This window comes from Phragmites australis, chromosome 8, assembly GCF_958298935.1.
Source record: "Phragmites australis chromosome 8, lpPhrAust1.1, whole genome shotgun sequence".
Lineage (NCBI taxonomy): Eukaryota > Viridiplantae > Streptophyta > Magnoliopsida > Poales > Poaceae > Phragmites > Phragmites australis.
The window spans coordinates 21,228,381-21,299,939 of NC_084928.1; the positions used below are offsets into that span (position 1 = coordinate 21,228,381).

Below are 71,559 nucleotides of genomic sequence, written 5' to 3' on the forward strand. Positions count from 1 at the left end.
ACCTGAAGCTCAACCCCGAGAAGTGCGTATTCGGGGTACCCGCAGGCAAACTCCTCGGCTTCGTGGTTTCCAGTCGCGGAACCGAGGCCAATCCCGAGAAGATCTGGGCCATCGAGCAGATGCGTCCCCCAGCTCGGCTCAAAGAGGTACAGCATGCTCGCTGGGTGCATTGCGGCCTTGGGGCACTTCATCTCCAAGCTCGGGGAGCGGGGGCTCCCACTCTTCAAATTGCTGAAGAAGATCGATCGTTTCGACTTGACACTGGAGGCCCAGCAGGCATTCCAAGACTTGAAGAAGTATCTCACCTCACCGCCCGTACTGGTGGCCCCCGCCAAGGGTGAACCTTTATTTCTCTACGTCTCGGCCACTCCTCAGGTCGTGAGCATGGTGCTGGTGGTGGAGCGTGATGAGTGCTCGGGGCAAGGTGCTAGGTCTGAGCTCCTAGCCACCCCCGAGCAGCCTCCAGGACCATTGCGTCAAGCTCGGGGGCTAAGACAAGTCCTCGGGCGAGGTCGCAGTCAGGGCCCGCCGGATACAGCAACCGGTGTACTTCGTCAGTAAAGTCCTCCAAGATGACAAGACAAGATACCCCCAAGCACAGAAGATGCTCTATGCAATGCTTATCGCTTTCAGGAAGCTGCGCCACTACTTCGAGGCGCACAAGGTCTCGGTGGTGACCACATACCCACTAGGACCGATCCTGCGGAACCGATAGGGTACCGGGCGTATTGTCAAGTGGGCAGTCAAGCTCGTAGAATTCGATCTGCACTTCGTCAGGCGCCACGTGATCAAAAGCCAGGCTCTGTCCAACTTCGCGGCGGAGTGGGCGCCGGTCCCCGAGATCGACAATGAAGAATTGTCCACTTACCCCGGGCAAGACGGACCCGGGTACTGGGTCAGGCACTTTGACGGCTCCCTCACGCTGAAAGGCGCTTGGGCTGGAGTGGTGCTCACCTCTCCGACAGGTGAAGTACTCCAGTATGTCGTGCAGCTGCATTTTCGAGCGACAAACAATATGACGGAATACAAAGGCCTCATCGCTGAACTCCGAGTAGCGGTGGATCTCAAGATTCGGCGGCTGCTTGTCAAAGGTGACTCCCAACTGGTGGTCAACCAAGTATCCAAGGAATACCAGTGCGCAGACCCGCAGATGGCGGCGTACGTGGCAGAAGTTAGGAGGCTGGAGCGGCACTTCGACGGCCTGGAGCTGCGGCATATACCTTGCCACGACAACACCCTGGCTGATGACCTCTCCCTCTTGGCTTTCGCCCGGGCGCTCGTCCCAGCTGGAACCTTTGAAAAAAAGGCTCACACGGTTATCCGTTTTGCCTGCCGACCAGGATGAAGGGGAACCCTCGAGCTCAGTCAGGGGGACCCAGGCCGCACCTTCAGTGGGAGGTCCCGTCAAGGTACTGCCGCCCGGCGAGCGCGTTGCCCTTGCCAGTAGTCCTTAAGAATCCTCGTGGATCGATGAGATAGGAGGGTACTTGAAAGAAAATATCCTTCCTGAGGACGATGACTCTGCAGAGAGGATTGCACGGCAGTCCAAACGCTATGCCATTGTAGATGGGGATCTCTACAGGCGTGGCACAAACGGTGTCCTCCTGAAATGCATCACCTGGGCAGAAGGCAGTGAGCTCCTCATTGAGATCCACGAGGGCGAGTGCGGTGGCCATGCATCGTTCCGCACGCTGGTCAGGAAGTCCTTTCGGCAAGGTTTCTACTGGCCAACAGCTCTCCAGGACGCTTTCGAGCTGGTTCGGCGCTGTAGGGTGTGCCAGTTCCATGCAAAGCAGATTCACCATCCAGCTCAGGCTCTTCATACCATCCCCCTGTCTTGGCCCTTCGCGGTCTGGGGGCTGGACATTTTGAGTCCATTCCCCCGAACAGTCGGGGGCTATGAGTACCTGTACGTCACCATCAACAAATTCACCAAGTGGCCGGAGGCAATCCTAGTCATCAAGGTCAACAAGAACACGACAGTCCAATTCATCCGCAGCATCACAAGTTGCTTCGGCGTCCCGAACAGGATCATCACCGACAATGGCAATCACCGACAATGGCACCTAGTTCACAAGTGTCCTGTTCGGATAATACTGTGAGGACCTCAGGATCAAGCTTTGCTTTGCCTCTGTTGCTCATCCCTGTATCAACGGGCAAGTCGAGCGCGCAAATGCCTAGATACTGAAGGGGCTCAAAATCCGGACCTACGACGTGCTCGCAAAGCATGGGAAATGGTGGATCGATGAGCTACCCGCTGTGTTAAGGCCAACCGGACCACGCCAAGCCGGGCCACCGGGGAGACGCCTTTCTTCCTCATCTACGGCGCCGAGGCTGTCCTCCCCTCCGAGCTCACGCTCGTCTCACCTCGGGTGAATGCATACTCAGAGGGCGAACAAGAACAGCGAAGACGCGACGACATCGACTACTTGGAGGAGCGTCAGTGACGAGCCGCCGTCCAAGCCACCAGATATCAGTAGAGCCTGAGGCGCTACTATCAGCACCGTGTTCGGGCCCAGTCTCTCGAGGTAGGGGATTTGGTTCTCCGACGCGCCCAGACGTGCGAAGGAAAGAATAAACTCTCCCCCATGTGGGAAGGCCCCTTCATCGTGACCGATGCCCCACAGCAAGGCTCGTTTCGATTGGCCATAAAGGACGGATAGCCTCTTTCGAATGCATGGAACATCGAGCATCTTCGCAAATTTTATCCATAGGTGAGCATGTTTGTGCTCAGGCCAACCAGGCCAGGGGCCTTCCCCCTGCCCAAATTGGGCGGGGGCTGATACCAACCATGTAAGTTAGCACTTGCTATTTATTTTTGTCACTTCTGTGCGAATCATTAATATACGACCATGTCGCTCTTATTCTGAGTTTTTTCCTCTGGAGTACATATGTTAATCTGTTTGGTGAGATGCTTGAGTCATGCGAGAAAAACACGCTCTCTCTCATTTTCCCGCTGATAAAAACGGATGCCGGTCGGTATGCGGCATAGGTAGCAATCGCTGACCTAAGTCTGTTGTGGTAGGCTGTGGTGCCCGGTTGCATGGCAGTATCCTGAGCACTACCGAGACTCTAGGGTTCTCGGGTAGTCCTACCGCTCGAACATGAGTGGTCGGGACCGCCTAGTCCCCGGAGTCGGGCTGTCGATGCTCGGCCTGGTTAGTCCTACCCCGGGCACCACCGAACCATGGGATCTCTTGGTCGTGTCTCTGTCTGTACACTTCACCGGTCCGGGCACTCGAGAGGTCGCGGGTCAAAAACAAGAGCAGGCCATAATGAGTACCGCACTGACAGAGCGCACCAAACAAAGAATCTTTGCCTATTTTAAGCTTACAGAAAAATGCTCGAGGGCCAAGCAGCCCGAGCACAAGGGCCTCAGTGCCCAGGGCGCTGCCGAGCCTCTGGGATCCTCGGGTAATCCTACCGCTCAGACATGAGTGGTCGGGACTGCCTAGCCCCGGGTTCCATTGTCGGGTTTGCAGTGCTCGGGTGCTAAAAGAATGACCTGGGGGCTAAAGCGCTCTGCACAGGGGAATCCATGTTCCCGGGCACCCCGAGCTCAGGGCATCTACCCTTTCCTGGCCTGGTCGACCGAGAAGCTAACACCGACTCGGTGAGTCACTAAAGTCATCTGAATTTCCATTCATACATACGTAATAAGCTATTGTTCCCGAGTTATTCTCGGGACCCTCTTGTACTAATCTGTTCGGCGAGGCAATCTCGTCACGCGCAAAACCCCGCTCTCGTGTTCGCTTTTCCAGAACGACAAAGACAAACAGTAGTCGGTGTACCGCACAGGTGGTGATGGCTGACCTAGGTCCTTTATGGTGGGATGTAGTGCCCGGCCGACATGGCAGTACCCCGAGCACTACCGAGCCTCTAGGGTTCTCGAGTGGTTCTACTGCTCGAGCATGAGTGGTCGGACGCCTAGACCCCGGGTCGGGCTGTCGGTGCTCAGCCTGGTCAGTCCTACCCCGGACATCACCGAATCATGGGGACTCTTGGTTGCATTTCCGCCTGTGCGCATCTCCGGTCTATTTGTTCGAGAGGTCGCGGGGTGGAAAGCGTTCACTGGTCGTGGCGTGTACCGTGCCAGGTGGACTCGTTTCCCGAGCAAAGAAATTTGTGTCTATCTGTGTTTATTTGACTTAGCAGCCGCGTACTCGCAAGCACCCGGGGGCTGCGTGCCCCGAGCATGGGATCCTACGCGCGGGCTCGGGGGCTGGATTATCGGGTGGCCCTACTGCTCGAGCGCGAGTGGCCGGAGCAACCTATGTTCTCGAGGGTAAACTGCCGGTGCTCGGCTTGGCCAGTGCCTCTCGGGACATCAATACAAATAACATCAAGGAAGAACAAGCACAAAACGGAGTTCGATTCCAAGGATGGATTCTATTATACTGAAAGGAACCATTCAGAAGGGAATCACTCCCATATTTACAACTTTCAAAAAAACAAAAACTCCTAACTTATTACAGGCTAAGGAGGAGGGCACGCATCCTTGCTGCTATCACTGCCCGGGCCCAGCTCCCGCACAAAAAATTCCACCACCTCGGTGGCGACGTCGCGGGCGGCTGCCCGGGAGGCGGCTTCCTCTGCCTCCACCACACCCTGCCGGGCTGGCTCCAGTGGGAAGGCGGGGTCTCAGCTGTAGTAGCAGGCGAGAACGTTCTCGGCCACACCTTGGCCTAGCGCACGCCCCTCCCAGGTTGCCAACTCCTGGACAACGGTAGGGAGAGCCTCGAGGCGCCGGGCGATCTTCGAGAACCCAAGGGCAAGATGGCCTAGCGTTTCTAGCCCCTGGGCACCCACAAATACGAACCCGAGCCAGGCCGCCTCCACGGAGTCTTGCGCCCGCCAAAGGGCATCCTGCATCATTGCCTTGACATTCGTTCGCTCTTCGTGGACGGCATTAAGGTCCTCCACGGCTTTCTTTAGCCGAGCTTCAAGACTTTTGCCATCAGCGGTGCTGGCAGGGACGTCCTTCGCGGCCCATACCTCCTGGAGTTGGGCAGCCACCTCGATCCGGGCCTGCTCCACTCGCTCGACCCTGGCCTTGATGGCCTGCTCTCGGGCGATTAAGCCTACCTCTTGGTTGGCGACGTTCTCCTCCCCGGCGGCAAGCGCTGACGATGCCAAATCAGCATCCGTCTCACGCAGTGTGACCTGCTCCTCCCGGCGGAGAACGTCGGTGCGACCGCGCTCGAGATCATCGGCTTGGCGATAGAGGTCCGCCTGTGCAGACCGCACGGCTTCCTCCCTCTTGCCGACCGCCTCCTCCCGTGAGACAACCTGCCGTTCGCACCGGGCAAGTTGCTCCTCGCGAGCGGCCAGCTCACCGGCACACTTTCTCGACGCTTAGTCGCGCTCCGCCGCAAGCCACCCCAAGCGGTCGACCTCCTCCTGGGCGACGACGGCCTCTTCGCGGGCCTCCTCCAGTGCCTCCCACTCCACGGCCAGCTCCTGCATGGACCTTTCATAGGCCGTGCGAGCCGTGGCCCTGTGGGTCTCCAGTAATTTGCGAGCCTCCTCCAGCCGCCCCTTTTCATCGCCTAGGGCGACGCGCTCCCCTTCGAGCTCGGCCCGCTCCGCAGCAACGGCCTCCTCGAGCCTCCCGATGACCTCCCGGGCGCTTCCCAGCACCTTGGGGAGGGCTTTCGGGGCCTGGCTAGGGGATGGCCGAGGACTGGGTCCCCTGCGAGCCCAAAATGAGCAAAGGCGCTTGGGGACCCCAACGGCGGCCGCGCCAGCGCCACCCTTGACGCGATGACCTCCCTTGCAGCCGGTTGCTCCTCCCTAGTCGAAGGACTCAGGGCAGAGCTAGCTGAGGCTCTCGCCTCAGGGGCAGGGGAAGTCCTCGGGGACGTCTGGCCTCCTGCAGAGTCCTTGGGCGGCCTGGAACGAAAACAGGTTAACCCCCAGCCAAGATACGGGCAAAACGAGCTCGAGGAAGGAAAGGGGGCTTACGTGCTCTTTGGCCTGCGGTACCGCCATCGGCAATGCGGTATCTAGAATTCCAGGGTCTGCGGCCTGGGCTCCGGCCTTCTCCCCTTCGGGGGCGGGCTCTGGCCCCCGGGCCGCTGTGAGCTGGTCCCAGCATCCGCCCCGAAACCTTGTCCTGAAGATTGGCCAGTTCGGCGGGCCGTCACACCGCCAACCGTTGGCTGGGGTTCTCGGCGTGGGGATGACAGAAGTGACGGCAACGAAGAGGACGAGGACGGTTAGGGGATAAACACCCAGGGACGCTTCCCCTTGTCGCTCCAGCTCTGGGCCTGCCGTCGTCAGCGGTGGCACCCCACCCTCCTTTGCCGTCCGCCCCAGGAATGTGCAAGGTCCCGGGGTCTCGACGCCCCGGGCGGTCAATCGGCCCCTGGGCGTCAAAGGCTGGCATCAACTCTTGCAGAGCCGCTCGGCCCGGGTCTGAGCAAAGCGCCAGGTCCTCGCGTGGCAGGACCGCCCAAGCAAGGTCTTCAACACCGGTCACCACCTTAAGCAGCGTCGCTAGGGCCCCCTCATCGAGGTCCCCGTCCTCGCCTACGCATGTCCTCGTCACGTCACGAGGCCCGGTGTACATCCATGCGAAGCGGGCGCGTTCCCTTAGGGGGGCCAGCCGGCGGCGCAGGAAGTCGACGACCACCATGAGCGAGGTAAGCCCCGCTCGATGCAGGTCTTCGATGCGGTTTAGCACCGGGCGCAGGCGGGCATCCTCCGCGGTGGCGGACTCCCAGACCAATTTGTTGGGCTTCGCCGGCGATCAGGGTAGTGAAAGGCGGTCGTGGGGGCTGACATCGACGTAGACCCAGTCCCGGCGCCAGTCGTCCCACTTGCCACGCAACACCTACGGGATGTAGGCGTCACCGAATCCCTTTCGCAGGCGAAAATTGCAGCAGCCCACGACCTCCACGTCGCCCGACCCCTTCTTCTTCCCGGTCGCTCAGAGGATAAAGAAATGCCGGAAGAGCGCCACCGACGGCGGCACCCCCACGACATCTTGTAGAGGTGGGCGAAGACCGCCAGGATTACCACCGAGTTCGGGCTCAGGTGGGCCAGCTGGACACCGTAAGTGTCCAGCACTTGCAAGAAGAACACCGAGAACGGCGGCACCAGACCAGCGACAACGAAGGAGGCGAAGATTACAATCTGCCCTGGCCTACGCGGGGTGGGCAGATGGGTGGCCGGCATCACCAGTGATGCTCCCCGTTGGCCAACAGGGACCATCAGCTTCCTCACCTTCTCCGCACCCTCCGCGTTCAGGAGGCGGGACTTCGGCAGAATGCCGCTGACACTCGACGCTCCCCGACGGCCGCCTCCTGCCCTTGGCATTTTCGAGGGTGGAAAGTGCTCTAGAGGAGACTAAAGTCGAAGTGCACTGAGGGCTGAAGAGAACACCTTATTCCTCGGCGCAATAAGCGAGACGCATCTTCCTCGATCCGCATGGTTGCCAGGGGCGACTCCCGCCTCATCATCACTTTCCTCGAAAGTCGGAAGGGCACGCGCCCTTTCGGCTCCTCCTTGGGCTATACTAATAGCCTGGGCCTAGAAACTGCAAGGCCCGCAAAGGTTTCGGCACCAGGCAACAGAAAGCCACGTGGCACCAATGCTGTGATCGGCCTCGAAGAAATAGGGTCCCATCCGCAGTCTCTGGGCCATCACCTGCCGATGGGCCTGGGGGCCGCTGTCAGTGATGAGATGTCGACCGGTGGGAGGCCCGATACTGCATTTAAGGGGGAGCATAGCCGGTAACATCCAACCACTCCCCCCACGCTTATTGTACTGAGTACGTCAGTCCCCACCGCCTCCTGGCAGGAAGGCGTGGGAACAATTAATGCGACGGGTCCCATCGCATGTCCCCTCGCGGGGCCCATAAAGGAAGACGGCTTAGAGATATCTTCGATGGGCTCGAGGCGTATCGCCTATCACCCCGTTGCCTCAAACCGTGTTAGGCCTACTTTGACCGGACGGGCATGAGAGGATACTTGTAACTTTCAGAGAAAGGCATTCCAAGAGCATTAATAACACACCAGATATACAGGAGTAGGGTATTACGCCTCCATGCGGTTCAAACCTGTCTAAATCCCTTGTGCATTTACTCCTACTAGCCGACGATCATTCGTCCCGCCTAAGTCCCATACGCACGCATTAACCCCATGTACGAGGTAGATCCAGAATCAGTCCCTCGACCGAATCTCAAATGGGGTCCCTCAGGATCCTCGCTTGCGGTATTCATCCATCGACACCTGCCTCCCGCAATCGTTACCCCCTAGAGGGCTCCTTTGCCTTCCTCTGATCCGACACCACCACATCACTGAGAGACTGTAATGGTGAGATACGCCGCGAAGGAAGAGGTCCCTGCCACCGATTCGGCTACCAACTCTAACATCGCTTCTCTACCTCTCCTCCTTCGCGCTTCCGGCCGCTCCTCCCTTTTCACTGCATCCTCCTCTGCTCCCATGCGACTCTTGATTGCTGATATTTGCAAAAGTTATGTCGCCCTTTGCTTTGAGGACCAGGTCTATTTATATGAAACTTGCAAATTGAGACCTACTTTTGTAATATTATATTAATAAAATATAAAAATATTAAAAAAAAATCGGAGATTCAGTTCTACCGGAAGTCTCGAACGAGCCCATTCGCTAATGACACCCATTACCCAATAAAGCAATGACACTGGGCCGTCCCCGGCGGCCCAGGGTAAGGCACCCTCCCTCCGCGTGCATCCTTTGGCAGCTCCCGTTTCCCACGTGCAACTTCCCAGTCGCCGACGAGAACGAAGAAATAGCCGAGCAGCGGCCAACTAACCAACGACTTCCGCAGCCTCCTCCCCGGCCGCCTCCACACGGAACAAGGACTCCTCTCCTCGCTCCGAGAATTCACTCTCCCACAAACCGTATACGCGAGCGAGCCCTGCGGCGGCATGGTGATGTCTCCGGCGCAGATCCGCGGATCCGTGGCGTCGGCGACGGCGAGGCGGTGGCCAGCCCCGCCCAGCGCCCGTTCCATCCGCTTCTCGCTGCTGGCCCCGTCTACTGTACCGGCGTCGCTTCTCCGGGGAGCGTTCAGTGGCCTTGCCGCTGGTGCGGTATCCAAGGTGAGTTTTCTGCTGCTTCTTCTTTTCAATCAGCTCCCCCAGTTTAGCTAAGCGTTACCTGGATCCAGATTTTAGAACTGTTCGTGCTTCCATGGTCGTGTTGGATTGCTAGAGTCAGGAGGGATAGGTTAAACAGCGGGTTTTGCGTAGCGCATCGAGTGAGTTAGTAGAATGAAATAGTTTAGGAAAGATTTCGAGTACTCGAGAAATGGTCCAGAGAGTATGAAGATCTGGTGCCAGATAATGCACGGGGCGGCATGTTGAGAATTGACATTGAAAGGGGCACGAGGGGCGCGGGATTTATGTTAGGGAACGGGTACGTTACCTTAGGACAAATCAAAATTTCATTACCACATTCAATCAGGAAATTATATTAGTGGGAGATCATGATCGTTACTGCTAAACATGCAATGCAGCAGAAGAAGAGCTGTGTGTGTATGAAGAGGAAGTAGTCAATCTTGTCGACGACGAAGAGGAAGCAGCGACCACAAAGAGTAAGTAGTCGATCTCGTTCTAGCGTTTTCGTCGCCGATCAGCACCACAACAACGGTAGTAGCGCCTCCACGGTATCAATACGTATGGAGATGGAACATTATACGCCGGTGTGCTAGCATCACGCCTGGCTAGGGTTTTGTAGGGAGGTTGGGAAGAGGTAGTGGCCAGGGTGGCAAAATTAGTGTGCCCACAGCCCCTGCCTCCCCTTATATAAAGCACGCTAATGGACCTTCCACGCTGGTGGATCAGAATTCAATCAAGCCCACGTACGGATCTAATCCGAATTGATGATTCCTCTAGAGTATATCACCAACAATCTCTCACTTGCACTTGAGTCAATCATGTAAGTAACTTAATGTTCAATCCGTTAAGTGTGTGACTCATTAGGTTCATGTGTGAACGGCCGTGATTCGGAAACCCTTTTTGAACCACAAGTCAATAACGACACTTAGCAGGACATATTGACTCCTGAACATATATATAGATTGTATTGACAAAACCTTAATATACACATACATCAATCCATTTGCCTCACGACATCAGTCAAGTTCAAGACATGTGCCATCCTTGTGATAGCTCGATCATTCACTCGTTTTTGTAGTGGACTACTATCTTATGATCAACTCTTTAATCACATTAGCATGACCATGCACTTTCTTAATCCATCCTCATCGAGGGCCAAAAGATATTTCTCCCGTTATCTAGGAGGGACAAATTCCATCTTGATCGCTCACATCTCACGACATGTTTCATAGCATACCTGAAAGCTACCTTTGTAACAACCTAGTTACGCAGTAGCATTTGGCAACTCTTAAGTATGCTACTACACATTCTAGTAATTAATGACGATCTCAGGTCTACGGATCTGGAAGATACACCATTTAAACTACAACTGATGACACAATAAATGACATCCCAGTAGTGTCCCAAGGTGGATCAATCCAATATCATGTTCTCTAATATGTGTTCACATTATTGATTTGATATCTATACCTATGATTCGTTAAATATGATCATTTATTAGTTGATGTACTAATTCATTAATCATTATTGTCCCACATAATGATATGGGATTAGGAATCATTTAGAATAACATCATAATAAAACAAAGAGTTTCACAAATAAATCACATATTTGCTGATCAATGTAAATAATAATTATTCAAGGAACCAAATAAATGATTATTCAAAAGCACATAAGCATAGATATGATATAATCTCTCACATGCACCTAGACTCAACATGCAAATATCTAATACCTATACAACTCATGTGTGCCTCATTCTTGGGCGGCGAGAGAGGCTTCGTGAAGGGATCAACAATATTCAAATCCGTGTGCACATTGCATATTTTTATATCACCTCTATCTATAATCTCTCGGATAAGGTGATAACGCTATAGTATGTGATTGGATTTCTAGTGCGACCTAGGCTCCTTGGCTTCTGCAATGGCTAGCTTCCTGTCCTTATAGCTTGTAGCGAAAATGGCCATATTAGGCTATGATTGTAATTTTGGTGATTAATGATAACATAGTTATTGGGACTAATATGTTTGTCAAGAATATATATTAGTCAGTCTCGTGGATGCAATACATAAAGAAGCCACCGATGCCGGGATAAAGTTTGGTTGAATTGCAAAATGTCCCAGGAGAAATGGCTTTACCAGATTGTCCAGTGATGGGAGGAATTTTGCACGGAGCATTTAACAGAAGAGTTATTTTTCAGAGAAATTTGAAGTTACATGAACTGGATTGTCCGGTGATCTGAAGAACGTATACACCGGACTTTGTAACAGAAGGACTGTTTTTCTGAAAAAAAATCTGAGTTGAACTGACCGGATTGTCCGGTGACTTAAAGGAGTTATCACTGGACTATTTAATAGAAGCTTGGTATTTTCGAAGGAAATGGATTATAAGGCACCGGATGATCTATTGATGAGATGGATATCATACCGGAGCATTTTGTGACTTGTGTCATGGTGCAGAAGACTATAACTCACCGGATTGTCCGGTGATACTATGTGGAGGAACACTGGAGCATTTTACAATGGCTACTAACAACTGACAGACCAACGTGTAGAGAAGTTCAACACATCGGAAGGTCCGGCGATGAAGACAATGAACGGCAGAGCAATTTACACAGAGAGACTGTCGAAGATGAGAAGGCTCAAGTGTACTCATCGAATAGTCCGGTGATGGATTGAAGATTACACCGGACAATCCGGTGTTCAGAAGAATTCTGAGTGGAGTTCCAACGGCTAGTTTCTGAGAACGTACACACCGGATAGTTCGCTGCTTGTACCTCTGTTAATGCCGGATCATCCAGTGTTCACATAATATGTGAGCCGTTGAGATAACGACTAGTCCGCGGGGTTGAGGTTATAAATACCCCTCCACTCATTCATTTGAAGTTGCTGGAGTCCAGAGAAACCCTTGTACACCTAAAAAGACATTCAAGCCATCCAAGAGCAATAAAGTGTTCATCCAAGGCGATTAAGCACACCATTAATGAGTGATTAGTGCTTATAGGCTTAGAGAGAAGAGTTGCTAGGTGCTGCAACCTAGAGTGTGGATCAAGGGGTGATCCATAAGTGTACCCAAAGGTACGTTGGCGCTTTGGAGTCTTTGTGACTCGCCAATAACTTGTTGACCCTCCAACTTGGTGTGGAGCGGCGACAAGAGGATTGTGTGGGGACGTGGAGGCACTTATCTTTTTGACTAAAGCTCCGAAGTGAAGACAGCGTTCAAGTGACCGAAAGAGAGGTTAGTGGTGAGACCCTCGCTTTGGTGGCTAATCGTGCTTGAAGCCTTGTCTTGGTGACTCGGTATCTCAAGAGCCGTGACCGGAAGAGACTATGGCGACCGGGAGCATATCCTTTGTGGAGCTCCAACGTGGACTAGGGTGGCTTGTGTGCCACCAATACCAAGGGATAAAAATCCCTCGTGCCGAGTTTGTCTCTCTATCTCATTTACGTTTTCGCATTTACTTACTTGCAATTTACCTTGTAATTCTCTTAAGCGGTAGAGTAGACATATTAGATAAACGTAGAGCACATTTAGATAGAAATTGAGATAGATTTATCTTGTGAAAGTTTTAGAGCCAATAGTTTTAAGTGTCCTAATTCCCTCCCCCCTCTTAGGACGTCCTCGATTCCCTTCATAGCCGTCATGCTTGAAGCTTCTTATCCTTATAGCTATCATGCTTGAAGGTTACATGATCATATACTAAGCTACTACATCTAATAGCTAGCAATGAATTACATGATAATATCAAGCATCACATGTCGACACGCAGACTGTTATACAATAACATGACAATCTTAAACTGCAATTAACCATGACTCGCAAACCATAAAAATTACATACATCCATCGTATACATAATAAGACCATATCAGTCACAACATTATTTGGAAAAACAAGTTAAACGTAGAATCGAATTCTAATGTCGCGATGTGAACATGTTATTATAACAATCTATGTTTGTACACTACACAACGGCGGTCCCATTGCCTCAAGTTGCAATCGCGGCCAGGTGGGAGAGTGAGCTAATCTTTTTGTCATATAGTTCCATCAATTCACACCTCATCTGACCCCAATTACATCAAACTGTGCACTAACTAATCTATCACATGAACCGATCACAAGAAGAATAATAGATCCAATCTATTACTACAACATACCATCTATATATGACTGATCCAGATAAAAAACTACGAATGTAGGATCTAATACCACTGTTAGGGAACGAGTAGGCTACGCTAGGACAAATCAAAATTTCTCTACCGCGTTTAACTAGGAGATCATGCTAGTAGGAGATCATAAATCGCTACCGCTAAAAATCGCTACCGCTAAACGTACAACATAGTGAAAAAAGAGTCGTGCACATCCACGAATAAGAAGTGGTCGATCTCATCAACCACGAAGAGGAACCAGTGACCACGAAAAGGAAGTAGTCGATCTCGTCCTAGCGTTTTCGTCACGATCAGCATTGTAACAGCTGCAGCAACGCCTTTATGGTATCCACACGTATGGGGATAGAACACCGTACACCGGTGTGCTAGCATTGCGTCCGGCTAGGGTTTCGTAGGGAGGTCAGGAAGAGGTGGCGGCAAGGGTTTTAGAGTGGCGAAATCAGTGCGCCCACGGCCCCTGCCTCCTCTATATAGATCATACTAATGGATCTTCCACGCTGGTGGTCCATTATGACTCTAATCCCTCATGGATCAGAAACCAATCAAGGCCACGTACGGATCTAATCCGAATTGATGATTCCTCTAGAACATATCACCAACAATTTACACTAGGACATATGTTGTTACAGGAGTTTCAGAAAAATCATAAACTTGAACTTCCTAGCAAAATTTTCACTTAGCTCTCCCTAGGAAACATACAATGTTGAACTGTACCCAATTTTCGTTACTGGGGCGAACGAGCCACACTCCTTCGTGGACATTAGGAGTCCATTGATGAAAAGGGGCAGTTATTTTTGATGGGTTAGTGTGGGGCCAACATGGCCACGCTTCATTTGCACAGTTCTGCACTGTCACTACCGTTGTTGTCAAGGCTGCTGTGGAAGCCATCAGGCCGTCATGGAGCATTGCAAATCCAAGTTTGCCACTGTGAAAGTTCCCAGCGGATGCCTTCTTTGTCTTGTGCGGGAGCACTCGCCCAGCCTTGATTTATCCTGATTTTCCAAGTCAAGTGGTTTGGTTTTAGCATTGAATATTTATGTGGTCCCGCTTATAAGAAAATGAACTGTTCAGCTTGATGTGAATATCAGTGAAAGAATTTTTTATCGGAAAATCAATGAAGAATTTTCAACTGAACTGCTATAAGGACTATTATTGTATGCAGTGGTCAGTCTGACGGTTTTCAACGATCACTCTAGAATCAGTCAGTAATATTCATGGGTTCAGTTACTGAATCTTTTCTGTGTTGTTAGTTCAAAGCTACTTATATTCATGTCCTAGTTCTTTCCAGTGTGTGCTGTAGTACTCTGTTAGATACCATTTCTTTAAATCTGCCACTAAAGTATTGTTTTCACACTACTATGTTACTGTTGTGTAACTAGGCAGTTAGCATCAACTATTGCATGATTTCTTTTTGCTCAATTTGCATTTCTTTTTTTCTTTTTGGAAAAGGATTGCTCAATTTGCATTAGTAGCTCTTAATTAAATAGGTGCTTGTGCTTTGTCTGAATTCTATAGAGGATAATCAATCTTGTGTACAAGTGTGCTCTTTATCTATTCATTTTATCTGTTAAGCAGTAGGATATTCAGAGCTGTCACTTGTCATATGTTATAAGCTATTGTTCAATTATAAATCTGGAACTAGATTCCAAAGTCTAAAAGAACTGGATATTTGTTTTTGCTGGATTAAATTGAAGGACTGAATTTATATATCATTATGACCTTTACTATGTTTTTGCTCTGGTTCTTAAATGCACATATATGCCCACAGTGCTGTAGAACTCAAGTGTAGTCCCTGGTGTATTACATTACTGAAGTTATGCTGTACGTCCGAGATTTCAACTGTTGTTCTCATGAGTGGCTTTATGACCTATCAAAGCCTGCCTGAAATAGTTGCAAATATACTGTGTGATTATACCATTGGTTGCTGCTTCGACCCAAATATTCTTGTAACACAGAATTATTTGTGAAACGCTGTTTTGCCCTAATTAACATAATTACTTCCAATACTATGTAGATTTTTGGGGTTCAAAATGAGCGGTTATGGTGTTTTTGGTTTGAGGAGTCGATTGATCTTTAGATGAAATGATCCATCATGAGATCATCCCATGAATTTTGGTGGGATGACTCCATTCCTCATGTTTGCACTAGACATGTGCTTATGAGTTATGAGGGATGAGGCGGTGAATGATCAGCCCATCCCATTCCTCAAACCAAATAAGAAAATGAGGAGTGAGATGATCCATCACCACCCCACTCAAACTAAACACACCATTAGTGCTTAAGCTAATGTTGCTTTTTATGAGGTCAAAGCTAAATCAAATATTAGATCTCATACCCTCCATGCCGAGGATGTTTATCAAATTTTTGATGTGGTAGTGTTGTTTTTTCATCATATTTCTGACTAAAACAATCTTGTATTGAACCCCATGAATACATGTATACTTCCATGCAAATAACTTAGTGTTCTTCCTTTTGGGAGGAGTCACCATTTTTTTCTAGCAACAAGTTACACATATTTACCTACTATTCTTTATGTTTGTCGTCTTGTGCTCCTAATCTCTGTGGAAACTTTTTCCTCCTTTGATGGCATACCTTATGGTCCTGCAGCCATTGATAACAATGTGCATGAAGGCAGACTATACCAGGCCTATTGATCCTATCACCAGTGCAGAGCAAACGGGTGATGAAATTCAAGAACCAGCCATTGTGGCACCTGCTAATAAAGAGATAAATATAGAGCAGGAGGTTGCTCCTCAGCAAAAGTGTGCAAAAATACACGACTTCTGCCTAGGGATCCCATTTGGTATGATTTCAACTTTGTTTCTAGCAAATTTTAGTGTAAATTATACCTTTAAGCAAAAGCTATTCATTACTTAAGTCTTATTGATATAATAACATGATTTGTTTCTTTTACTTGTGTATTGTGTCTTCAGTTACATCTATCTTTCCATATTCCTGAATATACCTTTAAATAAGGAAACTTTGGACATGTAATTTATATAATGACATGATTTGTTTCTTTTAAATCTAGTTAGGAAAGATTTATATATCTCACCATTTTCGTGAGCTTGTTACTTTCTCCAATATTATGCTATCCTTTGTTCCATATTGTTACTTTAAAAGATTTCCTAGGAGTATTAATAACATGCAATTTACCTCATTCAGGTGGATTTTTATTTTCCATGGGCCTTATTGGATTTCTATTTTGGAGGAGCCCTGTGAGTCTTACTTTCGGTGTTGCACCTGGCCTTGCTATATTGGCCTTTGGCGTGCTTAGCCTAAAGGTTTGGAGGAGTGGAAAATCCAGCTTGCCGTTCATACTGGCACAAGCAGGTACTTTATTTTCCCACATAACACCGTAGCAGATTTCATTAAATCAGAGAGAAGAGTTTGCAGTGCAACTTGACTATCTGATAGTTTTATCTGGTATATCCCCATAGATGCATTTCTGATCAGGCAATATTACATCTGTAAATACTTGGTCCTGCCAATCTGCTATCATAAGCCGAAGTAAAGTTCTGTGTGTGGAAAGTTATGAGAATTAATATGTGATGTTCATCATTTGCAGCTGTTGCTGCTGCGGTAGCATGGAAGCACTGTCAGGCGTACACCACGGTAAGTGAGACTGTAATTTGGTTATTAAGGACCACTACTTGATTCACTTTCTGATTAATTTACTCTTTTATGATAGACGAAGAAGCTGCTGCCCTGGGGCTTCTATGCTGCACTCAGGTACTAAATCATTCTTTGTCAAGAGCTCATTTTATCCGCCACTGCCCTTCTGAAAACCTCTTATTTCACCAGTGTTGCGATGATCTGCTTCTACTCTTACGTTCTGATTGCTGGAGGGAATCCGCCTCCAAAGAAGGCAGCTGCTGCTTGATTTGATGTTGTCGACCGTTCACTGAAGCTTCTCACAATTGTACCGATGTTGATGATACGGTTTTTCTTTATTTCTGTTGGTGAACGCTGAACACAGTTGTATTCTAGTCTCTGTTACTAAGTTAAAGACCCAAAGTAGATAAGATTTGCCCCGATTTACACAACTCCTTTTTTATACATCAATAGATTCACTCTCTCCTCGTGCCGATTCTACAAAACTAGTGATATTCTTGGCAAAAATTCGATTTTGTACAACATACGTGACCGTATTTGCTTAAATGGACAACTATTTTTCGTATTTACAATTTTAGCACATGTATTCGGTACACGGTGTGCCGAATACGATTTTTCGGAACACGGTGTACCGAAAAAGGCATTTTCGGCACACCGTGTGCCGAAATACGCTTTTGTCACGTTAAGTCACGTCATGCTTTACTTTTCTTTTTTCTTTTCCTTTTTACTTTGTCCTTTTGTCCCCCACGTTTTTTGGCCGGCTGTATAGCGCATGGTGCTCTCCCACGTGCTGTTGTCTGCTCGGTGAGGCTATAAATGGCAGCGCAGCGAGCAATGAAGAGGCATCAGCGAGCAGAGGAGAGCAAGGAGGAGAGCAGAGCAGAGCAACAGATTAGTGTGAGCAGTCGAGCCCGAAGAGCTACGGTGCAGCAGGACAGCCTTCCTTAGTAGTAAGTACTTATATTTATTTGAATCATAGATTATGTATGTACTTATATTTAGATTAGAAAATATAGTTATAGCATGTAGATATTAAGTTGCTAAAATAGAGTAGGTGTAAGATTTGCATATTCTATGATCTCGTAATAGATGGTACTATAGTGTAATAGTAATCGTAATATTTAGATTAGAAAATGTAATTAGAGCAAGTGGATCGTTCAAATAAATTGGATAAACGATATTAAGTTGGTAAAATAGAGTAGGTATACTATTTGTATATTCTATTATCTCGCAACAGAAGCAACTATAGTGTAACATTAACTGTAATACTTAGAATAAAAAATGTAAGTAGAGCAAATATAGTATTTATTCTGTTCGAATACATTGGATAAGTAATATTAAGTTGGAAAAACAGAGTAGGTACAATATTTGCATATTTTATGATCGCGCAACAAAAGCAACTATAGTGTAATATTAATCGTAATATTTAGATTACAAAATGTAATTAGAGCAAGTAGATCGTTCGAATCATTTAGATAAATGATATTAAGTTGGTAAAATAGAGTAGGTATACTATTTGTATATTCTATTATCTCGCAACAGAAGCAACTATAGTGTAACATTAACTGTAATACTTAGAATAAAAAAAGGAATTAGAGCAAGTATAGTATTTATTCCATGCTAATGCATTAGCTAAAATAAAGTACGTATGTAACATACATCTAATTAGTTATTTGGTCATTTATGTTTGTTTAGCAGAGACGCTATGACTATCCATATTTATTATGGAGAATGTCCCGCTATTTTGCATGGGAGACTCGTGTCCATTCAGAACTGCCAGCACGTAGAGAGTACGGTTGAGCTACTAATTGATCTAAAAGGCTTACAAACACATGTTATGAGCCTTTTGCGTCTAAATCAGTAGTCCTACAATGTTATCCTAGAGGGTGTTAGGCCACGGCCTATACCAAACAGCTCGTTCATTGTCCATACGTTGTTCGATTTGAGAACGAACAACGCTTGGGTCTTGTACTCACGTAAGGCATTAGAGGAGAACTTTGAAATGGAAGTGTACGTAAACATAGTATCACGACCGGTGCATGGTGAAGAGGTGGCTACTGTGGAAGGATCAGACCATAATGTGATGCATGATGAGGCGGGAGGGAATGTCGGGGAGGGCACTTCGGGTACGGATGGACCCGAAGTGGACCATGGTGAGGTAGATGCACAATGCATGGATGATGAAGCCGGTGGTAGTGGCGACGAAGAAGGTGCTGACAATGATGACCCGGTGCCGGCGATCCAGTACTTTCATGGTGCTGGGCTGTTAAATTGTACCATCAGTGAGTATAACACCCTATCTAATTGGGGATATCAGAATAGCGACATCCAGGTGGGGCAACGGTTTCGGAACAGGGAAGAGGTCATCCACTTTATCAGCAACTATGCTGTAATCACAAGAAGGGACCACAAGTATGCCCGATCTAACCATACAGAGTATGAGGTTAGGTGTACGAAGCATCCGACTTGTCCTTACTTCGTACGAGCCCATAAGCCAAAGCACGAGAACTATTTTGTGCTGAGTAGACACACCCCACATACATGCAACGAAAAGGCTATTAGGAATGTGAGCCACGCGGTTGATGCGAGGTTCATAGCCCAACTACTCATCACCCTTGTTGGCACAAACATATGTTTGTCGCCAAAATCCATTATGGAGGAGGTGCAGACTAAGACGGGTATGCTGATCAATTACCACACCGCGTGGCGAGCAAAGCAGAAGGCATTGAAGATGTTGTTTGGAAGTTTTGAAGATTCGTACCACTACGCACCGAGGCTGATGCAGAAGATTGCGATGACCAACCCCGGGACCCAGTGGGCCATGGCTGATGAGCCGATCAGGCTGGATGATGGGTCATACAGCAACACTGATCGATACCTCATTAGGTTTTTCTGGTCCTTTGGCCAATGCATCGAAGCTTTCAGGCATTGCAAACCGGTGGTATGTGTGGATGCCACATTTCTTAGTGGCAAGTACCATGGTAACCTAATGACAGCGATGGCGACGGATGCAAACAATCAGATAATTCCTCTCGCGTATGCATTGGTTGAGAGTGAGAACAATGATAGTTGGTTGTGGTTCCTTACCTTGGTGAGGACACGTGTCGTCGGTAATAGGGAACGAGTCTGCATCATATCAGACCGCAATAAGGGCCTCTTGCATGCATTGGATGTGCTGCATGCCAACACAAACCCCTCCATTGCGTGGCCTGATGTGGAGAGAAGGTGGTGCATGCGACACTTAGGTGCGAACCTTTACTCAAGGTATCACAACAAGGGTCTTGTGAAGAGGTTCAAAGGGTTATGTCTTCAGAACCAGCAGGCAAAGTTCAACGAGATATAGCGAGAGTTAAATGAGACCACTCGTAAGATGATGGCACAGCAAGAAGCACAGGAGGACTATCTACGGACGCAAATGGTGGGGGGCCAAACCATCATTAGTCGTTCATGTGGTACGTTTAGCTAGTAGATAGCGGGAAAGCCGGCGGAGCGTTGGGCCCTATTCCATGATACTCATTGTTCCAGGTGAGAACATAGCGTTTTAAAGATCGTAATTTCCTTTTGGTTACGCAAAAAATTGTATCTAAAATTGTTGTATCTTATAATAGGTATACGATCATGACAACGAACATAGTTGAGGCATTCAACAATGTCCTAAAGGGTGTACGCGGCCTCCCATTGTGTGCCATAATTGAGCTCACATTCTATAGGACGGCTGACTACTTTCGAGACTGTGGTATAGCTGCAATGGAGTGCAGCACGCGGTTCGCACCTAAGGTCGAGGAAATCCTATCCAGAAGGAGGAGTAAGGCACACTTTCATCGGACTAGGATCTACGACCGGACCAACAATGAACTTGAGGTCATGTGTCATCGTCGGTACACTTCTGGATACAGTGCGGGGGACACTGTGCAACAATGTCAAATTGGTCCTCACGAGGTGAAGTGCACATGCAATAAGCCAAAGCTGCATCATATCCCGTGCTCCCATATCTTGGCCGCTTGCAGGGACATGGGCGGGAACGACGGATCACAATACGTATCACCCTATTTCACGATCGATGCACTAAGGAGCACATGGCTTCAAAGATGCATTCATTTAACATCGGATCCAGCTACAAAGCAATCGAGGGGCCTAAGTGGGTACCTTATCTCAGGGCCAGACGCACGGATCCTGGAAGGCCTAGAGCCACGAGGCTTCAAGGTGACATGGATGCAGCAGATGCTGTTGATGGACTACGTAGGTGCAAAATATGCAAGCAATCCGGCCATGACAGGAGGACTTGTCTGACCCGATGGTAAACTATTAGGCTACGATCGAACTGGATTGTATTAGCTTTGGTGCTAGTGAGTTTGTTATATGAAGTATGTTGGAAACATGGATTGTATTGTAATTTGTTATGAACGTATTAGGTGTTGTACCCATTTTGTAATAGCTATTGTCTTACTTTATTTTATAATTGAACCATGAGGCTTGAAATCATTGGCATGGCTCACGTTCACCTTCCTGAGCTTCTTCAACTACGGTATGACGAGAACCACAGGGGAAGGATGATTTTCGCAGGGCAACAGGTACATCGATATTACGTGAATTTCATTTGCTCTAATACCTTGGTACTTACTCTAAAAATGTATTGCATACATTTTTAGTTGCTCCCATTGCGTTCCAGAAGTGTGCGCAAGCTTAAGGAGTTAGACCCTCGATTCCACGAGCCCCTCACACAGGCCGGACTCCTACCGTTTGCACTTATGATGGCAGGAGCTCCCATGGAGGGTGGTGGTAGGACTCCACTGCCGCTGATCGAGGTCTCACTGCTCACAGGCCTGGTCGACCGCTGGCGTCCTGAGACGCACACGTTCCACTTTTCTTGCGGAGAGATGACCGTTACTTTACGGGATGTTGCCATGCTGACCGGGCTCCCGATAAGGGGCACCCCATTAGTACTTCCACGACCAGGAAAGGAGCAGTGGAAGAGTTATATTCACGGCAGGTAATTATTTGTTACATAAAGCATTTTATACGTTGCAGTGTTGTTTGTGGTTCATTGATTCTCTGCATCTTGTAGGTTTAACGTGCATTATGACATGAAGGATGTAGGGCTCTCCATGTCATGGATTCATGGCCTACCACAGTTCAGCCCTTGCCCACCGGATGCAGACGAGGCAACAGTTATGCAGCATTACGAGGTGTACTTGTATATCTTGCTTGGAGGCATAATGTTTTGCAACACGGCAGGCGATTATGTACTTCCGCATATTGTATGGTTAGCGCGTGAGCTCACATCACGTCCGTACGAGCCGACACATTACAGTTGGGGATCTGCTGTGTTGACTGCTACATACAAAGGATTGTGTGTCGCAACCCAACGGTCAACGAAGATGGGATCTATTTCTGGCTGCTTACACCTTCTACAGCTCTGGAGCTGGGATTATCTCCCGGTGTGTCGACCGTGGGTGAGCAAGACCTACTATCCAGTTCCCATCTCTGACGGCGTCGCCGATGACATGAGGCCAACGATGGGTTATAGATGGCTTCATGCCAGGCTGCGATGGAGTCACCACCAAGACCATGGAAACTACTCCCGGGTGATCAGTGACCTTGATGTCCTCAGCGCCGATCTTGTGGAGTGGGATCCAAGGCGTAGTGAACGAGTGGCCGAAATTGCGACTAGTGGCCTCATCGCACCATCTTGTTTCCGTGACTCCGACCTATGGATGACTAGATGTTTTCTGCTTTATATGAACAATGTAGAAGTGTATTCTCCTAACCGTGTGCAGAGGCAGTTTGGTCATCGTCAGTTGGTGCCAGTACCTCCCCCACGAGACGCTTGTCAGGCGCACGAGTAAGTTTGTTACTGTATATACCATTTTTATGTTACAAAATTTTAACTATTTATGTCACATACATGAGGAGTGCCCAAGGAAACACAAGCACCCACGACTGGTCGGAGATTAATGCAGAACACATAACCCGGTGGATGGAGTCTGGCCCAGTGGATGTCATCGTTCCTGCGGGACAGTACGACGATAGCTCGTACTGGGAGTACCTTGCGTGGTATCAATCACGAACGTATCCCACCTTACTCAGCGGTAGCGTACCGCCAGCCCCTAGACCCTTCCCCGAAGATCGTGCCCAGCTTCTACATGTGGTGGTAAGTGATGTTGTACTTATAATGATTTTCATTAGTTTGTCATCCGTATTACTGACATAACCCTCAACAACAACAGACCGAAGCGGGGATCGAAATGCATAGGCATGCGGAGCATGAACGTTGGGAAGCGAGTGGGTCAGCCACGTGAAGGGATAGGCACCCTCTTCGAGACTACATGAGGACGAGAGGGTCTCGCCTTTGGTCCGTGATACGTGGACTAGGTGGTTGCGCCCCCCGTTATAGGGCATACGACGTACCCGCCATGGACTTGTCCCGTGCCTCCCACAGCATGCGCTCATCCAGTGCTCATAAGGCACATTCACGGGAGGCCCCTTCGTCTGCGGCACATCATGGGACACGTTCTTCTGCTGGAGCCGAGGAGGTGATACCTGAAGCTCCCGCTCCTGAGGAGTGCATACTGGGTTCCCAGCCCCCTCCGTTCACACAACCTACTCAAGCTACGCAGACAACTCCACCAGGATTATCAACTCACAACGAGGATGTCATTGACTACACACAGCAGACGCCCACCTGGAGTGGCACTCAAGATTTTGACTGGGCTGGTGCATTGCAATCGAGCAGCTTCACCGAGCTACTGAGCGGCCAATACCCCCAATATCCCGATGCACCAGGGGGTTCACACTGGTACCAGGAAGCTGGGACTTCATCATTTCGGACTCCCACCGAGCACGTACTACCGGCAGTCACACTCCCGCATGACGATCCTACAGCGTGGTATATGCAGGGCCGAGTTAGCAGTTCTGGATACACATTCGGCGGAGTTGGAACACATCATGAAGACGAAGATGAGGACCAAGGGCACACGTGGCAGGGGCCAGCTCAGGCGGCTGGGATGAGGGCCACACACCCGCCAGACGCTTACACTCCTGAGGATTTCTTACGGCGTCGGCATCGTTAAAGAGCCATTTGTACTATGCCATACACTATATTATGTACTCATTTGTACTATGCCATACACTTCAGTGTTCAAGTAATTACATTTAGTTTACATAATCTTTTTTAACTAATTATGACACATAACTTATTTATCAGTAACTTATTAAGTATTTGTATATATCATTTTTGACATTTCATACATGCTTATTGTTTATTAAATAACCAACGAATCGTGCTTTGGTGTAGACCAAAAAAGTTGCAGGGAAATCTCAATATGGCGAGAAATTCTACTACTGCCTTCCCATGGACATATACAACGATCGATATAGCATTAACTGCCTGCTTGCAGGTTGTGCGTGGAGGGAAGGATGATCCCTTCAAAGAGAGTAAATTAATCCAAGCTGTGTCTAAATTGAATACAAGACCGCCATGTTCTGCGTTCACCGTTCCACTTCTATATGTAACAACCGACGACCTTAGGGCCCTATTACATGAGCGCCGTCGAATATACCTCAGGGTTTGCGAACTAGCCGACCATTCTTCTTTACTGGGTTTCTGTATGAGGCAACGAAGGATGGCGATGTTGCCCGACCAGTATGCATCCCACATACAGGTTCGTCATTTTCTATTTCATCACCATAGTTGTCTTATTGTTATTGATTCGAATACCCCTCTTCTGCTTTAGGCATTCCCAGAAGACGCGGAATTAATCAATAAAGAAATACCACACCTCTTGGCAATGCAAATGCTCTTCGGCGGGGTGTGCTGCCTGGTTCGCGTCGAAGACGACGAAGATCAGCGAACCCAAGGGGTACAAGAGCTGATGAAAATTTGATGCCACTAATGCCTCGGCGTTCCACCAGCCACACAGGAGAAGGTTCAACTCTTACTACAAGAGCACATCCTACTACCGCGATACCTGAAGACGACGACGACGACGATTTCATGCCACCAATGCCTCGACGTTCCACCAGTCACACAGGAGAAGGTTCAACGAACAATACAAGAGCACGTGCTCGAACCGTGATACCTCCGGACGACGACGATGACGACGATTTCATGCCATCTATACCTCGACGTTCCACCAGCCACAGCCACACGGTACAAGGTTCAACGAACCATACAAGAGCACGTGCTCCAATCGTGATACCTCTAGACGATGACGACGACAATTTCATACCACCAATGCCTCGACGATTTCGTTAATCTACATCATCACTTTCTATTGCCATTTTAAGATGATCACTGATACCTTATTAATCTTGCGCATGTTCGAATATACCATGTTAAGACTATTGGTCGCCTTAAAGACTGTTTTTTTACTCATGCATTTTAAAATATTTTAGATTAGCAAATTTTTAATTTTGTTACATAAATTACATAGTCAAATCACATAAATGGGAGGAGTACGAACAAAAAGCGTATTTCGGCACACGGTGTGCCGAATACCAACTGTATTCGGCACACCGTGTACCGAAATACGATTTTTGGTTGTATTCGGCACACGGAGTGTATTCGGCACACGGTGTGCCGAAAATGCCTTTTTCGGTACACCGTGTTCCGAAAAATCATTTTCGGCACACCGTACGCCGAATACATGTGCTAAAATTGTAAATACGAAAAATAGTTATCCATTTAAGTAAATACGGTCATGTAGGTTGTACAAAATCGAATTTTTGCCGATATTCTTTTGTTATATACATCACTCTTTCCTCGCTCTGGCCGTGAGGAACTACAATTTTCTAGAAAAAGTCCATTTTACTCCATAAATTCTTCTGTGATGTACGGATAACCCTTAAAACGTTTTTCCATCTCTTTTTACCCCTGAATTACTAAGAATAGCCACTTTACTCCGTAATGGCAATCGGCTTTTGCTTGAAATTTTGTGCAATGATAGATGACATCATACCATATGTTAATTTTTTATGACTAATTATGTGCATTTTTTGTAGTGGACGCGTGGTAGCACACTTGTCATCAAGGATCACATCACAAGGAAAGATTGGGGGAATAACTAGCAAAAATTCAATTATTCAATCATGCGAGCAGTAGCATATCCTACAAGCTCTGAAAACTGCTAAATTCATTAGCTGAAAACATCACAACGTTTCACTTTGGGTACCTGCATGCAATACCTCTCAGATAAAAGCATATGGATAGAATAGAACCAACAAAACTGGACAGTCTGTTACAACCAAAGACTTCGAACCCGGTCCATACTCACGAGCATAGTCACCAAATTCTTGGATTGATAGGGTTGAGGAACGTGATCGAGAAACGTAAAACGTTACTTACGAAAGGTTTTGACAAGATGATAACCAGATTGTTTCCACATTCTCAGAACTAGGACGCCGTTCCCAGAACTAGGACGATATTCCTGGAACGAAGAACGTGCAACCATGAGGAACACGGCATGGTTCCACGCCGGTGACTAAGCTCAGGAGTACCCCACTCTTGTCTGGTCAGTCAACACAGGAAACAGCAACAAAGCTCACTCTTACGCTCCTACACGATCTGTACAAAAAGATACGTTATTCTATTTTACAAGCTGCTGGAAAATAGTGCAGAGAATGCTAGCTGTTGTGAGAAGTAGCATGTACCTTCATTCATTCTTGTCATTCACAGGTACGTCAGGGGACGGCGCGGAATTTTGACGCATTCTTTTAGCAGGTGGCGCACATCCTTCTCGTCCTGGTTATCATGCTTCTCATCCTTGTTATCAAGCTCTTCTGAGAAGTAAGACAGTAGTAGTTAGTCAAGAGTTATTGAGTATGTATGATCCTGTAATTTCACGTGCCAAGGAACACAAAAACTCGCTAGATCCGATATGGGATTATGGAACAGAGAACACAGACAAACTGATGCGTGTACGGAACAGGTTCTATATCAGATATACAAACGACTCTCTAAACTATTCTTTGTACCTGCCATTAACAATCTTAATTACCCTTCCCAGAAAACACATTGAAACTGACGCGTGAGCTCAAGTTTCATGTACTACAGCAAGTAATTATCCTAGCTAGTTCTCCACGCACAAAACGGGGATCTGATTTCAAGTTCTCCATGCACAAAACGGGGATCTGATTTCAAGTGCAGTTTTTTTTTCCACCTGTTGATTCCAACATATATCACTGGCATTTTCTATTTTTTTTTTTTACTTATCAGTCACCTAATCAGCACAAAACAAACTCCCATTCTCTGCTCCTGCTCCCAGCTGAAGATGAATCACGATCGATGTGCAAAAGATGCGATGATGTCTTCAAATCAGATCTACTCAGCATTGGCCAACTCAGAGCTGAATTAAATAAGAGATGCACCAGGCAAACTTGATCATGAAAATGCAAGTAAATTAAGCGGGCTTAGAACACATCTAGTTAGCTAATTGAAAGGTTTCTATTTCGGTGAGGTGATGGCTCATGGCAACTCGTAGCAGATTTCACAGCAAGCAGTCAACATCAATGTAGTCAAGCAAAGCACACACAAAATCAGAATCAGAGCATGATTATTGAGGATATGCAGATGTAATGCTAATTAAGCGTACTGTAAGATCTCTTACTACTGTTGGCAAGCGAGGGTGGCAGCACCCAAGCGATGACGTAGCGCCAGCTGATCGGCGGCGGCCGCACTGGCCCGGCGACCACCTGGATCAGGTCGCAGCGCTCCCTGACGAACTCCACGACCCTGCTTTCGGACACGTTGACGCTGAAGAGGTACTGCTCCAGGAAGAAGTAGACCACGTCGGGATTGCCGGGGTGTAACAGCGCGAGCACGGGGACCTCCTCCGGCATCTTCGTCTCCCTGTAGCTGTCGCTCGCCCAGATCTCCGCTAGGCTCGTCGCGCACTGCTGCTTCCAGAACGACAAGTCACCCGGACCGAGGATCAGCTTCCAGATGACCACCAGCGTTTCTCCCGCGGGGTCGTTGATGCGCTCGCGGGCGATGTCCACGAACCGCACCGCGCCCTGACTCGCCCTCACCATGCGGTGGCTCTCGATGTTCTCCGGTGGATCCCTCGTGTACCGGGCGGTGAGCCCGTCGACCGCCTCCGGGAGGCTCGCGTACCACAGCTTCGGCTGCTGGGCGAAAGGGTTGCAGCGAAGGATTCCCTCCACGAGGTCGACCCACCAGAGCTTCCCGTTGTGAGGGATCACGTCGTGGGAGGACCACGTCCAGCGGCGGACTTCGGACAGGGAGGGGCCGCAGAGCACGCGCCTATCGAACCATTCGGCCGTGCTCGAGTGGTAGGAGAGGAGGCTTGCGCGGTCGTGGTCCTCGAAGCGGAGCTCGGCGACCACGTACTCGGGGTCGTCGCAGCCGGGGCGACGGCGGGAGACGAGGCCGACGTTTTTTATGTTGGAGATGCCGGGCTGCTCGGGCCAGTCACGGTCGGGGACAGGCATGGCGCTGCTGATGGGCGGGAAGCGTTCGTGTGGCCAGACGAAGTCGCCCAGCACGACGTAGAGGATGCCCGGAGGGTTGCGGTCCAAGTCAAAGCCGATGTAGGGACTCATGGATACGTGGATGAGGAAGCCGGCGTCATCGTCGACGGCGACGATGTAGGGGTGCCTGTCGACGTACCCGCGCTCAGGGTGGTGCACCGTGGGCACGGTGAGGGTGGAGACGCGCGGCGGCGCGGTGAGCCTGAGATTGATGTCCCCCCAGTTCTGCACGTGGGTGATGCGGCCGAGGATGATCCACGGCGGCGCCGGCGCCGCGGACGAGGAAGACGACGCCATTTCGATCGATTTGGTGGGTGCTTCGGGCAGAGAGAGAGAGAGAGAGATATACGTTGGGCTTTTGCGCATGGACGGGAATGGGTATTTGCCTATTGGGGGCGTTGGGGCTTTGAAGGATTTGGCGTGCGGCACAAGATTGTACTCGAATCATTCCAGTTTGCCGCGGCGGTGTGATAAAAGGTGCATTTATTAAGGCTGTCATAAAAACAGAGCACGGGGGGCGGGGTAAGCGCAGGGGACCGGGATCCCTAGAGTCGTCTTTGACGCGTGGGACGGAGTCAAACGCAGAAAGACAATAAAAATATGTTTGGTTCGGTTTTTTGAGCTTACGTTTTTGGTTTTTGTTTTTTAAAGTTAGAAATGGAACAAAATAGTTTAGCTGTGAGTTGATTTTTTAAAACTGAAAAATTAGCTTGTGAGAAAATAAGTTAAAAGTAGAGAAATTGGTTAGAAAAGTTTTTCTGACTTAATATGCTGAGAAACAAAAAATTATTAAAAAATTAATAATAAAATATCAAAAATTAGAAATTAGAAAAAACCAAAAATCTCAATTCAACCAAACAAATCCTAGGAACAGAGCACGGAGAAATGTAAAAAAAAAACGTTTTGGCCATGGCGGATGGGCAGCCAACTGACCATTGGAAGAATCTAGATGGGAAAAATCAAACCCAGAAATAAATAAATAAATAAGCGTAAAGAAAGCGGATACTCATAATTTCTTTGCTAGATTTAGCACGTCTGCGAAGATAAGTCAGCAAAATGTGGGCCCAGCAGACGTAGGACCCATGTTTGGAATGTTGGCTACTAAATATATATCCATCGGAGTTGCGGAGGTATTTCTACAAGATTAATCTGCACGTGGTGTGAAAAAGTACAAATAAAGGGTTTTTATACGTAAACATTTATTAGAGTCCACTAGTTATATGCGTGTACATTGTAACGGAAACTAAAAGTTTCCACGAGATATAAAATAGAGCATTAATCCAGCTCGTGCCTAGATATAGAAAACAACAAAAAAATTGTATAATCAATGGGATAAAAGGGTAGCTAAAATGTTTAGATCAGACGTGCAGTAATATGGGAGTAATATCTAAACCTATGTTTGAGCATTCCTTATGACAGATTCCAAATAAAAAAGGAACACACATACACACATATGCATACACACTCACACACACATAAATGGTATATGCTTTGACAAAAAAGCACTTCTATTTTTATAGCTCATGTACGCTTATTATCTCTCCTACATGCGTAAAGATTCAAAATGTGGACTCACGTACTCTCATTATTCCACATAAAGAAACGAATGCACACACACACATATGCATGCACACGCACACGCACCAAAGATTCACACAAGTACCCAATAGAGTACATGTGTGAATCTCATTTATCATCATATTCATTATTTGTTGTATACATCGTACACTTTGAAAAATGAAGTTGTATAACAAATAGGAAGCAAGAACCATAGTTAAGAAAATAAACTTGCTCCAAACCACTGTCAGATATCTGACGAAAGGCCCATGGCTTTGGACTAACCGATGTTTGCAATAATGTCTTTATCCTGCATAGAAAAATATCTATTGTCTATAGAAAATGAGTTGGTGTACCTTGTAATTGTAGCCAGTAAATCTGCTAGGCATTGCGTAGAATGCTAGCGAGTAGCAAGACGAGTGACGCTGGACGTCTAGAGGCAATTGTACTATTAACTATAAGTCACTGATCACACATCTCACAGGTGCCACAGCATAGGCCACGGAGTAACTACATTGGCAGGAGGCATAGGTTTTACGATCAGAGCTCGTCGAACCATTGTGATGGATTCATTCAAACGTGATGCTTGGCCCTTGAATTGAGATGCCTTCTGCAGGGATGTAAAAGTTTAGGATAAAAGTGGCCGTCAATAAGAGAGTATAGCATTGCAAAGCCCAAAGCGCACACGTAGCTAAGCCATAATGAGTTACAAAACAAAAATTGGAACAACATACTGTAAATAATGATTGTTCGATTGTTTAATACTAAAACATTCCAATCAAGGATCAGTTAGAATATCGGTCGATTTGTTATCCATAATGCACATGGCAGTACATAGAATTATCAGGGAATGATCGGGTGTTTACATTGTACTACCATGCGATTTATTACCAAGTCCTAGCTCCATCATTGCATTAGAAGAAACCATAGAAGTGCTTGTAGGCGTAACAAGGCAAGTTCATCGATCCTTTGGATTCCCTCTCTGCTTTACCTTTAGCATAATCAGCACAGGAGCATTGCCAAAGATAGGCCTGGAGCCATCCTATAGGTCTCCTTTACCTTCAGCATAATTAGCACAGGAGCATCGCCAAAGACAGGCCCAGAGCCATCCTATAGGTCTCCTCAGGACCGCAACGCAGTACAACATATATTGAGGGAGGGGAGGCGGCGGGGATGGGGGACGAGAAGCTACTCATCTAGGCCCAGTGATCTAAGAAGCAGCGTCTCAAGAAGGCAAAATCGCAAACAAGACGCTTGCATAGAAGGGGGTTCGAAAGGCGTCACCTTTTTGTCGAGGATGAGGCGGACGTGCGCGACGGTCTTGCTCTAGCGACGCATCCAGTATAGCCGATGCCCAAGCACGACGAAGCCGAGTAGCGCGACGGTAAACGACACCGACCATGTTCTCCTCACCGCATTGTGAGGAACGGTGACGTCCTAAGAGGGGAGAGGGAGTGAATTAGGACACCTAGACAATAAGTAGAGGTAGGAACTTTAAGTCATATCATGTATAGAGGTAGCTTAAATGTAGAAATGAATTGACAATGATACCAATTGAAACATTTAAGCATTATATACCTCCAGGGACATGTTGATTTCTCCATGAGACTACAAAAGATATATCTAGCAACACATGTTAGTCTCAAAATCACAATCCATAAGATATACTCCCCTTAAATGTGTGCAAACAAGTTTTGAATATTTGCGAGACATATGCACTTGTTATTAATAATAATAGGGAGGGTACCCTATAGATTAGTTCATGGCACATAAAATATATCAGTTGTGAAACTAACGCTATAAAAAGAACCTATAACTAATAAACCATATAGATTGCTCATAGGTTAGAGACAAGCACAAGCAACTAACCATATGAAAACTAGGTATTGCAATAAAATCTAGCTACTATTTACCCCTTTTACCTTTGGATGGGAATTTGGGTATATGATGATCTTCATCAAAGCGCCCAAACTTATGTACATGGCTTCTTCGATTGAACCTTCACTTTATCTTGTGAGTCAAGTCTTCAAATCACTATAGCCGCCTTGGACTTCAAGTCTTCTTTGGAATCCAAACCGATTAGGGTCTGTTCATGTTGGTGATGACTTCCTTAGGCACCCAAATGGGTTGGCTCTCCTCCAATTCTTTCTCCCAATCATATGTGCAACAACCTTGCCATTGTTCTTCTTCTTGAGTTTGTAGTGGTTGCTCTTGGTCTTGGTTTTGTAGTTGGGCTTGGTATAAATGTTGGTGATCTTATTGGAGAGGTTCATTGCTTTATTCTTCTACTTGATCTCCTTCTTGACTTACTTGGATTGGAAGGGTTTGTGGCCTTCTTGATAACATTTGAAGCATGTCACGGTAGACCTCTTTGTAAGCTTCTTCACCATGGTTGCACGGTTATCTTGAGGAGGTTTGACATGGTTCTTGCCTTTTAATCTTGCCAAGCCCTTCTTGAGCTTTTCGACTTCTTACTTGAGCTCATCATTTTCTTGCGTAATGAGTTCATTAGATGGTTCTACAAGAACATCTTCAACACATATCTCATCACAAAAGGGTGAGCATGATATATCAATTAAATCATTGCAAGAAGTAAAAGTATCTACCTTAGAATTAAAATTAAATAGAGAGGTAGATTGCTCCAAAAGAGCCTTAAATTGAGGTTCAATGCACATAAATTTGCCTTAAGCTCATCATGCTCCTTGTTTAGCAAATTGAATTTTCTCAATAATTGTTCATAATTAGAAACAAAGGTAGCATGAATGTCATTAAATGCGTTGAATTTCTTAAGCTCTTTTGATTGTTTCTTAAGGGTCCTTTGTTACTCATTGATCAAATGAAGGAGTTCATCATATAAGGGAGAATCCTCATCGAATTCATCATCACATACATCGCTTTCTATACCTTTGGCCATAAGGCACTTGTGTGATGACGACCTAGGAAGAACTTCTTTTGGAGGAGTGGGTGACGAAGCTCTCATGACTTGAGCTTGAATCTTTATCTTCACTCACCCATCTTCCGATACTTGCAAATGCTTTGACTCTTTCCCTTATATCCTTCTTACTTTTGGTCTTCTTCTCCTTCTTGATGTGATCAATTATTTTGACTAAGTTTTTCATAGAGATTCGATGATCAATCTTGGCATTGATCTTCTTGATGTTCTTCTCCAGTTGAGTGATGAGGTTGGCGACTTCGGGATCCATTTCTTCATTACCTGATGTGCTTTACTCATCATCTTCATTGATCTTTTCATCTTTATCTTCATCTCCATCATCTTCGCTTGATCTTGACTCTTGCTCTTGCCTCCTCATCTTCGTCTTCATGTGTGGGCATGGTGCTTGCTTGCTTGTGAGAGCAAGGTTCTTGGCATCGGATGAGGAAGAGACTTTCACCCTCATGTTCATGGTCATCTCATGAGCGGTGATCTTACCGAGCACTTTACTTGGAGTCAACTGATGTCATTGTTGTTGTAGATGATGGAGACTATCAACTTGTACTCTGAAAAAAGAGCTTAAAGTATTCTTCTGACCACTTGATCATTGTCAATTGACGTCAAACCTAGTACATTGATCTCATTGACAAGAATATTCAAATGTAAGTACATGTCATTAGCACTTTCATAGGAAAATTATTTGATGTTATTGAGCTTAATAATAAGCACATGATATTCCTCAATACGCACATCCTTTGTGACTTCTTGTATTTCAATGAGACTATTCCAAATATCATGTGCATTGGTACTCCTGATCCTGTCACAACAAGTCCAGGAGTATCTTCTGTTGCTATTGAGAAGCTATTTGTAGCACCTGCCGAACCTGCAACTATAGCTGTTGGTTCACACGGCCTGTTTGGGACAGCTTTTTCGTCCGCTTCTGGCCAAATAAGTGATTTCAGCCACCAAACGGCTCCGCTTCTCCCGGCCACGATGGTTTACACACGAACGCAGAAGCAGCTGAAACGACGATTCACTGGGATGTGGTGGCTTTTTGCGGGATGGAAATAGCACTCTACCAACGAAGTTCACGTTTATTACCCACAATTGCCATCGATATGCCCCTGATCCCTCCTCCCCTTCCTTGTCCACAAGGCCAGAGCGATGCCCAACCCCCACCACTCACCCCTATTGCTCTCGCAGCTCATGGGGGCAGCTAGAGTTTGGGAGGCCCGCCACAGGTGCTACCTTGGCCAACTCCTCCGACCGGAGCGCACCACCCCCGACCGGAGCCCCGGCGAGATCAATTTGAATGATGGATTTTAGGTTAGTCGTTTGCTTGAACATCTTAAATCGTTTTCATTTATTACAATATTCTCATGATACACCTTAAACCGCCAAAAATCAATACAAATACAGTCTTCTACGCTTATTCAGGAAAAAAAACAAGTCATTATCAGCTTCAAGAGCATACAAATCATTTTACACTTAGCACAGACAATCTCCCTGCATAGAATCAGGGAGCCAAACACCTAGCTTATCCAAGCAGCAGCTTCTCTAAGTATCAGCTTTTTTAAGCAACTAGCTTTAAAAAAGACTTTGCAAAATTAAGCTATTCAAAACAGGGCCTAATTCAGCTGGCGCACCTGACGGAGACAGCTCCGGCGCATCAGCATCAGTGGCACACACACCTCCGTCCAGTCCAGTTGAAGCGCACGTAAAGGCCGCACATCAGAACGCGACAGCACCCGTGTGCTAGAACTCGAGGTGGATTCGCCTGTTGTGGCTCGGTGAAGCGCTCTGAATCCCGAGGCACCTGGATTAATCAGAGGCTGAAAGAAAAGCATCAGGAGAATCATCACCAATACTTGTGCGCCAGTTTGGAGTACTCTGCACGAAATCATGGATAGTTGTACTATTTTCTGCACAATCAGGGCCATTGGTACAATCTACAGGGATATTAATCATAGGACTAGCAGTTGACACACCCCCAGTTGCATGGTAGAAGGAGAATTTCAGACCTAAGGCGGGAACCAGCATTAGGATTTAACTCAGAGAACGGAAAGATTCCTATCAAAGATAATAGACACGTCATGTAGCAATGTTAAGGCATTTGAAGCCTTTGTGCAAATTGTTATAGCCAAGAAAAACACACTTCTTGAATCTAAATTGAAGCTTGCGAGAATTATAAGGTTGAAGATTTGGTCAACACACACCCAAAGACACAGAAAGAGAAATAATGAGGTGTCTAATCAAACAGTTTTTCCAAGAGTTTGGAGTTTTGAATAACTTTGCTAGGAGTGTGGTTGATAAAGTAGTAGTAAAAAAACCTTCATCTCAAAACTTGAGAGGCATGGATGCATACGCAAGTAAAGCAAAGCAACTTCAGCAATATGGCGATGCTTACATTCTGTGGTACCATTCTGTTGATGAGAGTGAGGACAGGCAACAAGGTGAGTTATGCCCACCTTTTTAAAGAAGGGATTCAGTTTCTCATATTCTCTCCCTGGTCTGCATACATAGCAATAATCTTTCTACTAAACAATCTCTCAACAAGGTTTTGGAATTCATGGAATCTCTGAAACACTTTTGACTTATGCTTTAACAAATAGATCCAGGTAAACTTGCTATAATCATTGATGAAGCTAACATAATAGTCCTTTCTTCTAAAAGAATCTGAAGTAGGGTCCCATACATCCGAGAAAACTAACTCTAGAGGGACACTGGACACATTAGAGGACTTTGGATAAGGTAATTGATGACTCTTAGCTTGTTGACAAGCATCACACACAGACTCTTGATTTGTTTCACTAGAACAAGGAAGATTATTCTTACTAATAACGTGTTGAATGACTTGGAATGAGGGGTAACCTAGATGATTGTGCCACCTTGTAGATGAAGGCTTGATAGCACCAAAAGCTAGCTTCCTTGGATCGGTTGGGATGGAAGAGAGAGCATAGAGACCACCCTCACAAGTGCCTCGAAGGATAACTCTCTTCGTTGCCTGATCCTTGATCAAGAAATTTTTTGGATGAAATTCAAAAAAAGGCTTTATTATCAGTGGCAAGACGATGAACGAAAACAAGATTCTTTGCAACTTGGGGTACATGAGGAATATTATTTAGATAAATATATTACAACCGGGAGTGTGAACTATAGAATGTCCAATATGATTAATATTCATACGTGTACCACTTGATGTCTTGATTTGATCTTTGCCTTTATACTTGTCATATACAATCAACTTATCGAACTCACTAGTGATGTGATCTATGGCACCTGTATCTGTGTACCAATTTGAGTCAGCACCATATGAGCTAGCTACCGCTGTTGCACTTCTTTCATCTGGAACAAAATTAGGATCGAAGTGATTCCTAAAATTTATGGCCGTGTGTCCATTTTTGTGACATAACTGACACTTTGGTTTCCTTGAGTTATTGCCCTCACTGCTATTTGTGTTGTTGAACCAAGTATTGTTGGAATAATTACCGTGCCCCTGGTCCTAACCACGCCCACGTCTCCCTCGGCCACGATAGTTAGAATTGCCTCATCCACCACGAGAGGCAATGTTGACCGATGATTGAGATCCACCTTGAAGGAGATCCGTCCTTGTCTCAAAACTTAGAAGCTGAGTGTACAACTAACTCACGATGATGGGCTCCACTCGTGCAACAATAGCCGACACAATAGGGTTGTAATCAACGTCGAGTCTGGTGAGGATGTATGACACCATCTCTTCATCATCCAGAGGTTTACCAGTGGATGCCATCTTATCTCCCAGCGCCTCCATCTTTCCGACATATCCGACAATCGTCATGTTGCTCTTCTGAGTTATAGCCAATGCTATGTGAGTATTCACAGACCTCGCGCGCGTTTGTGATGAAAACATAACCTCAATGGCTTTCCATGCCTGCACTGAAGTCTTCATTGCAACGACTTGCATTAGAATTTCGCAAGAGAGGGAGGACAACAGGTAGCTAAGAACCTGCTAATCACAAGCAATCTATTGTGCATACTCTGGATTCAACACCTTTGTCGACTTGTCCCCTTGGTTGGCTTCGATCTGTCTGGTTGGAGCGACATCAGAACCATCGAGTACACCCTCAAGCATGGCTCCTTCAATGGCAGACATCACTTGTACTTTACATAGTGAGTAGTTGTTCTTGGTGAGTTTTTCCGTGATTGGATGGCTTAAAGGCGACACCACGGCTAGACCAGAGGCAATAGAGCTTCCACTCGCCATAGATCTGCTCGCCATAGATGCGAAGTAGAGGAGCCAATTCTGTATACCATGAAAAGAGGCTAACTCTAGCAAGCGTTTCTACCTCTGTTCGAGGCCTCATCGTTTATTTATGTAGGCCGCCAATCATAGCAGATTATAGGCGCAACCGACTCAGTTATTTAAGGGACTTTCGGTGCATGCTGTAACCAGAAGATCAAGAGGAGATTGATTTGGTCTTGTACAAGATCTCAATATTCTAGACTATGGAAACTGAATATATCTCCTAGAACCTGAATCTGATAGTTCCAAACCTAGAGATATATTCCTATCTCTAACACCTCCAAGCTTCAGCGCGACTTGCAGTGAGTCTTCTCGGTGGTAGCGTGGATCTTAGTAGAGAGAATGAAAGAGAGGGGGAGCATAGAGAGACCAGGGAGAGGGTTGCCCCCCTAGTTCTTGACAGTGGAGGACAACAGAATGATAGGCGCAACTCAGGGCGCAAAGAGTAGCAAGAAATAGAGATGGATGGCATCTCAGCTCAGGCACACGAGCTCGGCCGCATTGGTTTCTACACGAGACAGAACGGGAGGAATAAGACACTGGCGAGTGGGGTCAAGATTAATAGTACTGTGAATATCTTTTAGACCTAACAGTGACAGGAATTGAAAATGCTCTCCCTTCCTTTTCACTGCTGAATTAGGACTTCTAGAAGCACTCAAATTTTGCCAATTTTTCTGGTGGTACTATAAATCACAGAGAGAACATTTTATTTGGTTTGACTCAAAAAGCCTGAGCAAAGTTCGTACTAAAATTCTTACAAGTTGAAATATTTTAAATATTACACAAATTTTTATGACTTCAATTTGATTCCCAAAAATTTCGAACAACTCACTACTTTTTATATTAACTAATTAATTCAAGTCCTAAGTTGTGTGGTTGATTTTTTTATGTTGATTCGTAGTGCATTTCTTCATCATTTCTTCAATTTGAATTCCAATTCAAATACATTCAGACAATGCTCAATAATTCAGAGAGGTCCCTTATATGATGCTCATGAATGACCAATGCCATATGTTGTATAATAATTATTTAGTTTCTTTAGAATGCTCAAATTGAAGTTAACTTGATTTTAATTGAATCAATTTTTAGCACATTCAACATATTGCAAAAAAATCTTCTATAATGTTCACCTATAATATTATGGTTCACATATCTTGTGTTATCAGAATTTTCATGCAACTTGTTTCTGATTAATCAATTTAGTTTGAATTAGGTGTTTCCCTTCTTTTTAATCAACTGCTCAACTTACTCTAGAATTTAATAGTTATCGAGCCCTAGTAGGAAAAAGCTCGAAGAGTTCTTAGGATCCAAAATGTTGGTGGAAATAGACTTCTATCATGTTGTTACCACCCAAAATCTCAATGCATGGCTCATTTGTGCATCTCCGAAATTATGAGCGACATAATGCCTCCTAAGCATCGAATCACTTGAGAAGCACCAAATTTCACAATTTAACCTCCTAGGTCCACATAAAAACGTTTAGAATGTTTACTAGTTAATTTCTGTTAAGAAGTTCTAGGATTATGCTCCTAACATCTCGAACCTCTACCACTTAGATGGTTTTTAATTATTGCACAAATGCTTTTAATTTCTCTGAATTTTTAAGCTAAATGAACTTATGAACTTACCAAATCCTACTTTATGAAAGTTGGGATGTCACACTGTTCTTCCTCTTACTCCACTGACCCTTCACGGGTTCACCACACTGCAGTAGCCAAGCAAGCGTGAAGTGGAACCATTTGAATGATTAGATCCAATTTTGCGCCATACGCCAAACCCTTCAAAACCCCAACACCCCAATTCCAATTGCCTCCCATCATCCATTCCTAAAGGCTCCAAACAAGGGGTAGGGGTGCTAAAATTGGGAAATCATCTACTACATAATGAACTAACATACACTCGTTTATTAGAAACTCGTTGAATTTTGCTATATTCCTAAGGAAAAAGGCATTTTCCAATTGGTGAACATTCACCGGTTAAAAGATCTATGAATACTTACAAAACTGGAGAGTTTTCTAGAATTGGGAGGGGATTAGGTTTTTGTTAATTCAAAATTATTTAGAGACTTGTTGATTCAACAAAATTTACAAGACAAGGAGTTGATTCAACATTCATTTTTAAAATAATGTTCATTCAACATTTTTTAGGTCATCTCATTTGGCATTGCAGCGATGGGAAGAAGGGTGGCACATGAAAAAACACATGCATGGTTTCGATAAGAATGCAAGTGCAAACATGAGGATTGGAAAAACAAGAAAAACTATAGAAGTAGTCATTTCGATTGGATGTAAGGAAAAAAGATGAAAGAAAAACCTCAATCATGATAAAACAAGGTTGGAGCGGATGCTTTCTTCGCCTATAGGCTTCTTATGGATTTGTAGGGATATTATAGTATGTGGAATTTCGTGCACACATTTTTATATTTTAAATGGTTGGATAAGAATAAATTTTATAGGAGTTGATTTCCTCCTGATTCCTATAATAAAATCTCTTCATCCAAATAGGTCCTATACATGTGGGGACCTCCATATTAGACTTGGGCATGGGCTGGTCCAAGCTGATGAAAAGCTCGAGTTATTTCGAGCCTAAATATGTGTCTAGGGCCGGCCATAAAATAAAATCCCACTTGGCAGCAAAATTTGGTTAGCCTTGGCACCCGAGTGATTTTTACATTGTAAAATAAATAAATAAAATGTTTGGAGCTTGGCTTGATATTTTTGGCTATTACCTTGCTTTCCAAGCCCGTCCACAATAAGCAACGAGCCTTATTAGGTGGGCTAAAATCGGTTCAGGCTCGGGCTTTTTTCCGCTGGTCTACTCTTGAATCTTGTAAACCTTTTGTTCAGTCCCTTGCCATGCCATAAGGACACTGGCCTACATTTCTTCTACACGTGGAGACCACTCATTGGGGCTTGACACGGCATCGATGCGCATAGCCGTTCCACGCCCCAAGTCTACCAGCGCACACTCAACACCTGTCTACTCCCTGGACGCCACATCCCCCACCTCAGTCCCATCCCCACCGCCCACCACCGACATGCCTTCATCCTACGTGGTAAACCAGGCGTACACACCACCTCATCCCTATCTCCACCTCACACCACCTCTTTCCAGAAACTCGTTTCCCCCAAAAGGAAAAGGAAAAAAAAACGAGAGGAAAGAAAACGAAAAAAAAAGAAAATCCGAACCCTCTCCTCCCAAAGTCGCAGCAGCGGCAGCGGCAATCCACGTGATCGAATCGAATCACCCGCCCGACATGGCGTCCCCGTCGAATCTCTCGTAGAGCCGAAGCCTCCGCCCTCGCGTCGATTAGGAGCGGCGATTCGCCCCGCCCTCGGGTAAGCTGCTGAGATCGCGCTCGTGCTCTCGATCTGATGCAACCTGCTCATCTAGGGTTTCGATTCGCGTGGTGTCCTTGTGGTTAGCGACGGTTTGGAGGAATTGTTGCGGGTTTTGTGCGTGTTCTAGGTGATCCGGTGGTGGTGTGAGGTTTTCTGGTTGAATTTTGGTGGGGATTTGCGGCGGCTGCGGAGATGATCCGGCTGCAGACGTACGCGGCGTTCAGCCTGTTGGCGACGGCGACGGCGGCGTACTACGCTTTTAGCAGCCGAGAGCAGTTCTACCCGGCCATGGTCTACCTCTCCACCTCCAAGATCTGCTTCGTGCTGCTCCTCAACACGGGCCTCGTCGCCATGTGCGTCGCCTGGCAGCTCGTCAAGCGCCTCTTCCTGGGCTCGCTCCGGGAGGCCGAGGTCGAGCGCCTCAACGAGCAGTCCTGGAGGGAGGTCGTCGAGATCCTCTTCGCCGTCACCATCTTTCGGCAGGACTTCTCCGTCGCCTTCCTCGCCATGGTTGCCGCGCTGCTCCTGGTCAAGGCGCTCCACTGGCTCGCGCGGAAGAGGGTCGAGTACATCGAGACGACGCCGTCTGTGCCCATGCTCTCGCACCTCAGGATCGTGTCATTCATGGCGTTTCTGCTCATCGTCGACTGCCTCTTCCTCTCCAACTCGCTGAGGTCTCTCATACAGAAGCGGGAGGCGTCTGTTGCAATCTTCTTCTCCTTTGAGTAAGCTCCATGTTCAGTTTTCACTTTCTTGAAATATTGACATGTGGCAACTATTGATACGGTATACCTCTGTTGCAATCTTCATCTCCTTTGAGTAAGCTCCGTGTTCAGTTTTCACATTCCCGAAATATTGACACGACAACTATTGATATGTTATACCCCTATTAATTGACACGCGGCAACTATTGATACGTTATACCCCTATTAATTGACACGCGGCAACTATTGATACGTTATACCCCTATTAATTGACACGCGGCAACTATTGATACGTTATACCCCTATTAATTGACACGCGGCAACTATTGATACGTTATACCCCTATTAATTGACACGCGGCAACTATTGATACGTTATACCCCTATTAATTGACACGCGGCAACTATTGATACGGTATACCCCTATTAATTGACATGCTATCCATTTTCACATTGCAATAATTATACTCTTGATTTTTATGATGAACAAATACTGTACAATGACTCGCCCCAAGAAAATAGACAAATACTTGTGAAACGTGAAGTACATTTTAGGCCAATTTATCATGCTAGTGTCTTTTTGTAGTTGCATTTGTACTGCACCTACCTCAAAGATCTTCAGTAATTCTTAAGTAACGTATCGCTTTCCATTTTGTGTACCTTAATTTGCAGTGAACCTTATCCTATGAGGCTATGATAGTAGCGGATTGACAGTTATATCTTATTGATTCGCTTGATCTGTACACTAAGCCATGGATATATCTTAGCCTTATACGTTTACTGCCTCAACAATCTCAAGCTTCCTAATCTTTTTGTATAGATGTTCTGGCTGTTATATAATTACAAGATATTAATCTAGCAATTTTTGGAATAATGTCTGTTTAGTTTTAAGTAATATTTAAGTGATAGCACTGCAAAGCATTAAATCTGTGTTAGTCAGAAATTACATCTATAGGATTTCTTCTTTGACTGTTGCTTTTAAGCATGGAGTATGCCTTCCAGGCAAGGTAACACCATATTGGCTAACCTTATAATGGCCTGAAGTTACGCTTCTATTGTTCTGATTTCTAAATTTCTGAAAATGATTTCTTGATGTGTTACTTTAAGATCCAAAATACTCATAGTAGCTCAAACATGTTCAAATCATATTTCAGGTATATGATTCTAGCAACATCAACAGTATCAACATTTGTGAAGTATATATTCTATGTCAGTGACATGCTTATGGAAGGTCAATGGGAGAGAAAGGCAGTGTATACATTTTATTTGGAGCTCATCAGTGACCTTGTGCACTTGTCTTTATATATGCTATTCTTCATAGCTATCTTCCTGTAAGTTCTCTTAATATGGTCCTATCCCTCAGGAAACTATATTGTGAACTATGTTTGTTGATCCATTATACTGATATCAGGAACTATGGTGTCCCACTGCACTTGATTCGTGAGCTGTATGAGACCTTCCGCAACTTCAGAATTCGCATTGCAGATTATGTACGCTACAGAAAGATTACTTCCAACATGAATGAACGTTTTCCAGATGCTACATCAGATGAGATCAATGCGTGAGTGTTATATAGTTCCATTGGCACTGTTTCAGTTGATTCAGTTATAAGAATTGTTTTTTATTTATATTATCTCGTATTCAGGAGTGATGCTACATGTATTATTTGCCGTGAGGAGATGACTACAGCAAAGAAACTGCTCTGTGGGCACCTGTTCCATGTGCATTGTTTAAGGTCATGGCTAGAGCGCCAACACACTTGCCCCACGTGTAGAGCTCCAATCATCCCCCCAGATAATGGACGTGCTGCATCAGCACGACAGCATGGAGCTCAACCTGGAGTTCAGCCCGGTGAGCTTCATTTTATTGATCTGATTTCTTTTTTGTGTCACATATATACTCACGTCCACCTTTTGTATCAGTGAGTACTGCATTGTGCAATCAGTTGTATATGTGATTCTGATTTGATGTGAGAAAAAACAGCTGCAGGCACTGGCACTCCAGCCTCAGAAGGAGCACCAGGTGAGATCATGAGCAGGCGCCAAGCAAAACTTGAAGCGGCTGCATCAGCTGCTTCCTTGTATGGAAGATCTTTTGCTTATCCTCCGGTGAACACCTTGAATAGGTAAATTTCTTGAAGTTCCTAAATGCAAAGCTTTTCGTGGTTCTGCTTGTTTTAAGATATGGTCAGAAATTCTGAATCTGTTTTTGCCCCCTTTTTTGTGGCTGTTTAATCTTGCAACTTCCATAAAGTTTAGACATCGTCCTTGCAGGCTTCTATGTTGTTAACTCAGAACATTCATATGAAATTCGCCAGGTTGATGATAATTTTACCTGTGCTATGTTGATAGTGGTTGAGACGCTGAGTACACTGTAAAACTGAGAACATATTTATGAACTTGCCAGGTTGATTATAAATTTACCTGTGCTGTGTTGGTCGTTGATTATGCCAGGTTGAATAAAAGTGTAGAACTTTCCCCATTTCCTTAGGTGGTTGGATGGTCACTTGGATAGGGATAGGGAAATGAAATGGGTTATGGTAAGGTGGGTTTTGGATTGGGTTATCAGTATTCTATACCATTTCCTTGTTCGGCAATGGGTGGAAATGCTTGTTGGATATAATATGGTTGACGAAAATGCTCTTGTGCTAAAAACACGAAACTTTGGACATTGTGAAGTAATCTACCATATGAAGTCGAATGAAAACATGATCATGCAAATTGATTCGGGATGTACGTATAGATCATCAGGGCCTTGACATGGAAAGAAAGAATTAAATGGAGCTGAAACAATAGAGAGAAGAAAGCGGGAAAAAACATAAAAGAAGCCCGACCTAGATCCAAAATCGATCTCCTCGTGGCCTCCTCATGCGCTGGCTGCAACGAGGCTCTTGGCTACGCGATTCGTTGAGACTTGGATGGATGCTCGACTCGGAGCTCGGAGGCAAGAGCATGTGACCGATGGCCAGGTCAACATCTGTTGGGCAGCTAGGGTGGCAACAGTGAGTGCGACCTTCCATGGGTGGCTGCGAGTGTGAATTGCGGCGGATGGCAGGTGGAGGTGGCGATTCGCGGCGGGCGACGGCCGCCGAGCACGACGCGGCGGGCGGCCCTCAGGGGCCAACTTCAGGCGTCCACCAGCAGGGCTTTCTCCGACGGATGGGCAGCATTGTCCAATATGCATTTCCCTGTCTAAACCCACCTCCCCTGGTGGGTTTGGGGTATTGGGATATGAGGCAGGCACCTATTTCCCATTCCCAAACCTTCCCCATATCCCTTTCCCTATTACCAAACAAGGGTTTAAACTTATCCTACTCATTTCCCTATCCCACGTCACATTTCCCATAATCCAAACACCACCTTACTGAATACTCTTCTTTTTTTCTTGTACTGTCTTGGCACTTGGTGAACGACTAAGGGTATTCAAGATTGATCTAACATGATTTATTCCGGGCTGTGCCTTTTTTTCTGAGAATAAGATGTGATTTTTCTTACATATCATCTGCTGAGGCTAGGTGGTTAACCATGCTTGTCTATTCTTAGGTACCTTTGTATTGGGTCAGTCACTGTTTTCGTAGTTATTCTATTGATAGAATAAAAAACAGGGGGTTTTGTTCTGCTATAAATTATAATATTGATAAGTACCTCCAATTCAACCATCAGGTATTCAGCTCCTCCCCAGTCTACATCAAGTACTCCAGAATCAGGAGAAGCAAGTAGTTCCAATCAACCGCAGAATGACCAAGCATTGCAGTTCCAAAACACCAGCGATCCTCTAGCACCTCTGCCTTTTAATGTAGATGGTGCTGTTGGTCCAGGAACAAGCACCAGGGATCTTGAAAAATCACTGCAAAGGGCACAGGAAAACTTTATACGGAGCCAGATAGAGGTAACAAAGAATCTTGATTCCCAAAGCACTCTGCTTAAATATTTTCTACATTACTTTGTAATGCGACCAACTAAGTGCTGCGCATGAGCTGTAAGGAGCTAGATAGGCGTACATTGACTGTTTGCTAGTTGCAATATCGTGGACATTTCTATTGCAAACTCATTTTTAGGTGCAATTATGCAAAGCTGCAAACTCTCCACATGGATCACTGGATAAGTAGGATGGATTAGATTCATGGTGACTTGTGTCACATGGATGGATAACTTTCTGAACAACACAATTGCATGTTTGAAAATTGTTAATGATGGCAACTGTCATATGACTCAACTGTCATCTAGTGATACATGATCGCTTGCATGATTGCACACGGAGATGGTTGCACTAGATATGTCTGCATTATTTTTATAATTTTGCCTATGCTAACGGATTGGTATTTATATGTAGTAGTCTGTAGTCTGCTTGTTATGTAGCAGTCTTCAGCACTCCTACTAGATTATGTAATCAGCAATTTTGCTGAAGATGTAAATGCTTATCTAGTACTTAGCACTCACTAATGCTAAGAAGTAACTAAATTTTAGTACCAGCCTGTTGTTAGATTCATGCATGGACAGTAATTATCGTTAAAATTCACCTTGTGTTACAGTGACATGCTTGACATTACATGCATGGCTTTCTTTGTTGATATATCAGTCTATATAGTCAACAGAACTCATAAGTTAATTCTTATTCCCAGGTGTTGCAAATCCAACTGCAAATGGTGCAGCATGGTGCTGCTGCGTCGGCAACTAATAATGAAAATACTGAGCATACAAAAAATGACTGAAGTTGTAAATAGGCGAAGATGAGGATGGGATAAACAAAACATAGATATGCAGATCTGGCGAAACCTGAGGGGAAACTCTTACATGATACCTTGCCTTGATTTTGGTAGGCTTGTTCATTTGTACGTCCCTGTTAGTGGCCTCCTACCGTTATCAGATAGAGGCTGAATCTTTGTCAAGTACCTTTGATAGAGGCTGTTGTGTTGTAGCGATATCTAGTTTCACTGTAACTGAGATTAAACAAAATCCATCTGCTGAGAAGAAAAGAACGGAATTTTCCCCAGTGCACTATCGGAAAAACATGTGTTGGTTGTATGCTGCTGGAATCGAATGGAAGAATGACGTTTGTCGTGTGAAGAGTGGAAATTTCAAATTTCCCTTGCACCTGTATCATGATTAATTCTTTATCTAGTTATTGGAAAAAATGATGATTAACATCGGCTGTCGTAAAAGTTTATATGTATGATGACACTGTAAGCAACGGTTTGTAAACTGTGGGTGTCATAGCTGTGGCTTTGCTCGCATGGTTCGTTTCCGTTGCTTTCTATGATTCGATTTGATGGATTGGAGTTCTCGACAAATATTCTATTTCATCCTGGTATTGTTAGATATTGCAAACCCGTATTTCCCTTGCGCTTGTATCATGATTAATTCTCTCTCTGTACAGTGTGTGTATCTCTCGAAGTAATTGCATTGTGACAAATTTGTAGTTTTAGTAATGTTCGAACTGTTACGCATTTAGTGGGTAGTGGGCCCCAGATCTACTGGAGTCTCACCGTTCCCGTTTACACTGCAAACTCGCCGTGACCATGCTTATCAACTCGTCTCCATAACTCCGAGTGACGTAGTTAAAGAGCATCTTTAATAGTATAGATAGTTATTATTTATAAGAGTTATATAGTTCTTAATATATAAAATTATAGATTGTCGAGGATAAATTTCTGACAGTGATTCCAGATATGCTAGACAGTAGACACATGGACGATGTTTCAGCAAACGGGTATATGTGTTCGGTGGACTAAGGGACACAAAGAGTTATACATGTTCGAATCTTCTAGAGAATAATTGCCCTACGTTCTGTGTATGTATGAAGAATCTTGGTGGATTACAGATGATGTTTTTGTTCTAGTCTCTTGCCTCTACCTTTGGAACGGTGCCCTCATCCCTTTTATATAGCAGGGAGGAGTATTTACATGTGGGTCCAAACATAGAAGTCTCTACTCATCCTAATATCTAATCCAGACCATCATTACGGAGGACTAGATGTGCCCACTTGCTCTGTGGGCACCGTGAGTCTAGTTGTCGTGCGTCTAATGCCACGGGACGGGAGAAGGTCCTTCTGTGCTGATTTCATCCACTTGCCTGATCGGGCTGCTAATGACGTCCCATCTGCCGTGCGCCATCGTGCCAGTTCTACAAAGTTCTATCCCGTAATATTTAATATTACGTGATGAGACAGGGCCCTTTGGTGCCACCCCGTCCACTTACCTGGTCAGGCTGCTAACAATGTCTCATCCGTCGTGCGTCGTCGTGATGGCCTGCAAAGTTCTATCTCGCAACGTTTAATGCTACGAGATGGGACAGGGCCTTCGGCGTTGACCCCGTCCACTTGCCTGGTTGGGATACTGACAACGTCCCATCCGTCGTGTGCCGCCATATTTAATGCTACAGGATGGGACAGTGCCCAATTGCACCGTCCATGACTTCGTCATCTAGTGCTGCTGGCTAGGGAAAGAAAAAAAATACTTGAGTGGATATTAGCGACTGTACTCTGGACAGGTTACGTCAAATCTAGCCCTGCGACCAGTGGAGCTGGTCACAAGTGTAATTAGTGGTATAGGGAGACTGGTCGGGCGGGCGTTTAAACTGGTCGTTGTGATCGCACGATCGACCATATCTTGGGGAGTACGCGACTCTAGTTGTTAGGACCCATGTGGGGTCCGTTTAGTCAGGATACCCCTTTACTTAATACACTGACCTGGTTGTGCCACTCGGGTCCCGGGTAGACATAGTCCATCCCAGGAATGGTCGTTTGATGTCGTCAGTTCCTAAAGCTTGACTCTGAATTTCGTGTCATGTGGGGAGGCTTTAAGTGTCCTGAGAGAGAAAGAGAGAAAAAGGCAAGGGGGATGAGAAGAGAGACATTGGCCGCAGCTGGACCTGAGGGACTCTTGACCCCATCAGCACACCCCCTCGAGTTTTGAGAGTTTTCGAATGCCGCGCCAGTGTAGGTTTTTAAAGACAAGTGTTTGATGGCCTTCCGATCCACCTCCTTGCATTACCTTCTCCCCTCAGGTCTCCCAATGCCTAGAGCCCATCCATTTCTATCATGTCTTGCACTCCGCTTTTTAGTATAGGCAGACCCTTAGGCCATGGCATGCTCCCTTCCTTCATCGCCGAAGGGGTCAATGATCTTGGATGACTTGGTGTAAATGGAGCTACCTCCGCCTTTGGATCCGCCTGCAAGGGGTCTTCGGAGGCGGCTTTCGTTGTGGATGCACCTGTGAGGTTGGGGCCGGTGCTTGCAAGACTGGAGCCAGCGACCACCATGCTTCTGCCCCTTCAAAGGAGGGTACCTTCTATTGTTCATCCTTGTTGTCCCGCTCGGGTGGATCCCTCGGCCGAGGTTATCGATACTTCTGGTGACAAGGAGTGGATCGATTGGGACCTTCTGGAGAAGGAGATCGATGACGAGGAAGAGTTGGAGATGAAGAGGAAGAGAGGTCTTCAGGGTGTGCCGGGATCAGTCATCAGCTCCAGCAGGGCCTTTGCCTCGGTCTCCTTCCCTGGCCCCTACGCATGTCGTCACCCGATCCCTGGAGCGGTGAGCTGCGGCCCCCGGGAGGAGTATAATAGGTTTCTTGACTCGTTCAGAGGTAGATAGAGATGGGAGTCCAGCAGACTCTTTCTGTCAACTTTGCTTTAGTTACTTGAGCCAGGAAGGATTTGGCAGGCCTGTACCAGGGTAGTTGGTCCGATTGGATGTATCAATTTGGTTTGTACTCCGTCCTTTGTATGAACGGAACATGTTTGAGGTTTGACGACGCCTGTCCTTGTCCCCTTCAGCTTGCTAGCCTAGTTCTTGGGGCATAGAACGGATCATAGCTTGACAAAGCCAGTCGGTGGCGACTAGCGCTCGGCCCAAGTGAGGGTGTGTGGCTTTGTTTGTTTGCCGGATCCCGTAATGGCCGTTTAAGTGTGGTTGCATGTCGTGGTCAAAGAATTAACCGGTCTGGAGCCCATTGCTAGTCGGGGAGTCCTGCAAAATAGGGAGTCTATTTTTTTTAATTTTTTAGAACTTACAGGTCATATTCCACGCTCGTCCGGAAGGCCTTGCAAAAATAGAGAAATAGGCTCGTCTTCGAGCGACCCTACACATAGAACTTGCATAACAGGGCGATATTTCAGGAGTTGTGTAATTTCCGACCGTCCTCCATGGACAACCTGACTGCACCAGGCCGGATGATATCGACCACCTTGTAGGGCCCTTTCCACTTGGGGGAGAGCTTGTTCTGACCTGCCTTATTCTAAATTTGCCTAAGGACGAGGTCACTTACAACCAGTGTTCGTTCTCGTACCTTTTGGTCATGGTAGTGTCTAAGGCTCTGTTGATATCGGGCAGCTCGAATTAGAGCACGATCACGAAACTCTTCAATTAGGTTTATATCATCCTCTCATTGTGCCGCTTGGTTGTCGTCCGAGTAATTACTGACTCGAGGTGATTGGAGGGCTATTTCTGAGGGGAGCATGGCCTCCGCGCCAAAGTCCAACAAGAAAGAGGTTTCGGCTGTAGCCCGGCTGGGGGTCGTCCATAGCGACCAGAGTACTATAGGGAGTTCATCCGCCCAACGCCTCAAATATCTTTTAAGCCGATCAAAGACCCAAGTTTTGATTCCTTGTACTACCATCCCATTAGACCTTTTGACCTGTCCATTGCTTCGGGGGTGTGCCACAGACGCATAGCAAACCTTGGTCCCGATCTCATCGCAGTAGTCTTGGAAAGCACTACTGGTGAACTGAGTTTCGTTGTTCGTGATTATGCGGTTTGGACTGCCAAACCGTACTACCAGTCCTTGTATGAACTTAATTGCTATTGTGGCGGTGATCTTCCTGACAGGTTCGGTCTCGATCCACTTAGTGAATTTGTTGATGGCCATGAACAGGAATTCAAAACCACATATGGCTTTGGGGAATGGTTCCACGATATCAAGCCCCCAGAAAGCAAAAGGCCAAGAGAGTGGTATGGTTTGTAGTGCCTGGGCTAATAGTTGGTATTTTGGCCATGGTTCTGACATGAATCACACCATTTCACCAGCTCGCAGGCATCCTGGAGGGTAGTGGGGTAATAAAATCCTTGCTAGAACACTTTTTGACTAGGGTGCAGTATGAAGCGTGGCTACCACATATGCCTATATGGATATCAGAGAGCACTGTGCTCCCTTCTTTCTGAGTGATGCATTTCAGTAAAAGGCTGTTGCTCCCTCAGCGATAGAGGCGTCCCTTTACTAGGGAGTATCTGGGGGCTTGCCACAAGACCCTTTCTGCTGGTGCATCATCGTCAAGGGCTGCTCAATTCTGAAGGTAATTCGAGATCTGATCCATCCAGGTCATACTCGAATTGAGTAGGGTGACCATATGATGACCGCCCGAGGCCGACGGCATCGAGGGAGGCGTTGCCTCTAAAGGTGTTGCCTCGGGCACTCCATTTTTGAGCAGAGCATCCCCTTCACCTTGGTCTGAGACCGTGGTGGATGGTCGTGAGAGTCTTTCTTCAAAGACTCCGACCGGGACAGTTTGATGAGAAGAAGCTAGACGAGCCAGCACATCGGCTAGGAAGTTGTCCTTATGAGGAACGTGTTTGACCTCAAAGCCGATGAAGCATCGCTCTAGTCTCCTCACTTCGGCGAGGTATGCCGCCATCATTGGGTCAGAGCACTGAAACTCCTTTTGTACCTGGTTTACGACTAGAAGCAGGTCCCCTATCGCCAATAGTCGCTTAATCCCAAGTGTTGAGGCTGCTCGCATTCCGGACAAGAGGCCCTCATATTCAGCAGTGTTATTAGTTGCTGGAAAATATAATTGAACTACGTACCTGAGGATGTTGTCGGTGGGTGAGATCAGGACCATTCCTGCCCTAGCTCCCTTTCGTGTGAATGACCCGTCAAAGTGCATGGTCCAGTGCTCGTCTGCCTCTGGTCATGGTGTCTACTTGGACTCGATGGACGACCACTCGGCTACAAAATCGGCTAGCGCCTGGGACTTGATAGAAGTCCGGGGGGTGAATTGGAGGTCGAATCTCCCAAGCTCTACTGCCTATTTTACTGTTCTTCCTGTCGCATCTCTGTTATGGAGAATTTCCCTGATTGGGAACGAGGAAATCACCTTAATTTTATGAGCCTGGAAGTAGTGTATGAGCTTGTGAGAGGCTATTATGATGATGTATAGCAGTTTCTAAGCCTATGGTTACCGGTCCTTCGCGTCGTATAGGACCTCACCGACGTAATATACTGTTGCTGGAGGCTGTCTTGCTCGACGACCAGGACCATGCTTGCGACCTATGGTGTAGAGGCAACATAGAGCAAGAGCTCCTCATCGGGCTGAGGCGCGGTTAGTATGGGAGGGGATGAGAGGTACCTTTTGAGTTCTTAGAATGCCATTTCTGCCTCTAGCGTCCACATGAAGAGGTCGTTTTTCTTCAGGAGTTTGAAGAGTGGCGATCTCCTTTCTCCTAGCCTTGAGATAAACCTGCTTAGGGCAGCAATGCATCCTGTAAGCTTCTGAACTTCTTTTAACCTGGTCAGGGATCACATCTGGTCGATTGCCCTGATCTTGTCGGGGTTTGCCTCTATCCCCCGCTGGATACGAGGAATCCAAACAACTTCCTTGACGGAACTTTCGGAGATTGTCGAATGTTTCTTGGAGATCTGTGATTAGGTCTGTCTTGGTTTTGCTTTTGATGACCACATCGTCTATGTATGCTTTGACCTTTCTCCTGAGCTGGGGTCGAAGGACGAGTTGAATACACCGTTGGTAAGTGGCACCGATGCTTTTTAATCCGAAAGGTATTTTACATAGCAAAAGACCCCAAAGGGCATAACGAAAGCTGGTTTTTCTCATCTTCCCTATACATACTAATTTGATGGTACCCTGATCGTGCATCTAAGAAACATAATAGATTACTGCCAGCAGTTGAGTCAACTAGCTGATCAATTTAGGGAAGTGGGAAAAGATCCTTCGGGCATGCCTTGTTAAGGTCGGTGAAGTCGACGCACATTCTCCACCCACCATTGTGCTTTCGGACCATGACTAGGTTAGCTAACCATTCTGGGTATTGCACCTCCCGTATGAAGCCTGCTTCGAGGAGCTTGTCGATGTCCTGACAAAGTGCTTCCTTTCAGTTGGCTGCGAACCACCACACTTTCTACTTTTCTAGTCGCGCGTCAGGTCGTATGGACAGCTTGTGCTCGATCACAGCCCTAGGGACTCTGGGCATATTAGACGAACTCCATGAAAAGACGTCCGCATTTGCTCGGAGGAAGGTGATGAGCGCGAGTTCCTATTTAGGGTCCAGGGCGGACCCTATTCGGCCTGACCTGGTTGGGTTGGTGTCATCCAGGCTCACTGCCTTGAGCCGACCGTCGGGGCAGGCGACGGTGCGGACTTTCTCCGGTCGCCCACTGGGTTCTGCGGTTAAGGGATGCGATCCGAGAGTCAGTTTGACCATGTCGGGGCTCCTCTTATCGCAATGTAGGGCTGTCTTGGCGCTGCCAGTAATGGTGATGGCCCCTGTTGGTCCAGGGATTTTGATTGCGTGGTATGCGTAGTGGGTAATGGCCATAAATTGGGCCATCGCTGGTCGACCTAGGATCGCGTTATACGCGGTCCCGAAGTCGGCCACATCAAAAAGGACTCTTTCGGTCCTAAAATTGTCCGGTGGGCTGAAGGTGACGGGCAACTTGATTTCCCTAGTGGCTTGGCCGAGGAGCATGGAGTGATCTCGTAGAAAGGTGGGACAACCTCAACGAGCTTCTTGGAATCTGCAGGGTGTCTATTGCGTCGGTGAATAGGAGGATGATCGAGGCGAATGTTCTGCACCATGGGTTTGACCACGATGGGGTAGCCACCAGGGTGTCGGATGTACGCTGGGTGGTTGGCCTGGCTGAAAGTGAGCGGGACCTCCGACCACTTCAGGCGCAGGCATGGGTCTAACGTGGTTGCCCACACCTCCCGGACCACAAACTTGTATTCCCTATTGGATGAGTACATCATGGTGCCCCCGAAGATGTGATGGGCCATATGATTGGCTTGTTGGTGCCCTAGTGCCAACTGGTCGGGGTGGCCCCATCCTTATTGTCATTGCCGTGTTTGTATTGCGCTCCTCAAGCTTCTGGTCAACGATACCTCGCACGACCTTGCATTCGGTCATGTTGTGGGCGTTCGTACGATGGATTAGGCAGTAGCCCAACCCGTTTTTCTGTCCTTTCGAAGCACCTGCGTGTTAGGCCGATTTGCTCGACCACCAAGATCTCAGGAGGCCTGGCCTTGCGCTTGCTATTCTTGTCATTCCGGTCGACCCTTTTGGCAGGGGCATGCCGTTCGGATGTAGGTCGCGACCTGGTGTTGATCCGTTGCTCCTGGGCCTCGGTGGCCTGCGAGCACTTATCAGCAAGCTCGAAGAGCTCTGTTGTGCTTCGGATTACCCGGGTGGCCAGCTTCTCGACCATTTTCTGGTCTTTGACACCCGTTTAAATGCTATGATCATGGATTATGCCGTGATTCTTTGAATGGTATTCCGGCGTTCACTGAAACACTGGATGAAGTCTTGCAACGACTCTCCATGTAACTGCTGGATCTGATATAGGTCATCCTCAACCCCTGGTCAGGCGTAGGTCCCCTGGAAGTTAACAACGAACTGATCTCATAGATCCTCCCAGGAGTGAACCAAACCGCGGGGGACGTTCATCAGCCACGACCGGGTGGAACCGGTCAGGGCAGTAGGGAAGTAGTTGGCCATGACCTTCCCATGGCCTCCCGCAAGTTGCACCATGGTGGTGTAGATTTGCAAGAACTTTTTTGGGTTTGTTGAACTGTCATACTTCTTGGCTAGGACCGGCCAGAATTTGTCCGGCTAGCGTACTTCACGTAACCTAACAGACAGGGCATTACACCTTGTCCCGTAACGGGGAGCCACTCGCTGTTGGGCGGCGGTGCGCTCTGGGAGAGAGATTGCAGTCTCGAGGTGCCGGCGAAGGGGTGGAGCCGTCCGATGCCTCCCTGTCGGGGGAAGGCGTGCGGCAGGGCTACTTGCCCTTTTCCTGCTCACACCAAGCCCTATCCTCTCGCTCTCTATTGGCCACCTAGCCTTGGATTACACCCCGGAGGTCACGTTGGCGCAGAGAGTTACGCAGGTCGTAGGGTTGGCAGTCCTAACATATAGGTGGTCCGGGAGTACTCCCCGTGGTTGGGCGAGCACAGGACCTATTCCGTCGTGGGCCCTGTTGTGACCCCTGGTGACCGAGACCCTCACCGGCTCTTGCGATAGGCATGGTCCAAGTTGATGTAGTCTGGCGCCAGGCGGTCTCGACCAAGAGGGCAAGATCCCGCAGCCATGGTGCCACATGCGAACCCTCCAGTACAGGTACCAGTGGGTGGCTGAGGAGGATTTGTAGGGTCCTTAGGTTCTGCACAGGCGTCATGGCCTCGTAATCGAGACGCTGGGCGTGGAGCGGTGATAAATCGCGTGGTGGGGAGACCCCAACGTTTAGGCGGTACGATCGCCTAGGCGACGATGCCATTGTGGACTGTGCTTTGTGTATGGGCTCCTTAGGACGATGTTGGGGATGTGGGGGTTGTCTTGAAGAACCCGCTTGACCAGTGCAGGCTAGTTTCCCACTGGGCGTAAAGCCAGGGGTTCGCCACCGGCGTTTGAGGTGTTTGGGCCCTCAGTGCCTCCCACTGTGTTGTCCGCTCAGTGTCCCATGCCCGGAGCACTCCGGGTTCATCCGTGTGATACCCAATAACGAACACCTCGTGGCGGCAGGGGTCCTTGGAACGGGACTCAGCGGTTGCCGTGGATTTAGCCATGGGTTGCCAGTCAAGTTTTTTTTAAACTTGATAAAACGACAAAACGTTGCCCCCTACTTGGCGCACCAAATGTTGAGGGTGAATCCCTGACAATGATTCCGGGGTATGCTAGACAGTGGGCGTGTTGACGATGTTTCAGCAAATGGGTGTGTGTGTGTTTGGTGGACTAATGGACACAAGGAGTTATACAGATTGGGCCTCTCAGAGGATAATAGCCCTATATCCTGTGTATGTTATGTAGGATCTCGGTGGATTACAGATGATGCTTTTGTTCTAGTCTCTTGCCCTTACCTTTGGAGCGAGGCCCTCATCCCTTTATATAGTAGGGAGGAAGAGTATTTACATGGGGGTCCGAACAGAGAAGCCTCTACTCATCCTAATATCTAATCCAGACTATCATTATGGAGGACCAGGTGTGCCCACTTGCTCTCAGGGCACCATGCGTCTAGTTGCCGTGCGTCTAATGCCACGGGATTGGAGAAGGTCCTTCTGTGTTGACTTCATCCACTTGCCTGGTCGGACTGCTGATGACGTCCTATCCAACATGTGCCGCCGTGCCAGTCCTGCAAAGTTCTATCCCGCAGCATTTAATGCTACGGGACGGGACAAGGCCCTTTGGTGCCGACCCCGTTCACTTGCCTGATCAGGCTGCTGACAACTTCCCATCCGTCGTGCGTCGTCATGCCGGCTTGCAAAGTTCTATCCCGCATCATTTAATGCTACGGGACGGGACAGGGCCCTCCGGTGCCGACCCCGTCCACTTGCCTGGTTGGGCTACTGAGAATGTCCCATCCACCGTGTGCCGCTGTATTTAATGCTACGGGATGGGACAATACCCAACTGCGCCATCCATGACTTCGTCATCTGGTGCTAGTGCCTGTGGAAAGAAAAAACACTTGAGTGGATATTAGCGATTGTACTCTGGACAGGTTGTGTCAAATCTGGCCCTGCGGCCAGTGGGACTGCTCGCGAGTCTAAGTGGTGGTATAGGGAGACTAGCCGGGCGAGCTTTTAGACTTGTTGTTGTGGTCGCATGATCGACCATATCTTGGGGAGTACATGGCTCTAGTTGTTAGGCCCCCTGTGGGACTCGTTTAGTCAGGGTACCCCTTTACTTAATACACTGACATAGACAATTTTCTTAATAACTTAATTATAACATTGTTTATAAATTAATGTAAACCCACATGTAATAGACTAAATATTATTATATATAATGAGCATTCTATCTATTAATTAGTACTTAGCATTTATCTATTTTCATTCATCCCCTCTCTCCACATAGATAAAAAAACTGATGTGACCTCTCGTAGCTAACTAACATAGATTGTTTAAGACCTATGCGAGAAACTCTTCATTCCAGATTGCATTCCATGAGCATGTTGGCTCTTTGGGTTGCTTGAATCCTACCTCATCACTTTCATTAATCAAATGAGCACTAGCAATTTGATCTTCTGTAGCGAAAATGGTCCTTTTAGAACATATATGTAATTTTAGTGATTAATGACAATATACTCAATGAGACTAACATTTTTATCAAATATATACTTTAGTAGGTCTCATAGATGCAATACTTGAAGAACCCACCAAAACGGAACTCAAAAAAGTTTGAATTGGATGAGTTCAGAGAATATTGTGCTCACCGGATGGTTCGATGCTCAGAACGGAGTACACAGTGAAGTGTTTTGTCACAGAACAGGTCTCTCCAGAAGAAGACCAGATGGTGCAATGCTCAGCAAGGTATACACGTCAAAGCATTTTTCAGGAGCTATATTTCAGTGCAGAAGAGTTTTGAACGCCGGATGGCCCGGCGATGAGGAGTAAGCTTCACTGGAGCATTTTTTAGGAGATGTTGCAACAGCTTGCTTGGTGTGATTGTACACATCGGATTGTCTGATGATCAGAAGATCTACACGATGAACAAATGAATAGTGAGAAGTGGCTCGGTGGGCTCAAGCATACACATCGGTTAGTCCGGTGATGGATAGGTTACATCAGAACATCCGGTGTTCACAATGAGTTTGAGTGGGGTTCCAATAGCTAGTTTCTGTTGTTATACACATTGGATGGTCTAGTGTTTATACTGTTGTTGACGCTGGATCATTTGGTGTTCATAATCTTGTTGAGTTATTGGAGCAACGACTACTTGCGGATTTGAGGCTATAAATACCCTCACTCGACCATTTAAGTGTGCTGGAGTCTAAAAAAGCTCATATACACTTGAGAAGATATCCAAACCACTAAAATACTAAAAGTGATCATCCAATGCAATTAAGCACAAGATTAAGGGAGCGATTAATGCTATTAGGCCTAGAGAGATAGTTGTTGCTACTTAGAGATGGGATTAAGGAGCGATCCTATATTGTACCAAGTGATATGTCGGTACCTTGGAGTCTTGGTGACTCGTCGTCACTGTGAGAGTTGCTGGCTCATGCTTGTTGATCCTCCAACTTGGTGTAGAATGATAGCAAGAAGCTTGTACGGGGATGCGAAGACCCTTACCTTAGTGGCTCAAGCTCCGAAGTGAAGACGATGATAAGTGACTGGAAGAGAGGTTTGTGGTGAGGTATTGCCTTGGTGGCTTTGTGGCTCAACCTACTTGAGACCTATGTGGCTCAAGGATCATGACCAAGTACCATCTGACAGCTATAACCTAGGTAGTTGTTCCAACGTGGACTAGGAGTGGTGTTTATATCATCTATACTACGAGATAAAAATCTATTGTGTCAAGTTTGCTCTCTCTACATTCTTTACTTTTCTGCATTTATATACTTGGAATCTACATTTGCTTGTTTACCTTCCTAGAATAGTTTGTTAAGATTGGCTATATGTTGCAAACCTTTTTAAACGGTCTACACTAGATGAATCTATAGCATATTTAGATAAAAATTGATATAGATTTATCTTGTGAAGTTTTTAGAGCAGTTAGTTTTAGGTGTCATAATTCAATCTCTCCTAGAACATCATCGATCCCTACAACTTCCAACTATCAAATCTTGAAATTTTAATGGTAAGACACATGTTTCAATTTGAAATTATGATTTCACAACCAAACTGTTTAAAATTGAATTATCGAACTTGAATTTGTTTGAATTTTGATAGATATGAGATTATCAAACAACAAAATGAGTATCCAGCACACATCCTAGCTCCGCCCCTGTTACTTGGAACCAGAGAAAGAATATATTCCTATAATGTTGTATATAATTTTGGAAACATTAAGACTAAAGTTCTGTTTGACAGAGCTTTAGCTCTCAGTTTTATATCAGTTCTTGCATTTTTAGGTTACGATAAAGTAATTTAAGTTTCTATGTTTAGACTTAAATAGAAATGAAATAGCACACTCAAAAACCATCGGTGTATCCATAACTCTAACTCACAAATTTTTAAAATTAGAAATACTCTAAAAATTATTGAAGCAACTATGTCAAATAGGCCAAAGATAAGCCACTCCATTCATTATGACCTACTGGCTACTGTCTTACTGCCATGCTAACAAAGAATGCATACAATTTTCGGACTTATTTCTTCTCCGAAGAACGCTAAGGCTGACGACCTGTGCTGTGATCGCTAACAAGTACAGTAGCAAAGGCCGGTGAAAGGACCGTGAACTTAAAAACAGCATGCGCGGCATGGGTCTCATATTGAATTTTGGCAAATTTCGTTTTGTACCACCGAAAAATCATTTCTTTCGGAATATATCATTGAAAGAAGTTGGGTCCGTAAAATACCACCCAAAACCACTACTCTGTCAATCTACCCCTTCCCTGTCGTTAAGTGGGACAAAGATACCCCTCCCATTCTTTTTCACCTGTCGCTCCAGCGCTGCTTGCGCACCACCGCAGTTCGCCCCAGGCGACGTGCGCGCTCATGCTCGGCGCTGGCCCACCGGCGCCGCTCATCCCTGCTGGCTGTTCGCACCCCGCCCTGGGCTTGCGTTTATGTCATAGAACTTCCTCTCCAGAAAACAGAAAACAAATAGAAGCTGCAGAACTAACTCGATCGGCAGCACTCCCTAACACTACATGAAAAAAGACATAGATAATGAGTGATAACTCTCATGGCATCCGTCACTCCGAACACGTTACTGATGAGTTGTTATGGGTGACAGATACAGACCTGTGATCTTAGATGACGGATCACGACTTAACTCATCATACATAACTGAACATAAGTGATAGATCGTAACAATGACCGATCACTTATAACTGTTGACCATGTTTCACATATTTTCACACAAAAAAGTCAAAAAAAAATAATCACCCGATAGGCATCTTAATACAAGGCCCATCGTATATACCTAATCCACGTTATTTTCAAACATATTTTGGTCTTTGCATTTCGTTGGACTCGAACCCGCGCCCAGCCTCGCGCGCGACTCCCTTACCACCTCGACTATCACGTGCTTGTGATAGAAACATGTTATATTTTCCTTTTAATCTTCATTGTCGAAGGTAATAGGTGACGGGTCATAACTGTATCCCATCACTTATGCAAATTATAGATGACGGGTCACAATTATGACTCGTCACCGATGATATTTTTCTCGAAATATTAAACCAGAGTGCTTTTAGTAAAAAGGTCATAACTTTTGCATACGAACTTTGATTTCAAATTTCATTTGACTCTACAGACATCTACAGAAAAAGTTTCATCCGTTTCTCCTCAACTTTGTCAGGTTCGGAGAATTTTTTGAGACTAAAAATAGTTTGGAAGATTGACTTCTTGCCCTCGGAAGTTTCTGCATCATTTTCGGAACACGTGTTTGTGTCCATAGCCACCACCCTTACATCAAACTTGAGCAAAATTGTATAATAATTCATATTCTAGTGCTGTTGAGGTGAGAAAAAAATAAGAGAAAAATAAAAAAATTTAGCCTACTATACAAAATTGTGACCCGTCACTAATGACTAGTTAGGATGACCCGTCACTGATGAGTTAATCATTGGTGACGGGTCAAGTTATGATATATCACCAATGACTGGTTAGGATGACTCGTCACTTATGAGTTGTAATAGGTGATGTGTCACAACTATAACCCATCATCTATGACTGACCTATGATGACCCGTCATTTTTATCATCAGTAACGGGTTATGTTATGACTCGTCACTTATTTCGTGTCTCATTTATCTGTTTTTCACATAGTGTAATCGATCACAACTAAAATTTTATCAGCAGCAGTAGAACATTGCGTGTTCTGATTCACAAAAAACTTCTCCAATCTTTTTGATCTTATCTGTGGATTCACAACGCAATTATCTGCAAACCCTAACAGAATGTGATCTTTTGGTGGTATTTTATGTTAGAATTGGCCCATTTATGGCCCATTCATGAAATTTCAAAAGCATGCACACTTTAATCACATACTGCTAATCAAGGAGAGTTAGACATGCTTCAATAGTTGGTTCTTTCCCTTGTCTAAAATAGAAACAAATGTGAAAGAGACAGAGGACTTTGGCTATACACACGAATGCATTTTGCACATTTTATGTGTGAAAATCGTTTGACTTGTGATTTGCAATGAGAACGGCACGTGCATGTAGAATGGCAACCAATTGTACAATTATCTTTTCCTTTTATTATTTACAATGTGATTAAACATGCGCATCAATCATGTAGTAATATGTCAATAATCATTCGTGTTGATGGCATTTATATGAAATTAAAACTGCCGTTTTCAACTTGCCATAAACTACGTCAGTTACCATTCTTTGACGAGCTATTATTGCTGCATTCTAGCTATTTGAGAGATGGAAGACGTCCTGGTTGGCTATCTGATTTTTGTGTCCTCATTTTCCCTGATCCTCTTCTATCTCGTGCCCGTTGCATTGTTTCATTTGCTACCAAGCCTTGTCATCCTTTCCAATCGGCGTGTACCGAGGAGAAAGGATAGTGGGATTTCCAAAATCAGTGCTGGATAGAGACATGCATGGGGCGGCAATCAGGTTTTTGAGCAGCGTTCGGCACAACCGCTTAGTGATTGCTATGACAACTGCAACCCGGCTCAACTTCTTCTTCGTTAAAATCCTCGACTTCAACGACAAACTTGACTTCATGGAAGCTCATCTTTATCAACCCAACGTGAAAGTTGTGCGCGCAACTTTGAAATACATGATAAAACTGTTGATAGAACTGTTGGTCCTAATAACATTTAGACTTAAATTTTGTCGTATTATTCCAACATTTCAAAAACATGATTGCGGCTTATTTTTGCAAACTATCAATGGCTGGTGCGTCTAATGTCATAAAAACTGAGAGGTTTTCTGATGAGAACTTCCGTAGGTGGTAGACACGGGCCAAATTTTGGCTCAAGTCTTTGGGATTGTGGTTGGTGATTCACCCTATATTCCTGCTTATGGTTAAGGAGAATGTGCAGTTTGAGAGTGCGAATAATACCACACTAGACTGCCTTCTCACCATATTGGCAGATTAGTTGTACGACATGTACATGAATTTAACATCGGTCCAAAAGTTGAGGGATGCTATGGAGAAATATTACGCAGAGGCCAAAGTAGGTCGTTTGTTGTACATGTGTGAGAAGCTTTTTTATTTTTGCATGGATGATGCAAGGTCTATTGTTGCGCAAGCACATGACCTGCAGCTTCTAGTTGGCGAGATATCGCACTTGGGATGTGTGTTGCCTCCTAAGTTTCTGGTGTGGCAATTGTTGCTAAACTGCCTACAACATGGCGAGATTTTGCAACAAGTTTGCAGCACAAGAGGGAAGAGATTTATGTTGAAGATCTCATTGTTGCCCTTGATGTGGAGGAAAAAACGAGAGTGAAAGATGCACTAAACCAGAACAAAGCAAATATTGTTCAAAAGAAGGCAAATAAAAAGAACAATGGTCCCAAAGTGAACAAGTCAACTAGCTTTAAAAAGAAGAAAACAAAGAAAAAGGACTTGAAGAACATCACCTATTATGTGTGCGATAAGCCTGGCCATATGGCCAAGGACTGTCATGACAGCAAGGACAGGAACATCAACCTTAGCAAGAAGTTCGCTAACGTGACTATAGGCGAGGCCTCAACTTTAGGAGGGTACAATAATTCTCTTTGTTTGTTCTGCATTTTAGTCCATCGACTGGTGGGTTGATACTGGTGCTAATGTTCACGCACTACCATGGAATCAGTAAAAGCAAACAGAGTGTTACAGATAGTTTCTTAGGACGTGTCACTAACAAAATACCCTTAGACGGTTGCGAAGACAGACATACAAAACTGCTAGTATGGGTGTTCCTGAACTCACAGACGATTTTTACCAATCTGTTTGTTACTATTATATATATATATATATATATATGTATGTATGTATGTATGTTTAGAGAAATTCGTTTGTGATATTGTGACAAACGGCTTCTTGTAAGATCCGTGTATGTCTGTATGATGGACGCATACGAAATTTATGCAAACCCATCTATACTTAAAAGCATGGGTACTATTTTAAATTTGATCACTCATCTTCCCTGGCTCTTTTGGCTTCCCACACAGACAACCCGCTCATCTCCCCTGGCTCTTTGGTTTCCCACACACATACAATCCACTCATCTACCCTCAATATAAAGCGACCAAGAGTGTTCATCTTCCTCGCTCTACTTGTTACCATCCAAGAGCCCATTCCGCTACGGTTACCTAGTGTTTTTTCCACGTTGGAAGATCGAGATCTGGGCGCCAAATCCCCTTCCCTACACTGAGGTGAGTATTGTAGGGTTTCCATTGCAGTTTTATTAGGGTTTTTTAGGATTTGCTTTGACATGTGTAAATGAGGATAACGTGGTATTTCCATCATAGATCTGCAATATCTCTCTTCACTGCTATTAGGTGCTAGCAAGATGGGGTTGTCCCTATGCCTGCTTTGATGGTGCAGAAGATTGGCATCCATTTTGGTCATGTGGATTTTGTGTTCTTTGTTGCTGTGAAGGGCCCCTTTGTGTATCCTTTTTTTTGCTATGAATCGTGTTCTCCATTTTGTTCTTGCAGATGGAAATTTCTCTATTATTGTTCGTTACAATGGAGATTTTTTCATGAGATGCAAGACTAGTTTGAACACACATTTCTTGATTAACCATGACTGGTAGTTTGATAACAATGCGGTTTGGTTCTAGTACATGACTGAATTAGTCAAGATGGAGCCTGATCCGAATGACAATGAGATGATCATTGAAGATGATGATTGGGTTGATATTCTGCTGAAACACATGAGGCTGAGATGATGTCAATCATTTCATCAATCTAGAATATGGCGTTGACCAATGATATCGATCATATTGTCCTTCTGGAAGATGGCATCTTCAATGATGTCAAACATCTCATCTTTCTGGAAGATGGCATCAATGATGTCAAGCATCTCGTCCTTCTGGAAGCAAATTGTGTACATCTAGGGATTGTGTATAGCTAGTTAGGTTTATGTAGTCTGAACAATGTGTGGTGTTCTTAACCTTTGTGATATGTAAATGCCTATGTTGAGTTTTGAATAATATGTGATCAATATTATAAACAATGTGTCAATGTATGATATGTAAATAATACATGTGAAGTGTGTATACCATATCATGACCGTAGCCAGGAAGCAAAATGGCTTCTCAAGGGGGAAGAGTCACACAGACGGTTTTCCAAAAAAAATCCGTTTGTGACATTTTATATAGATGAGTTTCAACAAAAACCATATGTAACTCTTACTACTCACTGGCAGTTTACAGAAAATCCATCTGCGTGCATCTCTATTATAGATGGATTTGTAACCCTTTATAACAAGGTTGATATCACATACATTTTTGCAAAGACAGAACCTATAAACATCTATGATAGGGTCTAAAATCCATTTGTAATAACTCATTCTAATTTATGTTCTGAACATGGGATTATCCATGATTTACACCAGCTTACCTAAATCAAACAGGGTAGCTAAGAGGAAAAACCGAACACTAACAGATATGGTGAATGCCATGTTGGAGAGTGCCGGTATGCCTAAGGTATGGTGGAGGGAAGCAATCATGCCTGCAAACTTTGTCCCCAATAGAGTAATCACCAAAAGGTGTGAGAGTACTCCATATGAGGGACGAAGGGAGAGAAAACCCAATGTCAATTTTCCACTAACGTGGGGGTGCTTGGCGAAAGTCAACATACCGAAGAACTAAAAGAGAAAACTTAGGCCAAAAATAGTTGATTGCATTTTCTTAGGATATGCTCATAACAGTCCTACCTAGATTATTAGTAGTAAAATCTAAAACTCCTAAAATTATTGTTAATACAATAATAGAGTATAAGTATGCTTCTTTCTTTTAGGATATCTTCCCAATGAGACCAGTGGGTAGTATTTCAAAAACTATGAACAACAATAACCTTGACTCTCCTCCCTTTGAACCAATTGAAAACACACAACAAATTTGAGGGGTTTATGAGGAGGACAACAATTTATTCATGGGTGCTCCACACAGAAGCAAGAGACAAAGGGTTGAGAAAACATTTGCTGATAACTTTATTATATACCTTGTGGATGATGAGTGATGATGATAGTTACCATATCCAGATACCCCAGGGTCTCCTGTAATTCTCAGGGGGGTATCTTTATATCTGGGAATGTGACCCGGGAAGAAAGTAAACTCGCATGAATCCAAGGCATCCCATAATCGGGGCGGTCTATCTCGAAGAATAGGAAGGAAGAGTCCAGATGACGTATGACACCTTCATATATATATATATATACATATATATATACGGAGCCGACATGCCCTATGGAGGAGAGGAGAAGAAAAAAGGAGCAACCACAAGTCATTACAAGCAATACAAGCCAATAGAAGTCGATCAAGGAGTCATCGACTAGGTTAGATCCATCTAGGCTAGCTACACCCCCTTGTAACAAGCTCAGATCAATACAAGACAAATAGGATATAGGGCTTTTATCCTCATGGAGGTCCAAACCTGTCTAAAAACTCTTGTGTGTTCTCCTTGTGAATCATCTACTCAAAGTATTCTCCTATTCTTCAACAAGTTCGTTAGATTGGCGGTTTAGAAATCATTGACAATGAGCCAAAAACCCTTTCTGAGGCTTATGCATTACCCGATGCTAGTTATTAGAAAGAGGTAGTCCGTAGTGAGATGAACTCCATCATGGCAAATGAGATGTGGGATATCACTGATTGTAAACCCATTGGATGCAAGTGGATTTTCAAGAAGAAAATGAGACATGATGGAACAATTGAGAAATATAAAGTAAGACTTGTGACCAAGGATTTTACACAAAAAGAGGAGGAAGATTTTTTTGACACTTATTTACCTATCACCGAATTAACCACTATTAGGATGTTCATTGCATTAGCTGCTTCTTATAGTCTACATATTTATCAAATAGATGTAAAGGCAGATTTTCTCAATGGAGAGTTGGAGGAAGAAATCTATATGGTGCAACCAGATGGTTTTATGATTAATGGGTATGGGAATGAAGTGTGCAAATTATTAAAATTCTTTTATGGCCTAAAGCAATCACCTAAGAAATGGCACAAAAAATGATAAAGCATTAACGTCTGTTGGATTTGTTATAAATAAGGCAGACAAGTGTTTATACTATCGTTATAGTGGGGGTCAAGGAGTCATCTTGTCTTGTATGTCCATGATATACTTATATTTGGGACTAACACTGCCATTATTGACAATGTCAAATCTTATTTTGATGCTTTGATATGAAGGATCTAGGAGAGGCGATGATGGGATTACTTTAAATCAATCGCATTATGCTGAAAAACTGTTGAGCCATTTTGGCTTTGAGAACATCAAGATTTCCCCAATGCCTTACAATACTAGCATAAAGCTTCAGAAAATAAAGGCACAGGAAAAGATCAATTGAGATATTCACAAATTATTGGGTCCCTTATGTATCTTACTGGTGCCACACGACCTAACATTTCTTTTGTTGTGAACAAATTAGTCGGTTCACGTCTAACCCAGGAGATGATCACTAGGAGCCACTTGAGAGTGTGTTGCGCTATTTGAGAGGCACAACCTCATATGGAATTCACTATTCTAGTTATCGTTCTATGCTTGAAGGATACAATGATTCTAATTGAATCTCTACTGTGTATGAGATCAAAGCCATGAGTGGTTATGTGTTCACTTTGGTTGGTGCTGCAGTTTTATGGAGGTCTTGTAAACAAACTATTTTGACGCAATCAACCATGGAAGCTAAACTTGTAGTGCTAGACACTACCACTACTGAAGCTAAATGACATAGAGAGATACTCATAGACTTGCCATTGGTTGAGAAATCAATATTGGTGATCCTGATGTACTGCGATAACCAAATAGTGTTGTCTAAGGTTATAAGTACTAAGGAGAACATGAAGTTCTCAAAACATGTGAAGTGGAGGATTAGATATGTTAGAAAATTAAAAAAACTCTAGAGTAAGTGATGTGAATTATATTCATACTGAGAAAAATCTAGTAGATCCTTTTACAAAGGGGCTTACACGAAAAGAATTTTCTGCTGCATCCATGGACATGGGTATGAGGCCTATTTAGTTACATCATAGTGGTAACCTATTTCTGTTGATCGGAGATCTTGTGAATTACTTAATGGGGAAAACAAGTTATTTTTGTAACATGAGGGTACAAAATCACTTAAATTTGTACCTATGTTCCTGAAATATGTGCTCTTAATTAGCTGTATGGAGAGCTGGCTTCTAGCCTTAATGTATTCTAGTGTCCAATAAGGAAAAAGTTATCGTCTTACAGGATACCTATAATGAATACACCTATGTGAGCTAAACTATGAGGTCGCAGTTCATGTGATCGGGGAGCATGACTTGTTAACACTCCATTAAAACTTGGCTCTTTGGCAGCCTAGTATTAGTTGGGTTTTTTTGGGGAAATCTAATCACAAAAGGTTGTGAATTCAATATGTATGGGACTTACACCAAAACACCGGTATATTAAAAGCTTTACAGTGCACCAATTTTTAATCTTTCTTGCTACCTGCTTTGGAATTTGGTTGGGATTGTTGGAATTGACCCATTTATGGCCCATTCATGCAATTCCAAAGCATGCGCACTTTATTCTCATACTGCTAGTCCAAGGAGAGTTGGACATGCTTAAATAGTTGGGCTCTGTCCCTTGTTTAAAATAGAAACACATGGGAAGGAGAGAGAGAGAAAAGACTTTGGCTATACACACACGCACATGCACATTTCGCATATTTTACATGTGAAAATCACTCGACTTGTGATCTGTGATGAGCGCAGCGCATGGGTGTAGATATGGCAGCCAATCGTTCAATTATCTTTTCCTTTTATTCTTTTTAATATGATTAAATATGCATTTGAATCATGTAGTAATATGGCAATAATCATTCGGGTTAATGGCATTTCAATGAGGTTAAAACTGCTATTTTCAAGTTGCCATGAACCATGTCAATTACCATTCTTTGATGGTCTATTATTGATGTATTCTAGATATTTGAGAGCCAGGAATGTCCTAGTTGGCGGTCGGATTTTCCTATCCTCATTTTCCCCAATCCTCTTCTCTCTCATGCCAGCTGCACTGTTTCGTTTGATGCCAATCCTTGTCATCCTTCCCAATCAGTGTGTACTGAGGAGAAATGAGAGTGGGATCTCTGATACTGGTGCCACATAGAGACCTACACGAAGCAGCAAACAGGTTTTTGAGCAGCGCTCGACGCGATCACTCGATGACTGCTATGACAACTGTGACCTGCCTCAACTTATTCCTTGTCGACATATTCGACTTAGGCTATGTACTCAACTTCAACTACAAACTCAACTTCGCCTATGTTCGAGGAGATGTTTCCACAACATTGACAAAATCGCCCTCATGCAAGCTCGTCTTCATCGACCCAACGAGTAAGCTGTGCACGCAACTTTGAAATACATGATAGACATGTTGGTTCTAGTGTGCATATAGTTTATCCTGTGAAGTTTTCCTCCTAATAAAATCTAGACTTCAAATTTGTTGTATTATTCCAACATTTTACCGATCCAGATTATTTTGATGGTAAATTCTGAAAGACATGTTCTTCCAGTGGTACAATACCAAGTTGCAACTGCTTGCCGATTCTTATTCAGTGGTCTTTCAAGATTGGTTGTTGTGTGTCACCACGTCCCACCTATCTTCCAGCTTTCACCTCTTTCTCCTTAATAATATCCTTCAATTTTTAACTTGATTTTTTATGCCATCTCCATCCATTGATTTGAACACTGTTAAGCGTGCCATAGAATTGCAAGGAGCCAAGGACCATATGCTTAGATGTGCACATGACATTAATCACCTCCCTTAACTCGCACCTCCCTCACTCACCTCGTGGCCCAACTCTGCCACGGCCTGCTCACCAGCCTAGCCCAACCTAGCCTCTCTCTGTCTCCTCTCCTCCCAGCCTAGGGCCCATTTGATGCCCTATAACCCGCCTAGGCCCAAAGCCTGAGGCACCGAACGTGAGCACAATGATGGCGATGATGGCAGTGGCTAGGATGACAACCGGGCTAAGGAGCAAGGACATGGTAGTGATGGAGAGGAAGAATAATGATGTGGAGGTGAAGCCTATCAGGGCAGCATTAGGGTTGCAACAAGTAGACCCAACATGCCACCATCAACTTGCTCTTATGTCTGTTGTGGTGGTTGTCATTCCAACTATTCGGTGAGGCCGTTTCACCACCCATGGTTTGTTTTCTGCTTGCCGGTGATGAACAACATGATCCGGTGTTGTGCAACCGTCGTGTTAAGCTTTGCATGGATCATGCTGAGCCCCAGGTGCTTATGAGGGACAAACGTGTGGAGGGAAGTGACGATAGGCACGTGAGACATGGCGAGTTGGGTTGACATGTGGGAGCAATCAGGGATGTGAGAGTGGCACGACCTTAGACATAGGGACAGTCTAGGCTGCTGACCAAATATAAGTCCGAAGAAACCTCATAGACTCTCTCATGCACGGTGACTTGTCACATACACGGTTGGTGGAGAGAATGATTCAAATGTTATGATCATGCCGGTGGGTTGTGGCAGATTTGAATGATATTCACCGTACATCTTACATGATCAAATGGTCCACAATCAAAGTTGGTCCCTTGTCTCCTCCCATCTCCTATAATATAGCAAGTCACAACCAATTAGCCAATTAACAATCAACCTACTCTCCATGCATCATCCTTGATTGCAGCATGCTCTCTTTCCTTCTGTCACTCTATTTTCAAAACTCAAATAAAGATAAATGATCATCACCTAATGAAAGGCCAATGCCAATCAATTGTGTGTCATTTTCTTCCTCTCTTTCAATACTACAACAAGATCTCCAGCGATTATGGTCTCTTTCCTTCTCTTAGTCTATTTTTAAAATCCGACCAAAGTCTACGGTGCCTACTACCACCTACATGAATCTACAGGCAACAACCTCAACTCTAGTCATGCGTTAATCACCTCCACTGATGGGCATTAGCTACCTATGCTCATCAGCTTGCACTCACCTCATCAATATCGGCCACCTCCGTTGATCGATGACAGCCATCTCCTCAACACCATCTATCTTCGCATCACACAACCACCTAGATTCAATCATCGTTTATGCAAATTCCTCTTTTGTTATGATATATTCTTTTTGCTTCTTTGGATTGCTATATCCTAGATTAATTCCACATGTGTGAAACACATGTGCAGTTGCTAGTGGAAGGGTAATTAGGTTGCCAAGCGTGTCTCTCGTATCTACCGCCTTTTATCTATTATGTTCCATGTCAATGGTTGTAAAAAGAAATACACCGACCTTTTATGGCAGCAAATAATGACCATTAATGTGTTTCCTAGTTGTTAAAAGTTTCTTCCCTGTGCTCCGAGAAAGTCTATAAGGAGTAGTGACATCTCCTCTGATGAGACTAATGAGAAACACAATAGAACCATGATGGAGTTTTTTACCATTGTTCCTTTGTGATGTGCCATGTAGAATCCTCCATCCCAACGTTGACATGCTACTGGCATTGGGAGAGTAGGTCTTTGAAACCCTCGTCCCCTCAAAAACTACACAGGTTGGGGGAAAATCAGGTTTTTGGGAAGCGCCATCGTGACTTCTTCATCTACGTTCACTTTGTATCTTCATCACCTGGCATGACTCAAGTGTGAACTTCGCTAGAGTGTTGATTTGTAAGCTCAATACATGATGCTAGTAGTATGCTTACTGCTAGTTACATGATGTGCATGTTACTTAAATATACGCCACTATTTCCTATTATTTACATCAAGTATGGTAGTTACATATATATTAGACATGTTGCTTTCTTTATATCATTTATATGTTGTCATCATGGGCATGTATGCAATAGATTTAATGCTAGATCCATTCTTTCCATGATATATCTATTGTTTAGATCTATTATTCTTACTGCCATGTACATGATAATTGTTTTAGAAATTAAAATAATCACAAATGTGCAACTAATCCAATTGGGTTACGGACTAACACTTGGACGGCGGAGGCCAGTCGAAAGGACAAATGGGATTCTTTGTTGGGCTAGGGCATTCTATGTTATCGAACACGACAAGGTTGAAAGAATCGTCATGTTTCTCTTCTTTGGCAAGGTTGCGTTTAGATGTCGCCTTCCGTGTTGATGTGGTTCATTGTCTTGGTTCTTGTGATTCATGTGCTCATGACCTGCCTAGCAATAATCTACTGGGCGACGGTGGTATCCCTGATACTTTCAGTTCAATGGAATTGACACTACTATATAAAAGATCATCCGTACTCCGCTTTCACTAACCGGCAGTGATACTTTATCACTGCTGATTCTTATCAAAAACTGATAGTAATAGCTCATCCGGTAAAAATTGGCAGTGATAATCAAATATCACTACCAGTTCAATTGAAAAACCAATAATGATACTATTATTGCTTGTTCATTACATGATGCTAGTAGTATGTTTACTACTAGTTACGTGATGTGCATGTTACTTAAATATGCAACGCTATTTCCTATGATTTACATTGAGTGTGGTATAGCTACATATGTACTAGATATGTTGCTTTCTTTATATCATTTATATGTTGTTGTCATGGGTATGTATGCAACCGGCAGTGATAATGGAGGTATTATCCCTGTCAGTTCGTTATAGTAACCAATAGTAACAATAAAATGTAGCCTATATTTGGAAATCTATAACTTTTTATACTAAGTTATATGGAGACAAACTTTATATGAAAATTGTAGCTTTTAATAAGATCTATAACTTTTTAATTGATAGCTTTTTTATTTGAAGTCATATAAATTCCTAAATAATTGTCTAAAGACTGTCAAAGAAAAATCACATATTAGACCATAAAGTAAATTATTGAATCTCGTGTAACACTAATAGAAATAATTAAAAAGTCACACACAGGGCAACAAAGTTTAAAATTATAACTTCAAAGATTTTTATTGTGAGTTTGGTAACTCGGATTGATAAAACTTTTGTGTAATACTAACTTTCAGATGTAATATTTATATCTTAAAAAATTTAGGCAAATTAGAGAACAATTTTTGAAAAAAACTTCAGAAATCCTATCGATAGTCTTCTATGCCATGCCATTTTAGAGGGTCAATAAATGTACTAGT

General features: G+C 45.1%; 4 protein-coding genes and 1 non-coding gene across 8 annotated transcripts; 2 read left to right on the forward strand and 3 right to left on the reverse strand.

Annotated features, from left to right (window-relative positions):
* Window positions 1-4,641: 4,641 nt before the first annotated feature.
* LOC133927654 (uncharacterized) lies at window positions 4,642-5,991 on the reverse strand. The gene is made up of 3 exons (XM_062374095.1): window positions 5,965-5,991; window positions 5,395-5,793; window positions 4,642-5,289 (listed from the first exon to the last, which is right to left on the reverse strand). Exons 1-3 carry the CDS (start codon window positions 5,989-5,991, stop codon window positions 4,642-4,644), a joined length of 1,074 nt encoding a protein of 357 aa, XP_062230079.1.
* A 2,725-nt stretch (window positions 5,992-8,716) lies between these two features.
* On the forward strand, window positions 8,717-17,353 carry LOC133926772 (protein FATTY ACID EXPORT 1, chloroplastic-like). Its single transcript, XM_062372844.1, has 6 exons — window positions 8,717-9,085; window positions 15,879-16,074; window positions 16,437-16,604; window positions 16,840-16,886; window positions 16,963-17,003; window positions 17,076-17,353. Exons 1-6 carry the CDS (start codon window positions 8,912-8,914, stop codon window positions 17,152-17,154), a joined length of 705 nt encoding a protein of 234 aa, XP_062228828.1. The 5' UTR covers window positions 8,717-8,911; the 3' UTR covers window positions 17,155-17,353.
* An 8,719-nt stretch (window positions 17,354-26,072) lies between these two features.
* Window positions 26,073-28,670, reverse strand: LOC133927655 (uncharacterized). The gene is made up of 3 exons (XM_062374096.1): window positions 27,491-28,670; window positions 26,535-26,663; window positions 26,073-26,448 (listed from the first exon to the last, which is right to left on the reverse strand). Exons 1-2 carry the CDS (start codon window positions 28,668-28,670, stop codon window positions 26,554-26,556), a joined length of 1,290 nt encoding a protein of 429 aa, XP_062230080.1. The 3' UTR covers window positions 26,073-26,448; window positions 26,535-26,553.
* Window positions 28,671-36,474: 7,804 nt separating this feature from the next.
* On the reverse strand, window positions 36,475-36,613 carry LOC133927873 (small nucleolar RNA Z247). The gene has a single exon (XR_009911369.1). It is a non-coding gene; the product is annotated as a small nucleolar RNA Z247 (small nucleolar RNA).
* A 3,655-nt stretch (window positions 36,614-40,268) lies between these two features.
* Window positions 40,269-46,254, forward strand: LOC133926773 (ERAD-associated E3 ubiquitin-protein ligase HRD1). 4 transcript variants are annotated; one of them, XM_062372847.1, is made up of 8 exons: window positions 40,270-40,482; window positions 40,570-41,210; window positions 42,343-42,519; window positions 42,600-42,749; window positions 42,834-43,039; window positions 43,172-43,313; window positions 44,851-45,076; window positions 45,810-46,254. In XM_062372847.1, the coding sequence occupies exons 2-8, from the start codon at window positions 40,678-40,680 to the stop codon at window positions 45,897-45,899; spliced, it is 1,524 nt and encodes a 507-aa protein (XP_062228831.1). In that variant the 5' UTR covers window positions 40,270-40,482; window positions 40,570-40,677; the 3' UTR covers window positions 45,900-46,254. The 4 variants fall into 4 exon arrangements, with proteins under 4 accessions (XP_062228833.1, XP_062228831.1, XP_062228830.1 ...); XM_062372846.1 differs by having other exon boundaries at window positions 40,613-41,210; XM_062372849.1 differs by having other exon boundaries at window positions 40,269-41,210; window positions 43,178-43,313.
* The last annotated feature ends 25,305 nt before the right edge of the window (window positions 46,255-71,559 follow it).

Excerpts from the sequence above, each read along its gene's own strand:
- LOC133927654 (XM_062374095.1), bottom strand. The coding sequence starts at position 5,991 with ATGGCGGTACCGCAGGCCAAAGAGCAC. Across the intron at positions 5,794-5,964 it reads TACCGCAGGCCAAAGAGCAC|GGAGGAGCAACCGGCTGCAA; the intron begins GTAAGCCCCCTT and ends TCCTTCGACTAG. Across the intron at positions 5,290-5,394 it reads CCGTCGTCGCCCAGGAGGAG|GTTGTCTCACGGGAGGAGGC; the intron begins GTCGACCGCTTG and ends TGCGAACGGCAG.
- LOC133926772 (XM_062372844.1), top strand. The coding sequence starts at position 8,912 with ATGGTGATGTCTCCGGCGCAGATCCGCGGATCCGTGGCGTCGGCGACG. Across the intron at positions 16,075-16,436 it reads CTGCCTAGGGATCCCATTTG|GTGGATTTTTATTTTCCATG; the intron begins GTATGATTTCAA and ends TACCTCATTCAG. Across the intron at positions 16,887-16,962 it reads ACTGTCAGGCGTACACCACG|ACGAAGAAGCTGCTGCCCTG; the intron begins GTAAGTGAGACT and ends CTTTTATGATAG.
- LOC133927655 (XM_062374096.1), bottom strand. The coding sequence starts at position 28,670 with ATGGCGTCGTCTTCCTCGTCCGCGGCGCCGGCGCCGCCGTGGATCATC. Across the intron at positions 26,664-27,490 it reads ACCCTCGCTTGCCAACAGTA|AAGAGCTTGATAACAAGGAT; the intron begins GTAAGAGATCTT and ends CTTACTTCTCAG.
- LOC133926773 (XM_062372845.1), top strand. The coding sequence starts at position 40,678 with ATGATCCGGCTGCAGACGTACGCGGCGTTCAGCCTGTTGGCGACGGCG. Across the intron at positions 43,040-43,171 it reads TCAACCTGGAGTTCAGCCCG|CTGCAGGCACTGGCACTCCA; the intron begins GTGAGCTTCATT and ends GAGAAAAAACAG. Across the intron at positions 43,314-44,850 it reads CCGGTGAACACCTTGAATAG|GTATTCAGCTCCTCCCCAGT; the intron begins GTAAATTTCTTG and ends TTCAACCATCAG.